Source organism: Saccopteryx bilineata, chromosome 2 (assembly GCF_036850765.1).
Source record: "Saccopteryx bilineata isolate mSacBil1 chromosome 2, mSacBil1_pri_phased_curated, whole genome shotgun sequence".
NCBI classification, from domain to species: Eukaryota; Metazoa; Chordata; class Mammalia; order Chiroptera; family Emballonuridae; genus Saccopteryx; species Saccopteryx bilineata.
Window position 1 is genome coordinate 281102384 of NC_089491.1, and position 71508 is coordinate 281173891.

The following is a 71508-nucleotide window of genomic DNA, read 5'->3' on the forward strand; positions in this document are numbered from 1 at the left end:
CTCGCCCAAGTCGGCATGGCTCTGTCCTTCCCTCCTATAATCCTGGTGTTTGGAATTACTGTGGGTATCTGTACGGTCCTGGAAGGCCTGTTCAAAGAACAAATACAGGGATTTGCCCGTGGGGTGGGAGAAAGAGAGCTGAGGTTCCAGGAGAAGGGGGACAGAGGTGCGGCTTTGCAGGTGTTCCTAAGGAGTGTGAAGGCTCTTGCTTTTACCATCCAGCTGCAAAGCTGTTCTTCCTCCAAGGAGTTCCTTCCATGTGCTTGTTCCTGACATTTTCCTAGAATTCCACCTTAAAACGAGCTGGATGTACTCACGGCCAGTGTCTCCGCGCAGAGATGTTGCGCTTACACCATGACACACTGCAGAGCTGGAGCCTGCTCCCCCACATCTGGAAGCCACATGTCAGGAGCAGCTGTATAAAACGGCCCGCCCAGCCGACCGAGAGTGACACTGCTTGCCAGACGCCCGGGCAGCATGAACCTCAGTCTCCTGTGGGTGTTTCTGCCGCTGGTCACCGTGGCCTGGGGCCAGTATGGCGACTACGGGTACCCGTACCAACAGTACCATGACTATGGTGACGACGGGTGGGTGAACCTGAACCGGCAGGGCTTCAGCTACCAGTGTCCCCACGGGCAGGTGGTGGTGGCTGTGAGGAGCATCTTCAGCAAGAAGGAAGGCTCAGACCGCCAGTGGAACTATGCCTGCATGCCCACGCCCCAGAGCCTGGGAGAGCCCACGGAGTGCTGGTGGGAGGAGATCAACAGGGCCGGCATGCAATGGTAGGTGCCTGCAGGGGGCGCCGATGCACTTGGGGGAGGGTCATCTGATGCACTTGGGGGAGGGACACCTGATGCACTTGGCTTAGGATGTCACAGCATCTCCCTCTCCTGTCACAGCAGCTCTCTCTCTCTGGGGACTGCTTGAGCCTCAGGGAACAGCACCCACTAAAGCTGGGCAAATCCTGCCAGGAACCTTGACGCTGCGGCTCTGCACGGGGCAGGGCTGGGGCTGAGCTCAGGACAGTTGCAGGACAAAACCCCAGGATGGGGAGTGTCCGAGGCAGAGGGCTCCTCTGTGGTTCTGTGCCTGCCGGAAGCAGCTCGACCCTCAGCTCAGTCCAGGCACAAGTGTGGGTCTGAGAAATGTTAACCAGCCCACAAAAGACAAGTACAGAAAGTGAAAGTATTTAAAAAAATAAAAGAACAAAAAAAAATTATTGCCTTTTAACATTGTTGTGACATCCAAATGGCATTTTCATTTTGGAGTGATTTATTATTGCTGTTTTACGAAAGGATTGGCTCATCACAGTTGTTGGGAAATAGATGGCCAGACCCTCACCACAGACAGCGGGAGAAACACTGCATTAGAGCAAGGAGGGGGAGAGAGAGGACCAGAAACATAAGCACAGAGAACTGAAATGAAATAAGCTCCCTGCTGCCCCAAGGAAGCTCTCAGTTTCTAGCGTGAGGGCCTTCTCTCTGTCCATTGCCGGACAACAGTTCATCAGAGGCTTTCAGGGAGAAGAGGGGCTCTCACCTCACTGGGCTCTGCCGTCGTCAGCAGCATGGACACGGTCCCAGCCTGGGCCTCGCTGTGGGGTGTGACTGTCCCAACCCCACAGCTGGTGAGGAGCCCATCCCAGTGGTTGCGGACTGTGAGGCTGGGTATTCGCGGCAGCCTGGATGGAGGGAGGCTCACCTGGGTGCAGGGCAGACCCTGTCCAGGGAGAAGGGGTAATGGGTTTGGGGGTGGTCAAGCACTAAACCCCGGGGGTCACACTCCCAGCAGACAGAGCAATGATGGGCCATGGTGGGGGGGAGACAGTGACGGGTGGAGGAACCCAGCCAGAGGGGACCTCTGAGCCATGACAACAGCTGCCGTGTTGCACACGCTTCCCCTGCACGCGCACCATGCTGAGGGCTTCACATGGACCACCTCCACACTCAGAACAGACCTCTAAGTCACGCTATAGGCAGACAAAGCACGCAAAGTCTGGGAAGTGGTAGAGCCAGGATTGGGTCTGGGGAGTCTTAAATCCGAAGCATTGGTTCTTAACCACGGGCGGTGGGCTCCGGAGAGCCTGCTACCTCTACCCAGCGTGGGCTCTGTCATCAGAGCTAGAGCCACAGGGAAAGGTCAGGGCCACAGAACGGGACTCAGGGCAGTCTTTGTTCTAGGGAGGGCCGGGATCTGCAAGGTCACACCCAAGCCCAGTTCTGGAGGGTTGGGGACCAGCTTGGTTATCATGACTCAGGAGGAGCTCAGGGTAGAGAGAGGGTCACACAGGCAGCGGGAGGTGGGGGAGGGTCCCTTTCCTGGGCCTTCCTCGTCATCCACCTCCACTGCCGTCGCGCGTGTGGACTTAATTATCCAAAACCCCTTCGGACAGCTGCCTGGCTCAGAGACTAGCCTTGCCTCTGTGATGGACAGTCATCAGTGACTCCCCGAAGCGGGGCCCATCGCCTGGCGTGGGGCTTGGGGATGACCTAAACCAGGGGTAGTCAACCTTTCTATACCCACCGCCCACTTTTGTATCTCTGTTAGTAGTAAAATTTTCTAACCGCCCACCAGTTCCACAGTCATGGTGATTTATAAAGTAGGGAAGTAACTTTACTTTATAAAATTTATAAAGCAGAGTTACAGCAAGTTAAAGCATATAATAATAATTACTTACCAAGTACTTTATGTCGGATTTTCACTAAGTTTGGCAGAATAAATCTTTATAAAACAACTTACTATAGTTAAATCTATCTTTTTATTTATACTTTGGTTGCTCCGCTACCGCCCACCATGAAAGCTGGAACGCACACTAGTGGGCGGAAGGGACCAGGTTGACTACCACTGACCTAAACTGTCCCTCTAGTCCTCCCCCTCCCCCAATCTGGGGGATCTTTTATGGGTGGGGCCCTTTGTAGAGCCCCAGGAAAGCAGCGCTCAGAGATGGTGCCTCCGCCCCCAAAGGGAGAGCCCTGGGCGCTGAGTCAGGAGGCCTGGGTTTGGAAACTCGTTCCGGAGACAACCTGCCATGTGGCCTTGGACCTGGGGCTCAGCTCCCGGAGCTCCCAGCCTGCTTGGAAAACGAACAGCCAGATGGTGTGGTCTCAGAGGGCACGCCTCCCATGCTCCATGCTCTGCTTGGCCCTGAAAATGAACTCAGATTTCTCTTGCACTCGGTTGTTCTTTCTGTTTAACCTTCTGTTTAGAGAAGGCAAATGATGTTTACTTTTAAACTTGACAACTTGTGATCAGTTTGTTCATGAACTCCCAGATGACTTAAAGACAAGCAACAGAGAAAGGGAGTGGGAATGACATCACTTTGTTTGGCTGAGTGAGATGCTGACAAGTGAGATGTCTCTTCCACCCCCTCTTTCCCCACAGTGTGAATTTGCAGAGTTAAAGGACCCCCCCCCCCGTTCTTTCCTATGTAACATCCTTTTCCCCCTCCACTAATCACAGTACACAACGCACAAACATGACAAACAGCTTCTTCACCACAGGATTCAGCCGCCCCAGGACTGACACCAATGACCGCAGAAGCATTTATATATGTAGTTATTGCTTTGAGTTTAGACTCCAGTCTCAGTGAAAAGTCTGGAAGGGAAGAAATTGATCATCGGCTGACAAGCAATGGCATTGTCCCATCCAGGCTCATAATTTGTTCTGGGGGAAGAGTCGGTGGTTTTGTGCAATTCAGTCACTTTGTGTAACTAAATGAGCCTGCAGATTTGATGTTAAGAGCGGGGAGGAGTCTTGAACTCCTGCTAAAAAAGTCCAAGCACATTTCCAGGGCCAAGCAGAGCATAGAGCAGGGGAGGCATCGAGCCTTCTGGAGTCACACAATCTGGCCGCTCCTTTTCCAAGACTTGACAACAGTATTAGTGTTGGCTGAAGACACTCGCCAATGGGAACCCAGTCTCTAAAAGGTGCCTGCATCACAGCTCAGTGTAATTTCCACCTTAGCGGTCCCCCAAATATTTCTCCTACTTTCACTGGTCCTCCAGTGTGTGAAAAGGTTGAAACCTGCTGATCTAGCACCATGTCCTTACTCCACAGATTTAGGAATTAGGGCCAAGAGAGCAAAGCAATTGAAATCAGTGGCATATTTCGTGAAATCAGGTTCTATCACCCTAGCCCTAATCCATGCGCTGTGTCAGAGTTTATAAACGTTCCTCCTTCCCATGTTCCTTTGCCCATTCGTTCACTACCAAATGCTCATGGTCACAAACCTCCAGCCTCCAACAACGTGCAGATGGATGATACGCATGCATGCGTGCGTGTGTGTGTGTGTTTCTTTGAGGTACCCTGAAATAGAGAGATGATAAATTTTGGAGTCGAACAGAGCAATTCCCAGAAGGCAACCCACTACCACTTTTCGGCAAGTCATGTCTACTGTCTAAGCATCAGTTTCTACTACCACAAAGACATATCCCCCAGGACTGCAGAAATGAAATGCAGTCATAGAGGACGCATTCCCGGCTCCTTCAGGGAATTACTTAACCTCTCCAAACCTGCGCTTCCATTATATCGCAAAGGGTGATGGTGGTGGAGAATGCGTTATCAGAGCCTGTTTCGCAGGCTTGTTCTGTTGATTAAAATAATTGGCGTATGGAGAGTGCTTTAGCACAGTGCCTGGCACATGGTCAGTCCTGGATAACAGTGGCTGATCCTCATGAGTGTGACTGCTCTGTGACATCCAAAGATTTAGGAATTAGGGCCAAGAGATAACCAGCCCAACAATGGGTGGGTTATATAAAGCTGGAGTCTGAAATACAACCTGCTCAATTGTCCAGGCCCCCGGTATGCAGTGTTATGTTTTGGAAAAATATAATTCAGTGACGATCTAGAAATATAAAGTGTACGTCATATCATCAGTGTCCCGTCTGTCGTCCAATATTTTCAGATAGACCCTGAGGGGGCGTTAGATCTCCTGGTTAACAAATATCAGAATAATTGCTGCTCGTGAGCGCCTGAGGTCCAGCTTGTGATCCTGCACGGCCTGGCACTGCTGTCAGGCCATAACTGATCCCGGGGCATAAACCCATCTCCTGCGATAATCTGCCCGGTCGGTGGGCCGCAAGCAGGACAGCCTCAGAGTGACCCCATGTGCTTCCTGACAGCGCATGGCCCCAGACAAATCTGAGTTTGGATCCTGGCTCTTCCGGTCTTGGCCAAGGGCCATGCAGCCATGACTTCATTTAATCCTCGGAGTGTCTCACATGAGACCCCACACAGCACGTTAAGGTCATGGCTAGGACAGAGTCGTGTCTGCTGACTCCTCAACAGGGAACTGAGCCCCAGGTCCAAGACCCTTTTTAAAACTTGGATTTGAATCGCTCTGGCAATGCAATCCCTGTCCAGCTACAGGCTGCCTTCAGCTCTCTCTCGCCTGTGTTTGCAATTCTGCAGCTCGTGGCCAAATATTTAGGTGAGTCTTGTTAAATAAGATGTGCCTTTTTAAAAATAAAATAAAATAAAAAAGGGAGGGGAACAGAGGAGAGGGCTGGCTAAAGCGACATGCATTTTGCCGCCTTGTCCCTGAGCAGGTTTCTTTCCTGAGGGAGAAGGTGGAGGTGGAAGATGGACTGCTTGCCGATCCCCTGGAAACTACCTGCAGCAAGTTGCAGGGCCCTTTCTGGAGCTGAGTGATGGGCTCATAAAAGTCCACTCAACCTCTGACAATGGCCGATGCCCGATCCTCCGTTTGTTCGTTCACTCTTCCATTAGATGTGTGCTGGGCCCCAGCACCAGGCACTGCGGGGAACGCAAACTGAAGATGAAATGGTCTTCCCCTCCCGGACTTCACCATCTCCTGGGGGCCTTAAGTCATGCTGGAATAGCTATGCGACAAAGAAGGTGTGCGTCAGCCACTGAGGCAGATGGCCGACTCTGACAGCTTGGTTTTAGGGGCCATCTCTCAGGAAATGCACGTTAGCCCACGGCTTCCCACTGACTGGGGGCTGGGGACCGAGGGCCAAGGGTGGCTTTCGCAGCATCTACTCACAATTGTGTGTGGACCCAATGGAAGTATGGCGGCGATAATAAACAACTTGTTAAGCCTTAAAAGACACTGTCTCCAGAGCTGTACACGCATCGCTTTATACGGTCTTCACAATGACTTTAATGCATCCGTGCTATTACTACGCCCATTTTACAGATGTGAAACCGAGGCCATTAGAGGGCATGATGCCTGCCTGAAGTGACCCAGCCAGGAGTGGTTTCAGCGCCATTGCAGCAGCCTAGTCCACCCTCTTAACCACTGTGCTACACTGCTCCCCACATGAGTGTGGAAACAGACGCCCCCCTGCCCCCCGCCCCCAAAGGTCCACTTTTGGAAGGAAAAGTTCCATTGCGTTGGCCACGTGCACGACCAAATTCCAGGGCGGGCTCATCTACCACCATTAGAGGACAGTGGGCCAGAGGCGGGGGTGGGGCGTCCTGCTTGGTTACCTAGGTTTCCCCACCCGTCCCTAGGCCTTGGGCCTGTAGCGTCCAAACAACCCTCACAGGGCAGCGCTATCTGAGGTGCTGTGTGAGCGAGTAACACACATGCCTTCCACACAGGACAGGACTGTGGGGTCAGACGCCTGGTTGACAGCTGGCAAGGAATTCATGGAACTTCGATGGCCTTCGGCCTGGGCACCCCTGCATGAAGCAGGTCAGCTTATCTCACTCCGTTTATTTTTACTTAGGGAACTTCCCACCCCGGGAAGGCTGTTCCCTGTGGTGCTCCAAGGACATAGGTCAAACCCAAACAACAGACCTGGGGAAACCACACACGCCCATTCTGAAGGGGCTGCTCTCAATGACCAGGACCACAGCCTTGCAGAGACGGTCAGGAGGAAGGCCACAGAGAGCCCCTCGTGAGCTGCACCCTCTCTCCAGACACGCGAGCTAGCATGATGGGTCTCGGGGCTTCCTATTGGCACCGGCTCTCACTTGCTGCGAGAAATGGGAGAGGACAGACCATCGGCGTCCTGCTGTCCCAGGCCCTGGTGGTCACCCAGACTTCCTGATACGTGCTGGGTGGTGATGGTCTTGATGGGGTGTGAGCAATGGCCACACCAAGAAGATTAGACCACTGAAGGGCAGAGGTCTCAGTTCTCTCCCATTGCTGAGCTCCCCAACGTCCATTAGGACTTCCTACAAGTCCTGGGAACAGGGAGTTCAGGCTCCTCTGTATGGCCGACCGAGGACCAAGCCTGTTCCTCAACTCTCCTCTCAACACGGAAGCACAGCGACTGGTCCAGAGGAGCAGCTGAGGACAAGTCTGTTGAAGAATGAATACAGAAAACACTACATGCCTACTCACATGTGCACAAGTGAATAAGAGAATGGGAAGTACATAGCGTTCCGGCCAGAGATGTGGACTCCACTTAATGTCTCATTTGGTCAGAGCCATAAGCCGTTTTCCAGTAACTGAAAATGAAAGCGGTCACCGACGGTTTTACAGTTTGTCACGTCAGCAAGGCCCCTCTCACCTGTCAGCACAGGGCCTTTCTTCTCACTTTATCTACGATACTTTCTGGAAACTTATCTTTACTTGGAAAACAGGGCTGCATTCCAGCGGGTGTCAGGCCGGGGCACGTTGACAGCTGTCTGCTCTGCTCGCGTGTAAGAGGGACCGTGGTCCGTGGCCGGGGGTGGGGGGGCTAAGGACCGGAGAGTGCTGAAGACCTGTTCTGGAGGGGCTGTGAGAGACCCCACTCTGTGTTGGGTGGGAGCCCACTGTGGCCACGTGGAGAGCAGCACCCTCCTCGGCACAGGAAAGGTAGCAAGCCTCGAGGTACCAGTGGGAAGTGGGGCAGGAGAGAGGGACAGCAGTCAGTCCTGGAGACAGACCAAAGGAAGAAATTATACTATGCAAAGCCAATGCTTCATCAGGAAAGTGCTGGGAAGATAAACAGGGCCGATTCCCAGACCAGCGGTCGCACCGATTGAGCAAAAAAAAAAAAGTGAACATTCATGGGGCCATGGGAAGGGTCTGTGGACCAGAGAGGAGGGGTTACCCTCCCTGAAGAAGCAGGCATGAGTAGCTAGCACAGGAAAGTGACCTCTAGAGGGTGACCGAGGAGTCTGTTGGCCTGCGACAGCTCTGCAGGAATGCTTCCACCCGCCAGGACCCGCGGTGGGCACTGGGGACAGAATTCAGGCCAAAACTCTTCCTGACCACGGAGAGCCTACAGTCTGGCAGGTGGCAGGAAGACTCCTGGGTCAGGAGTGAAGACCTGGGGAGTGTTCCCAGCTTCCCTGCTGGGTCAACCCGGACAAAGCGCTGTGTCCCCCCTGGGGCTCTGCCTGCTAGACAGGGTCCAAGGAACAAGCATCCTCTGGGCTCTGCTCGTAAGCAGAAGAGAGGTTCATTTGAAGTTTATCTCTATTCAATGCATTTCTCTCTGTCTTCTTTTTATTTTAAATTCAAGTAAAAGGAAGTATATATTATCTTTTAAGTGGCATCAACAATATAGTCTCATGTTTGTAAGATGCTAGATGTCTCTATATCCCATCCATTTATGCACGCCTCCATCTAACAGTATATTTACTGAGATCTGTCAGGAGCAGCGGCATTCCTAAAATTTCCTCCGGGTGGAAGATTCAGAATCATCTGGATTTTAATGGTGAGCATGTGTCGTGTCTACAAATACAACCAAGTCTGTTCTTATTTGCATAAAAATGGCATAAATGGTTAGACACCTAGGTCAGGGAGAGAGTGGCCTCTGACCTACATGGTGGGAGCTGGGATCCCTGGAAGGGACCGGTGGGTGTGTCACTGTCACCAGTTCACTTAGGGCTGTTCTCTTCTCTGCAGGTACCAGACGTGCTCCAACAACGGGCTGGTGGCCGGGTTCCAGAGCCGCTACTTCGAGTCGGTGCTGGATCGCGAGTGGCAGTTTTACTGCTGTCGCTACAGCAAGAGGTGCCCCTACTCCTGCTGGTGAGCCTGGGGCCAGCAACAGCCCCCCCACCCCAAGCCCTCGGGCTGGAGGGGAGCTTGGGGGGATGGGAGTGGTGCTCTGGTCTATGATTCTGCCTTCAGAGAAGCCTGGGCCATCACAAACAAGCTTGAAATGCAACAGTCAAGCAATAGAATGGATGAATGAGCGAATGAATGAATGAATGAATGAGTGAACAAATGAATGAATGAACCAACCAATGAAAAGGCCAGAATAATAATCAGGACAGAATCTCTCAGGTCAACCAACCAATGAGAAGGCTAGAATAATATTCAGGGAGGGATTTCTCAGGTCAACCACCCAATGCTCTTACACTCCTCTTTTGGCAGAAAGAGAAACAAACAGAACAGCACAGGGATGTGACACAGGCACCCAGCTAGTTCATGGGGGTGGGGGGGTGGCCCGTAGAGCCTGGGCCCATGAACCCCTGTTCCAAGGCTCTTTCTCCTCCATCACACTAACTTCTTGTCACATCTGAGGCTGCCGGACCCAACTGAGAACCTATTTTTTCCTGCAGACATTCTTCAGAAGAAGCCAACCCCATCACAAGTCAGAGTGGCAAACACAGCATATAATTATAGACATGCACAAGCGTTGTTTCTTCCTGGCTCCCTGGGCTGATGCCAGCTGTCCTGAGCTGGCCGTCACACTGACTCGGAGGAGAAGGTGTATGCATTTATTTTCCCTGATAACTGACTCTAGGTGTTGACAACACAACCTGTCCCAAGGCCTTCAGTCTGCAGACACGCCAGGCCTTTCTGCCTCGGACAGGGGGATCAGACAGTGTCAACATTTGAAGGCTGGCTCCCACGAGTGATTTATCTCTAGGCTGTGATGCCTGGAAGGGCAGGCTTGTGGGGTATGCTTATCCTCTGCAACCAGACAGCCTTACTCCAGTAAGCTCAAGGGGGGCATGGTGTCTCTGGGGACGGGCAGCTCTAAAAGCTTAGCACTTTCCTGGTAAATTCAGAACTCAAAGGCAGCTGATGTCAGTTGTGGGAAGATGGAGCAGGGACTTCCTCCAAACTCCCCAAACTGGTCCCACAAAGCAGTCTTACCCACGGGGGCCACAGAACAGGAATGGCCAGGGTGCAGGTCCTGAGTCAAAGACCAAGGAGGGATTTCCCATATCAGGAATGAACTTCTTCCCCCTTCCCTTCCTTTCTCTTCTTCTCACTAGACCTAGGTCATCTTTAGAAAGTCACTATACTCTCTAAGGCAGGGGTCTCCAAACTATGGCCCGCAGGCCGCATGTGGCCCCGAGGCCATTTATCCAGCCCCCGCCGCACTTCTGGAAAAGGCACCTCTTTCATTGGTGGTCAGTGAGAGGAGCACAGGATACATCCGCATCCCGTGCTCCTGGAGTACTGTATGTGGTAGCACCGCAAAGCGCGTCGCTCATGTACAGTACTACTTCCGGTGACACAGGATGCAGTGTCACGGCTCCAGAAGCGCGTCATATCACTTGTTAAGGCTAGTAGAGACAAATATGGAACCAGACATTGACCATCTCATTAGCCAAAAGTAGGCCCATAGTTCCCATTGAAACACTGGTCAGTTTGTTGATTTAAATTTACTTGTTCTTTGTTTTATTTTAAATATTGTATTTGTTCCTGTTTTGTTTTTTTACTTTAAAATAAGATATGTGCAGTGTGCATAGGGATTTGTTCATAGTTTTTTTTTATAGTCCGGCTCTCCAACGGTCTGAGGGACAGTGAACTGGCCCCCTGTGTAAAAAGTTTGGGGACCCCTGCTCTAAGGAGTCTCGAGCCCATCACTTAAAATGACAACCACCTTTTCTGGTTATAAGAATCTGATGCCAGCCACAGACCTCATCTTCAGGAAGAAGGACATGTACTTAAGCACCTTCACACACAAGTGTGCAGAGACTTTCGGGACACACAGGTCACAAGTTGAAACCCCAGGACCAGAAGACCTTTGGGGTTTCTAAAATTTTTTTAATATTTAGTTATTTTTATTTAATTAATTGTGTTTACATAGATTCTAGGGTCACCCTGAATGCATCCCCCCACCCCCATATTCCCCTCAACATCTCCCTGAAAAATGTCTTGACTCCAAAGGTGCTTTTGCAAAGGTCAGTCCAGATGCCCGGCACCGTTGTTTTAAAGATTGGGCCCCAGTGAGAGGGGACAGCAGGTAGGAGGAGCCTGTGACCTGAGAAGCTTGGCCTCCCCCCACCCCCCCACCCCCCATAACAGGTTGGTCTCCCACAGTGACATCCACTTCCCTTTGTTTTTTGGGTTTTTTGTTTTGTTTTGTTTTGTTTTTTACAGAGCTAGAAAGACAGTCAGAGAGAGGGATAGATAGGGACAGACAGACAGGAACGGAGAGAGATGAGAAGCATCAATCATTAGTTTTTCATTGCGACACCTTAGTTGTTCATTGATTGCTTTCTCATATGTGCCTTGACCAGGGGCCTTCAGCAGACGGAATAACCCCTTGCTCGAGCCAGTGACCCTGGGTCCAAGCAGGTGAGCTTTGCTCAAACCAGATGAGCCAGCGCTCAAGCTGGTGACCTCAGTGGTCTCGAACCTGGGTCCTTCTGCATCCCAGTCCGATGATCTATCCACTGCGCCACCACCTGGTCAGGCCATCCACTTCCCTTTGTCACTAGGCATTCAATGCCAGTTAGAATTTAAATAAATTATCCAGAAGAGTAAGAAAAAAAATCAGTTAGTCCATCCATTACCATATTAGGAAGATTTCCCCTTAGGCTAGAAAGAAATACACCAGAATTGGGGGCCCCTGGATGGCCCAGGGAGCAGTTCAGGAAGGACAGGGGTAAAAGAGAAGTTAGATCCCAGCAAGGGGAAGAAGGTCCTCGGGCAGCAGGAGGACTAGGGGAGGGGCCTGTCCTCCTGCCGCTGGAGCAGGCCTCTGTCACAGCACCTAATGCACACACTAGAACTGTGTGCATGCGATTCCCAGTCTCTACCTAGCCCGGGAACACCTGGAGGACACCGAGTGCTTCCTGACCTTTGTGTTCCCAGGGTCTAATATAGTGCTTAGAACATGGTGTCTGCTTGTCTGCTTAGTAGTTACTGAATGGGTGTTTGACTCAATGATTCTGGAGGGCTGGCAGAATAAGGTGAAGAGACCCTGAAATATGTAAGTAATGTACTTTGTCATTTTAGGAGTTTGGGATTTTTTTTTGTGTTTTTTTGTTTGTTTGTTTTTATTTTTCTGAAGTGAGAAGCGGGGAGACAGTCAGACAGACTCCCATGAGCGCCTGACCAGGATCCACCCGGCATGCCCCCGCCCATCTGGGCTGTTACTCCATTGTAGCCGGAGCCATTCTAGCACCTGAGGCAGAGGCCATGGAGCCATCCTCGGCACCCGAGCCAACTTTGCTCCAATGGAGTCTTGGCTGCAGGAGGGGAAGCAAGACACAGAGAAAGGAGCGGGGAAAAGGTGGAGAAGCAGATGGGGGCTTCTCTTGTGTGCCCTGGCCAGTAATTGAACCTGGGATTTCCACACGCCGGGCTGATGCTCTACCGCTGAGCCAACCAGCCATGGCCAAGAGTTTGGTTTTTTAAGCCTGCCTCCACCCTCCTACATGAGCTCTAGAATGTAAGCTCTGCATAAGCAGAGATCTTCGCATGGATGTACCCTGATCCCCCTAAATAGTGCAGGCACACAGTAGGCACACAATAACAGCTGTCGAGTGAATGAATAACGTCAGCCTACTTCTGGGTTTTGCTGTGAGGGTTCAATGGGATCACAGAGGCCTGCTGTTGGCCCTGGCTAAGACCTGTCTCGGGGTCTGGTCCCCTTACCCTCCCAGCTGCGTCGGGGACACAGCCCCCTCACCAACAAACAGGCCATTCCAGGGCAGTCTTTGCCCAAGGTCATCGCAGTCAAGGGTCAGGTGACCTTGTGGGAAGCAGACCTCATGGGAAGTGGTCCACAGTGTGCTGGGGGCATTCTGACAGCCCTCCCCAGGCAGAGCAGGAGGAGCTGGGGCAGCTGCGTGGCTCAGCCCTGCGAAGCTTTGGTCTCTGCCCAGGCCAATGGCAGAGCCAGCCCTGGCGGGGTAGTCACCCTGTCACTGGCTGGCCGCTTTGCTCCTGGCCAAAGAGAATAACACAGGGAGGGGGTTCGGTGCCCAAGGCTTTGGTGATGAGGCAGGCAAGAAACTGAGGCTCCTTGGTTTTAGAAAAGCTGTCCAGATAAGAGGTAGGGGTGGATGGAGACAAGGGTAGGATCAGGGGGGAATGTCAACATCTTCCCAGCGACCCCACAACCCCACGTTCTGTGGATCCTGTGATCTGTGTCACTATCCTAAGCATTGCTGCTTGGGGCTTTTCCTGTTTATTTGGATGCTGGAACCTGAGAAACTCCCAGGTCTTTATATCTCAAATTTCCGCTGATTTTCTAAACGATGCTCCAGATTTCTAGGGTCCCCAGAGGGCTGGTTCCAGGCGACACTTTAGAAATGACTTTTCAAGTTCCCTTACATGACGCCCCAGTCAGGTGCTAATGACTTAATGAACATGGAGTTCTGTAGGTAGAAACAGAGTCCCAGGGTCAAAGACTGGCGAACAGAGATAAGCAACTTTTCTTAAGTTGCCTGAGAGCATTTGGGTCACCCATGGCAAAAATGACCCCTAGCTTTGTTCTGCAATGGTCCGCAGGCTCTGGCCTTTGTCACCCTACCTGGCCACCAAAGACATGTCACGGTCAAGAGTCAAAGGATGGAGGTGGGGTTGGGGCAGGGTAATTACTCAGAAAGGCACAGTAAGCCAAGCTGGAGGCATGGCCCACTGAGAAAGACTGCACTTGGCCGCCTCTATTCCTGGTTTCGTGGTGCTAGAGCTGAAAGCTACCATGGTTACCAAAGAGAATGGTCCTTTTTCAAAGGCGAACTTGGAGAAGCGGCAGAATGGTGACCCTGGGACACAGCGCATGACTCACCAACCCACTGGTGTGTCTAGACATTTCCGTAGCATCTCTAAATTGCCTGAGTCATGACATTGTATGTCTTTCTAATTTGACCAAAGCCTTTGGGGTGTAAATGAGGTCTCATTTCTTCAGCATCTTGGCATCTGGCCTGGCACAAAGTAGCCCCTTAATAAACTCCTGGAATGAGCAAGAGGCTGTCGCAGGCCCCTAGGAACCATAACCATGGTGAAAGCTGACACTGACATATGATGAAGCAGTATCCTGGGAAAGGGCTTCTTTCACGTGCATTGTTTTCTTCGCTCCTCCTAACAGCCCTTCTGAGCGAGAACTGCATCCCCACACTTTCCACAGGGAAAACCGCTGATGACCCTCCCATGTGAAAGCCCCCCTTACATACCTCACTAGCTTGGACGACCTTCCAGGGTGCTGGACGTGTTTGGGTGGGGATGTTTTTCTCTTCCCACTTTGCAAGCCATCCTGCAGCCTGGAGCCTGATGCTGTTGGGAACCATCTAAGTGAGTGTCTACTGTCTCCGCTCAGGAGCCTTCGGGGAGTCAGAGATCCAACGGCTCCCTGCAGGAAGAAAGCCCTCAGCCACCCAGCTCCCAGCGAGTGTGGACTGATTGCTTTGGTGGGAACCACGGTGCTGCTCTCCCTCTGCTCTGTGCCGTCTCCCCAGATGTCACCACATCACTGAACTCTGGCAACAAAGTGAATTCCTGATAGATGCGGACACATAGTCACTAACAGCTCCCACCACACTGGATACATCTGTCAATCTGCATGTATTATTTATGGATGAGAATCTGAATTCTTTATCCAGGCAGTTGTCAGCAAACTACAAACACGTGTTGCTGAGGAAGCCACAACCCTGTGGAGATTGTTCGCAATCATTCCCCAGTCTGCAAACAGCTCTGGCTGCGGCGTTCACACACCGGATGGACCCCACCGGCATGCCGCAGCTGCCCAGCCAGGGAGTTCGGGCGCCAGGAACTGGTGGTATCACACTGAGCATAAATTTTCTTTTTTAAATGGTTCCTCTCAGATCCGTGGCCTTTCATTAGATAGCAAGTTTGGACCCAAAATGTGATGCCCTCCCTCAGATTTGACACAAGTGACCTTCCATTTTACTGTCCACCTTGAAGGTCCCTGACTCTTGAAGGGCAGCATTGTCCACCACCTTCCTCCTTTCCCCGACAGGCTCAAGTCCGAAGCCAGTGAAGGGATCTTCGTAATTCCCTGCCCCAGGTAACAAACACAACAACCGACACAGTTCACCAGCACACGCTCGCTCTCGGTCCACCCCAAAGCCCTGGGTCGGAGCTGGTCTTTAGCCCACTCCACTGTGCAGGTTTTAACACAAGACAGGTGTGTGTGCATGCCCCCCCCCCAGGAACCCTGGCAGGGACGGGAGTGACCCAATAGGCACCCAGTGGTAGCGTGGATGCCGACTGCTCCCTGCCCCGGCTCAGATGCCCACTATAGCGTGCTCCCAGAGTCCCGCTGAGAAGGGCAGCTGCTCCCCCCTCCCCCAGGGCCACTGAACAAGTCGGAGGCTGTTATTATGGAGATGAGACACCCACGCTTTGAGAAAACAGGACTGGATATTAACATTGGAAAGCAGCTCTCACTGTGTTTAGATGCTGAGTGCCCTCCCAACAACCAGGGACTGCATCACATGGCACAAGGAGCCCCTGTCTGCATGCACAACAGCCTGCTGCAGGCAATCCGTTGGACCTTTCATCGGTCAGAGTGGCTGTCACATGAACTGCGCCACATTCATGGTTCACAAACGTGTTGGCTGTCTGCCTGTTGGTGAAGCCTAGCCTCCCTCCCCATGCTCAGCTGCAGAGCAGAAATTGCAGCAACGTCAGAGATGTGGCTGGTTGTCTAGTGAGTACTATCTCACCCAAGGTGACTTAGAACAAAGCACACCTTGCAGCTACGGACCAGATGAGTTGCTTTTTTCTCTCTTTCCCCTTCGGTCTATTGTATCCCCTTGACCGGATTCTAGAAGCGATCATTCCTTCTACTCCACTCATTCATTCATTCCCTGCATTGGCTAGTGACAGATTTAAAATAAGGTAGATTTCATAGGCTTGGAGTCAGTTCCTAATAAAGATGATGATGATGATGATGACGTTTATTTATTGAGCATCTATTCCATGCTCATGTTAGCTCATTTACTCCTCAACACGCAAAAATGATGACAGTAGAACATGGTAATGTGGGTTATCACACATGACACCCACAGAGGCCCCTGGGCCAGAAGCTGTGATCCACTCACAGTTCCAAATTCAATAAACTTCAAACAGACCCAGAGCTCTCTCCATCTCCATGAGGAAACGAAACCCGCACAGATGCAGCACCGCGCGGGAAAGACAGAGTCAAGTGGTTACAGGAGCCGGAGTGGAGACGGTGGAGGGGCAACTGTCCCCGCCAAGCTGCAGGACCAGAGCGGCCAAGCTGCAGGACCAGAGCGGCCAAGCTGCAGGACCAGAGTGGCCGGCCAAGCTGCAGGACCAGAGCGGCCAAGGTGCAGAACCAGAGCGGCCAAGGTGCAGGACCAGAGCGGCCAAGCTGCAGGACCAGAGCGGCCAAGGTGCAGGACCAGAGCGGCCAAGGTGCAGGACCAGAGTGGCCAAGGTGCAGGACCAGAGCGGCCAAGGTGCAGAACCAGAGCGGCTGGCCAAGGTGCAGGACCAGAGTGGCCAAGGTGCAGGACCAGAGCGGCCAAGGTGCAGAACCAGAGCGGCCAAGCTGCAGAACCAGAGCGGCCAAGGTGCAGGACCAGAGCGGCCAAGGTGCAGGACCAGAGCGGCCAAGGTGCAGGACCAGAGCGGCCAAGGTGCAGAACCAGAGCGGCTGGCCAAGGTGCAGGACCAGAGCGGCTGGCCAAGGTGCAGGACCAGAGTGGCCAAGGTGCAGGACCAGAGCGGCCAAGGTGCAGAACCAGAGCGGCCAAGGTGCAGGACCAGAGCGGCCAAGGTGCAGAACCAGAGCGGCTGGCCAAGGTGCAGGACCAGAGTGGCCAAGGTGCAAGACCAGAGCGGCCAAGGTGCAGAACCAGAGCGGCCAAGCTGCAGAACCAGAGCGGCCAAGGTGCAGGACCAGAGCGGCCAAGGTGCAGGACCAGAGCGGCCAAGCTGCAGGACCAGAGCGGCTGGCCAAGGTGCAGGACCAGAGCGGCTGGCCAAGGTGCAGGACCAGAGTGGCCAAGGTGCAGGACCAGAGCGGCCAAGCTGCAGAACCAGAGCGGCCAAGGTGCAGGACCAGAGCGGCCAAGGTGCAGAACCAGAGCGGCCGGCCAAGGTGCAAGACCAGAGCAGCCAAGCTGCAGGACCAGAGCGGCCAAGCTGCAGGACCAGAGCGGCCAAGGTGCAGAACCAGAGTGGCCAAGGTGCAGGACCAGAGCGGCCAAGGTGCAGGACCAGAGCGGCCAAGCTGCAGGACCAGAGCGGCCAAGGTGCAGGACCAGAGCGGCCAAGGTGCAGAACCAGAGCGGCTGGCCAAGGTGCAGGACCAGAGCGGCCAAGGTGCAGGACCAGAGCGGCCAAGCTGCAGGACCAGAGCGGCCAAGGTGCAGGACCAGAGTGGCCAAGGTGCAGGACCAGAGCGGCCAAGGTGCAGAACCAGAGCGGCCAAGGTGCAGGACCAGAGCGGCCAAGCTGCAGAACCAGAGCAGCCAAGGTGCAGGACCAGAGCGGCCAAGCTGCAGAACCAGAGCAGCCAAGATGGGATGTGACTGGTGAAAGCCAAGCTGGGTTGGAACAACTGTGCTTGCCGACTGGCCCAGGCTTGGATGGCGAGCTGGCAGCCCCGTTCCAAGACAGCAATTTGGAAAATACTTGAGGACTTTCCTCTTCTAATTTAAGCCACAGCTGTCTCTGAAACTCTGTTCCCTGTGCTGTGACACACAGTTGAGCGTTTTGAAATGTAAATCTCCAAAATGCCACAAGAGGAAGACACAAACGTAGATATTCTTTCTCTCACCCCCAGGGTGCAAGGTCTGTCCATGGAGAAGGGCACTTTGGTGACTGCAGGGGCGCCGGCCACCCAGTCCCACCTGGCACATTTCCCCAGCTCTTTGACGGAAAAGCCAAGGAGGCTGTTCCTCTGAGGGTGCCTTCCTCCGGGTACAACTACATTTGGGTTTTATTTGTCTCCTCTTTGAAGAAATAATCCAAACAAGTTCTGCCACAGCACCTGTGGGGGATGCCAGCCACAGGGAAAGGGAGTCTAACCTGAAGCATTGCATTCCCTGTGGCTAACCTGGAAAAGCAGTACGTAAGGGGGCTGATCACAAACTGACTGTTTCGTTAAGAAACTCCTCAATGATCTGCTGATCCGAAAAGGCCATCCTCTCTTTGGCTGGAGGAAGATTGGGAGCCAATCTCCACACCTCAGTTCTACAGGTGCTGAATTCCCCCTCTGTGCCCAGCGCTGACCTAGATCATAAAGATGTACCTGCCTTGCCCCTCTCAGAGCTCCCGCCAGGAGCTCGCTGTGCTGGTCACCATCACGAGACCAGGTGCGACACAGGATTCGGGTTTTTCTAACCAAACATGGACTATGTAGTGCTGGTAAGTCACAGGACATTAGAATAGGATATTTAAAATACGGAACTAGCCTGACCAGGAGGTGGCGCAGTGGATAGAGCATCGGACTGGGACACAGGATTCAGGTTTAAGACCTCCAGGTCGCCGGCTTGAGCATGGACTCATCTGGTTTGAGCAAAGCTCACCAGCTTGAGCCCAAGGTCACTGGGTAGAGCAGGGGGTCACTTGGTCTGCTGTAGCCACCCCCCCCCCATCAAGGCACACATGAGAGAGCAATCAATGAGAAATTAAGGTTCTGCAACAAAGAATTGATGCTTCTCATCTCTCTCCTTCCAATCTGTCTCTCTCTATCTGTCCCTCTCTCTGTCACAAAAAATAAATAAATAAAATAAAATACAGAACTACTGGGAAGTGAAGGAAGTAGGGGCACAGCAGAATCGCATGCTGGATTCCACAGAAGAGGCTTCTCTACAGCGTGGAGCAGGGCTGAGCTCCAATGCACAGGTCGGAAAACACCCTCAGTTCGCTCTCGTTTTGGTCAGGGCTGGAGCATGGTCTCCCGGTACCCCATTCTGGTGTGTTAGCCTGTAAATAGCAGGCGTCCGTGGTGTGTTCGTCTCAGGTTCCCGCCGCTGGGTCAGTGGAGGGTGTGGCAGTGGCTGGCTCGGCCCCCAGGGATGAGCCCCATTGCTGGTCCGCTCACCTCGGGCTCTGTGGCCTGAGAGCTGGGCCTCCAGGGTGGCTCCCAATAAGCCCGTCGACCTAATTGCGGGCCGGTCAGACGTGGAACCAACAGGTCCTGCCGCTGGGAAGCCTGACGTTAGGTTCCATGGCTCAGTTATCAATAGAAGAGGTGGATTTTGATAAAATCTTACACGGGGGTCCTCGGGTTACAAGTCTCAACATACGATGTTTCAAGTTTACAACTCTCACTCCCCTAAAAACTAAAAAATATTGAGACGTGACTATTTTGGCTTAGGCCATTAACATCGTCCTTACGGACTACATGGGTGAACTACATGGTTTGGTTGCGCACGGCGGAAGAACACACAGTAACGTGGGTACGAGTAAGGGAGTTAATGTCCCCCAGAACACTTACCTACACCATTTTTCATTTATTTGTTTGTATGTTCTGGATTATGATTTTACAACTGTGTTAGCATGGATAAGTGACTTAGGCTAGGTTGTTTTCAACTCGCAGCAAAATTCGGGTTATGTCACTGTCATAGGAACAGAACTGTGTCGTCCTAACCCAAGGACCCCCTGTACTGACTCACTTTCTGTTGAGGAACAGGTTCAACATCTTTTCCTTCATTAAGACTCTAGTTAGTTCTCAACCAGACCTGGGACAATAAGTAAAACGGGCCTGTGCATCTAACTAAATTGCCCCCCGTCCAACATAAGTGTAATAACACACCTGGGCTGAGCTCTGGGGTAGGTCCTGTCCTCAGCTCTCAGCACCATCTGTGGGACCCACTGGTCAGCCATTGGTCACTGACTCTGGTGGGGTCTGTTGGTAAGTTCAGTGCTTTAACAATCTTAGATGAGGGCCCTGGACGGCTGGCTCAGCAGTAGAGCATCGGTCCAGTGTGTGGATATCCCAGGTTCAACTCCCAGTTAGAGCTCACGGGAGAAGCGACCATCTGCTTCTCCACCCTTCCCCCTTCTCTCTCTTTCTCTCTCTCTCACACGTTCTTCCCCTCGCCCTTCCCCCAGCCATGGCTCAATTAGTTGAAGCGAGTTGGCCCCAGGAGCTGAGGATGACTCCATGGCCTCCACCTCCGGTGCTAAAAAATGGCTCCAGTTGCAAAGAAGCAAAGGCCCCAGATGGGCAGAGCATCGCCCCCTAGTGGGCTCGCCGGGTGGATCCTGGTCTGGCACATGGGGGAGTCTGTCTCTCTGCCTCCACTCCTCTCACTAAAATAAAAAAATAAGTAAATAAAAAAAAGAATATTAGATGAAAACATTCTCTATCAATCTTAAAAAGCTATTCAGCATGAATGGGCTTTCTTCAGCTCATCACTAAGGTATTAATTTTAATTTCTTTTCATCTCCTTCAACCTCAGAAACATAGCAAGTTGTACAAGCGGTTCTCTGTTATCTAGTTCTCAGTGTTCACACACAGCTATGCACACACACATACACATACACACAGAGAGGTGCACAGGTGCCTGCACACACACGTACGCTGTAAAGGGGTACGTATACAAGGCTCCCGAGAGGAAAGCTTCAGTGAGACCATGTCAGACTCAACAAGGGAGCTGGCCAAACCCGGAGTTCTGCCCCGCACGCCCCCAGTGCCACGGCTTCAGGGGGACCGGCCTTCCGCTCCCCCGCCCCCGCTTTCATTTCCTGACTGGTCCCTGCGCCCGTCTCAGCGTCTAGTTCTGAAAAGTGACATGCTTGCTTTCTCTCCGAGGAGCTGTGAGCGGGGCTCTCATTTACAAGGACATTTCGTGTGTGCATCATGCCATCCGTGGCTAAATGCAGACACATCAACCCCGTTCTAGAATTCTAGAATCCCGGGCCACACTGAAAGAGGGCTTCCCCAGTAGGCGGTGTTTGGGGGGGTCCATTCCCCACTCCTGGCTGGGGCCGTGCCCCCTTCTGTATTTTTATTTTAACAAGTCCTCACTTAGCTCTGGATCAACACCCGGCCCATACCGCCTGCCGATGGCAAAAAACGTACTGTGAGCTGCACCCCAAAAGTCACTCATCCAAAAGTGGTAACGTATTTTTGGATCCATAAAGTAGGGGTAATTTCTATCAATATCCCAACTTCTCCCCCAGCCCCCTTAATCCATGGTTCTGGAAGATAGTCTCAACTTGATCTCACAGTTTTATGATAAAAAACAAAACAAAAAAACAGCAACCAAAAATCCATCATAAAATAAAAACCTGGCTGGGGCCTCCATGGAGCTCTTCCAAAGAGCACGTACCACACACATTCTCCAGGCGTCCCAGAAACTCACTGGAGAGCACTCCCCACCAGCAGGCCTGCCAGACCAACTGTCCAGTGGGGCAGGGCCTGCCTCTGGTCACTAGCAGAAATGAAGTAATGCAGATGCCTGTTAGAGAAAGCATTAGATAACCTTTTTTTTCCCTTTGAAGCTTAAAACTTTATTAGTTTTAGAAAAGGCAAGCCTCTTTTTCCCCACTTTATTCCAAATGTATTTAACCCTCCAAGTGATTTGACAGAAGATTCGTAAAAAAAAGAAAAGAAAAGAAACATCTAGCCTGATTTATTTCCAAATAGTTTTGGCATTGGGATTTACCTCAGGCAGTACTGCCTTCAGTAGATTCCACCTGAGCACATACAAGAATGCTTGGCAATTAGCTTTATACATTGTATCCAAAGAATACCTCAAAAGTTCTGGGAAATATTTTGTGGTCCGGAGAAGTGAGGAAAACACCTCCTACTCCATCTCTTTTAATTCTAGTGTGCATTATTCACATTCCCCCCAAATTTTCCATTTCTTTGGGTAAGTATTAGTCTAGCACTTGTTAGAATCTCCAGGAATCACAAACCAGTGGAATCCAAGCGAGGCCCTATTAGGTCCACTTATGAGTCATTGGGCATTTTCATTAGAAAGAGGAAGGCCTTGTCCTGGGTCTCATTAGAGGATTTCTGAATTGTCAGAGTCCTATTTCCCTACAGGAACACATTAAGCAGAAGCACAGGTCACCCACTCTGAGCTGGGCCTGGCATCCTGGTAGAGCGTGATTATGTCTTGAGAAGACAAAAACCAGAGAACGAGGACAACGGGACAACATGGGGACAGGAAGGATTATGAACCAGGGGCTCTAACTCCAGCTTCTCTTGAGCCAACCATGAATCTTGCTGCACCAATGCCGCGAGATCCTCCTAGGAGACCTTTTAGCTTATCGATCAGTCTTTTCAAGATTTCCTTGCAATACGAAGACTACATACAGGAAGAACTTTCTATCATCAACATATAATGACCTGGGGAACCCAGATCAGAGGAAATACTGACACTCACTGACCAGTTTCTCCACAAGCAGCCTTGAGAATGTAGATCGGTCTTCAGGAAACCCCCTTCATATGAGAAGAATGATTTGGGTCCTGAAGCTCCCCCATGGTAAAACCCTTATGAGATCAAGACCCTAGATTTTATTCCAGGGTGGACCCCAACAAACCTTACTCACTGAGAAGCCCAGGAGTGATGTACTCTTGGAGGAGAAAGGAGAAGGAGGAACAAAATAGCCCGTTTTCAACTCCCACCACGTACTAGTGTATCACACATATTTGCACTCATCCCAATGACAAAGCTATAAGGGAACTTTCATTCTTATAGACCAGGAAGCTGAGATTAAGTGACCCTTCCAAAGCCATTTATTTAAGTGGACACATACTGTGAGCCAGAAACAACAGGGGCCAAGGCAACAACACCACCCTTGTGGAGTTTACATTTACTTTAATATTTTCCAAGCATGTTTTTGATCATGACTCACAGGAAAACAGATTAAACTATCATACAATATCTATATCTATATCTATATCATATAGAAACACACACACACACACACAAACACATATTTGAAATGAAATTTATATACACATATCCCCGAACTTATCCTCCCTGTGTGCACTGTGTTCTCTGATGTTTTCTATTCTGCTTCTTCTCTTTCAAAGCTCATTTGGTGATAACCGACTGAACTGATTTCATGATCCACTAATGAGTCCCTATGTGGTTTGGAAACATGGTTCTGGCTGACTTAAATGGAATGAGCTCATATTGATATTATCATATTAGTCAATATGTCTTCAAGGCCTGGGGAGTCATCAGCATCCCTCTCAGAGTATAGTTTAATGGCAAGAAGAAGGAAAATGAGACATGGGACGAAGTTGTTCCTCCTTTTTCACAGCCTGGGATGGTTTGTTAGATGCGATCTAACTCCAGTCTGGACCTCCTCCAGTGTTCAAACTCTGTCCCTTCTTCACAGCATGTCTATATCGATCCCTCCGCCCCCGCAATAAGAATGAGTTTGATCTTTTTCCTCTAACCTTCTGTTCTTCCCACACAGGATGACCACAGAATATCCAGGCCACTACGGCGAGGATATGGACATGGTGTCCTACAGTTACGATTACTATATGCGAGGAGCAACAACCACGTTCTCTGCAGTGGACAGGTGAGCCTTTCCCCCACCCTCACCCTCTGGGCTAGGGGTTTGAGGGGCCGGATGGGCTCCGTGCAAGGACCATGCCTGTAGGAATTTTGATTTGGGATTTCTGCTATTTTAGTTTCCCACTTGGTCTGGGATAACTGAGAGACTGACTGGATGATGGGAGGCGATGAGGATTGAAACTACTCTCATAAATGCATTGCGTGGAATAGCTCACCCTTGGAGCTGAGGATGAGTCCAGCCCGCCCCAGAGCGGGCAGTCCTCTACGTGGTAGCCCGTGATGCTCTAAGCTCTCCCCTTCACTCAATTTCAAACAGCATTTTTTTTTTTTTGGCCAAACATCAGGAGGAGAGGGCAAAGATGGTTGAAGGAGTCCCCACTGCCAACCGCTCCTTCTCAGTGCTGCTTCTCTGTATGACCCACTCCTATCTGGGTTGTGAGGACGAGACAGACAGAAAGGGGGCTGGAGAGAAGAAACACACCAACTTATCAGCCACATTTAGAAATGAAAGAGGAGAATTTTAATAACCCAAAAGAAGGCACTAACTTTCTCCATCTCCTTTCTCTCATAATCAGCTCCCCAATTCTACCTTAAATGCCTCAAAACAATACAATAAAAAAACAAGAATTCTTCCCCCTACTGCTATAGAGAGAGGTGTGGGAAAATGCAGATGCTAAAAGGTTGACTTGACCCTCTTCCAGTCAGGTGAGAATCACTTTACCCAGCAAGGGAAATCCTGACACGTTACCAATACATGATTTGCAAACAGCACAAAACAACATTAACTCATTAAATTGTGGACATGATGAATATGAGTGAGACTTACCCTTTGTGTCTATTTATGTTTTTAAAGGAAATGGCATCTCACCCAACTAAAGTTAACTTACTAAATGAGACCTACAATTTGTAGAAACAAACTAACAAAAAACAATCATGCATTAATTAGCTCTAAAAGGGCTTCCTGAATAAGCACCCGTATGTTGACTCGGGAGAGTGCCTCAGTTCCCACTCAGTAGTCTTTTTTATTCTAGTTACATTTTAACTATTTAGTTAACCTATTTTCTAGAAGTAGCAAATCAAAAAATGAACAGGGAAGATTGTACTTAGAGTGAAACTTGCCTCACCAGAAAGAAGAAATAGCTAAATGATATCTCTTTCTCTCTCTCTCTCTCTCTCTCTCTCTCTCTCTCTCTCACACACACACACACACACACACACACACACACACACACACACCTAGAAAGACCTCAGAATCAAAGACCAGGGAAGCGTGGGGACAGCACACAGGCTGTGCAGCCCCTGCTTGGGAATCACTGTCCTGGGGGACATGTCAGAATGAGTCCCTCGGTGCTCTTAGGACCAAGTCTCAATTTTGTGGGAAAGCCAGGCTGGAGGTCCCTCTCAGCTGTGTCTGCAGGCAGATGACTGGGACTTGCCCACAGTAATGAAATCCACTTGATGAGCACGCTGGCCAGCACATGGCTCATCTCCATCCAAAGTCAGCCACATCCTCTGTTGACAACTGCAAAAATAAAGACTAATAAACAGTTGGTGGCCCAGGACCCAGCTGGGGGCCCCGGTTCCCAATCGTTGTCAACAAACAATCTGGAGTGATAAAGCCTGTCTTGGGCTGCTGAGAAGAGCTGTGTCCCAGGAGCTGAGTGTGGTCAGCCTTCCCTTCCCGATCAAGCTGGTATTGGCAGAAAGAGGCCTTGGGGGCTGGGAATGGAGAAGAAGAATCCCAGAGTTGAACTCTCCCATGGGCTTCCAGGCTCCCAAAGGACCCGTGTGATCCTCTACGGAATAACTTTCTTTTCCGCCCTTTACGAGAAAGTTGCGAAGGATGTGTCGGCCATGTGCCCTGAGGGGTGATGGATATCCACTTATGGAGGCCTTACAGTAGAAGGTAGAGTGCGAGGTCTGAGCTCCCCGATGTGGATTCTGAAGTCATCCCATCATCACCTTAAAGAAAGATGCTCATTTCTCTGAGTCTGGCTCTGCACCTCAACAATAGGTCATGGTGAAGGTTCAATAAGTAAACACGCACATATCTAGTGCCACACCAGAGACCCTGGTGGGGCTCAGCAAGTAGTGGTTACGATTATCATTACCGTCTAATGAACGATGTTAGACCCAGAGAGCGCCGGGCAGAGTGGGCGCTCAGTGACTCCTTGTTAAGTGGGTGAACAGATACAGGCTTGCGCTTAGCAAAGAAGCTTCCTTGAGAAGTGTCCGCGCCACACTGCACAAGGCTGAGCAGCTGTCCGTGCACTCACACCCATGCTTGCCCTCTAAACAAACACGCAGTTCCATCTGTGGTCAGCAGGAGTGGCGGGTGTTTCGTTTTTCCCTCTCTGGGGTTTTAGCATGGTTTCCCCTCATTCACTTCCCTGTCCTCGTGGGCCCCGAAGGAGTGTGCGGCAGCTTAAGAGCACACTATGAGAAAGAACAAAGAAGCAAATGGATCGTCTAGTTACGGGAAGATCTATACCCTGTAGTGGGGACAGTGTTCCATAAAGGCTTGCATTCCAAGCTGTTAGGAACAGAGAAGTGGGGAGCTGACCACGGGACCCCTCCTGCCAGTAACCTAGTCAGTCACCTTCAAGGGGCCCCCTGAACTGGGTGTGGCAATGTCGAGGCCTCCTGACCTCACAGGGGTCTAGAAACGTCACAGACATGTCCTCTGAGAGCAAAGGGGGATTAGATGTCCCCTCAGTGCCTAACTTCTCCAAGGGTGGGTCACTGCTTCTCTGTTGGCCGTGACTCTTCCTGTGGACGGTGTCTTTTCTCACTGACCTTTTCTCTCTCACTTTCTCCCCCAGGGACCGCCTGTGGAAGTTTATAATGTGCCGGATGACCGACTATGACTGTGAATTTGCCAATGTTTAGATTTGCCGCAAACCAGGTCTGGGGGAGGGAGACCCGAGCGTGTCCACCTCTGGTAATTGATGTTGGAGCATAAGAGGTTCCTTCTGCCCTCTCTCTTCTCCCTGAGCTGGTGGGTAATTGCGGTGCCCGCCTGCTAAGACTTTTCTGACTAGTATTGCACGTATCGGCAAATCCACAACGAAACCACGTTTCTCAGCTTCAACACAGTCCATAGCAACCACTTTACAGGACTGGCGAGGACTTCCCTGCTGCCTGTACAGTGCGCACGCGCCACCCTGAACACGAGCCTGCTTCCCGGACACCTGGCGCGAGCAGTCCCTGGGGACAGGCGCACTGGAGCGGGGGATGGGGCAGGAGAGCTTTTCTGCAGAATAGAAGCTGGGGTCCTCGTGGAGAGCACGCCTCTCCCTTGAGCTGAGTGAGCACGCTCAGCTCTGTGTTCCGGGGTGAGGAGACTGGGAGGTGAGTTGAGAAACGGGAGAGTTTGGGGGCGGAGCTGGAAGACAGGATTGGAAGGGTTTCCTGAGTCAGGAGAAGGTTGTCCGCATGCCCAAAACCTGGGACTGCAAGGAAGGCAGCGACCTGGTGAGAACCAGTCTCCAGTAAGACAAGACCAGGAGGAAGAGGAAGGTCAGAGAATTGGTCTCAGGTCAGAATCCTGGGGGAGGGGGAGTGGGGAGCGTGTGCACAGGTTGCTTTGGGAAACAGGAAGGGGGCATTTGGAGTCACTGACACCCCGAGGCAGGGCCAGGACTCCTGGGAAGGCTACCCACAAGCTCACCTGGTCTGGTCCTGACTCCTGGACGGGGAAGGCTGCCCTGGGCACCCACCCCCCCTTCTGGGTGTAGTTTGGGGGTACCTTTGGCCGAGGTGGCACCATCCTTCCCTCTCCTGTAATGTGTCTGTCCCCAGCCCTTTCTATACTCTTCACTATAAAATAAAGATATTAGCATTCACTGTGCTGCAAATGTCAAGGGTCCGTTTCGGCTCTCTCCTTGCCCCTTCCCAATCACTCATCCATCCTCTCAGATAAGGGAGTGTGGCATCATGGCATGTACCAGGCGCAGAGCAAGGCATCGGGAACACACTGCTGACAACGGCTGAGGACGGCCAGAGAGTCCCTAATGAAAACAGACGTGCGCAGTGCTCCCATCAATGGTCCGACCAAGGGCGGGACTCCCTCTCTCTGTCTTGGCATCTAGCCTGGCTCGTCCTCAGCAGCCTCAGCCCACCTCCCATCAATTCGTCCCATGCCCTTGAGCCACAGGGAGCCCCTATTTCCTTTCTACATGAACTGCCTTTTGTTTTCAGGCCTGCGCTGCCCTGCCCTGCCATCTCCCCGCACGTGGACCCAGGACAGCAGGCAGCCAGCAAAACCACAGCAACTGTCCTCCGCGTTATGCACCCCACCCAGGCGGCCAACATGGTGGGTCTCCGCCAGTAGGGCTGCTTCCCAGGGAGACCCCAGCCGGAGGGGAGGGCGGGGTGAAGGGAAGTCCTCTAGGCGGCCCTTCCTCATGGTGTGTCCTGCCTCATTGCCTCCGCTCCTTTGTTCCTCCCCTCTCACAATTCTACTGCACAACGTGCTTCTCTCTGTTGTCTTTCACAAAGGGAGCCATGAATTTTCTGGCAATTGCTGCCCCGGTTCAGGATGGCTGCCGGAAAATGGCTTCCCAGCAAGCACAGCTGGAGGGGGGACAAGCCATGCAGCTGGCTGACCTGGCAGCCACCGTGAAACTGAGGCTGAGGGGAGGGGTGCCAGGGGGAAGGGTGCTGCACGGAGGAGCAGTCCGGGAGACCCAGGAATGACAGTTCAAGGGAAACGCAGTAGAATGATCCGACAAGTGCCTGTGCCAAGTAGACCACATGGAGAGGTTTTCACTAAGAGAAAAACTACTCTGGTCTGACCTGTGGTGGCGCAGTGGATAATGCGTCAATCTGCAACACTGAGGTCGCGGGTTTGAAACCCTGGACTTGCCTGATCAAGGTGCACATGGGAGCTGATGCTTCCTGCTCCTCCTCCTATCTCTCTCTCTTCTCTAAAATGAACAAATAAAATCTTTAAAAAAAAACACACGCAAAACTATTCTTCACAGATAGACCAAGGACAAGGACAGTGATGACATGATCGATGTGGTTCAAACCTGCATAATTTGGACTTTCTATTGTATGTCAATCAGTAAGAACTGAGTATTGGACGAGGGCCGAATCCCAGATGGTCCAACTGCAAACTCCGTGTGTGTGTGTGTGTGTGTGTGTGTGTGTGTGTGTGTATTCTCATTACTCCCAGTCCTTCCACTAAGTTGCTCCATGACCTCGGAAAAGCCACCTTCTCATTCTATAAGGCTATGTATTTCGGTAATTGTTGGTTGTTTGCAATTCTAGAATTCTGTGAACTCAACATCTGCCCCAAATTATTTCCAAAGGGCTTTGTTAAGGTATTTTCTTCCAGGGAAGAAGGCTGGGGTGAGATCTGGAAGCCCAGGTCCCACCCCTGACCCTGTGATATCAGACAGAGCCTGGAGCCACTGTGTCCCCACCTGCCTGGTAGGGACAGGAGTCACTTCCTAACAACTTCCAAGGTGGTGGCCACACCAGACAGGAAAAAGAGATGTGACTCCCACCTCACAGGATTCACAGTTTTATAGGGAGACATAACAAGACAGGCAATGAAGACGTCCTGAAGAAGTTGTCAACGCTTGGACCTGAAGAACACAATAGGACTTACACCTCCCCTTCCTCAATACCAGGGCGTGGGGTTTCTCTCTCCAGCCTGAATCTTCAACCACACATACTGTCTTCATGATCAATGGCTTTGACCCTGACATGAAAGTCTACTTTTTTTTGGTTCCTTTAGAAGAATGTATTCTCACAAAAGCATTAGTGAATTTACTAACTCAAAAACAAAACAAAACAAAAAACTTCAGTCTAGACATTTTCTTCTTCCACAGTTTTTCTTGCTCACTGCACAGTTAGGGGGTTGCCCTGTCTCTTGCTGGGTCCTCTACCTGGCTCCGTGTCCACTCAGCTCTGTTCTCACCCTCCCAGGGTCTTGTCCCCTATTTATGCGGGACAAGGCAGCCCATGCCCAAACAGGTGTGCCCATCAAGGTGGCCAACACAACCAAGACCACAGAGTCAATGGCCTCCCCTCTCCTTATAACGTCTCCATCAATTTTAACTTAGCTACTCTGTTTAGTTTCTGTTACATTAAGCCACTCTGTTAGAAAGTGATACCCTTCTGGGATCTGGAGTCAGTGAGGTAAGGAAAGCCCTTTGTAAAATAGTTTCAGGACCTACCATTAAACTGTCATTTATCCCTTTGTAAAGCAAAGATAAGAAAACACGCCTGCCTCAAAAGTCCTTTACAAAAATAACAATAATACATTCTCACGCAGCTCAGATTTTCACGGGACTAGCAACTTTTCACAGAATGGAACACCCATTGTCTCCTAAACACTGAAATCCAGCCAGCAGTTCCCATTAATTTTCAAACCTATATATTCTATTCCGCCGTGCTTACTCAGCAGCAAAAATCTATGATCGTGTCCCTTTCTTCAGCTCTGGGCACGCGGGAGGGGCCCCAGCTCCCAATGTGAATGAGTGTCTGTATCAGTGAAAAATGCTGAACAGAATTATTCCGAAACGCTAACTGCAATGTTCTCTAGAATTGTAGCATTCCTGTTCATTATTTGTCCTCCTGTAGACTTTTCTTCCTTTCCCACCTTTTAAAAACAATCACTTGGCATTGTGAGTACAATCTGAACAGAGAAGTGACTTTAATCTCACGCAGCAAAGTCACCAGCTGCCGAGCGAGCGGTTCGGCCCGAGGACCGCATTCTGGCTGGAAGGTGAGCATATGGCGGCATCACGGAAGGAGGGAGATGCTCTCAGCAGACGCTTTCATCTCGCCGGCCGCCTGGTGGGCTCTCATTTCCCAGACAGCATTACGTGCCCTTTCCCCGTCTCTCTGCATCCCCGGAGACAGCGGGACAGATGTTCAGTCTGTCACACGGCCAATGAGAAGCTCACATTTAAAGCCTCCTGCTCTGCTCACCCAAGCCCTACTTGTCCTTCAGGCCAAGCAGGGAGCCGCTGCGTCCTCGGGAAACTGTCTGCATCCTTAAGCCTGGTCCAGGCTCCATCCCATACCCCCTTGGGACTCTGTGTCTGCGTCGTCCCTCTCTTGAGGGTCACGGTCCCTTTTCTCTTAGTCACTGATAGATTTCTGGTGCCTCCCAAGGTCTGAGTGGGCACCCAAGACATCGGTTTAATAATGAATCTGGATTTCTCATCGGTTTTCGCTTTCTATGGGAAAGATTGATCAAAAGGCTGAGCAATTAATAATTAAAGAAATCTGTAAAAAGCACTTTGAAAAGCACGCAGCTCTGTCACGAGGCACGGCATTTTGATCAGTGGGTGGGTAGTTATTCACGACATCCTATGAAAAGCTCCTTGTTAATGATAGGTGAGCTGGAAAACATGCCCATCAAGTCACAATTGCCACTTACATGCTCAGAAAGTGTCAGCCATCGTACTAGGGACTTGAATGCCAATTTTGATGTTTTTGTGGCCTCCAGGCTGTACTGAAATCAACAGCTGAGCAGCCAGCCCAGGAGGAGGCACTTGGTGGGCACGGGATGGAGCCTGTCAGCTAAGCGCTGAAGAGACTAGGGGACCGAGGGGCCAAGGGGCACAGGTTGGTAACATACGTGTAACCCTGGATGCACCTGGACACTGTTTTTAAGTCTTTTAATTGCATACACATCCCAGGGTGTGGGCCATGAGGGGGGCGGTGATTTTCATTTGCTATATCCCCCGCACAACAAATATTTCATGGATAAATAGAAATAAGAGTGCCAAGACAAATCCTAACACAGACTATGACTTCATGAGTATAGACTCTATGACCCTTGTTTTCCCTCATTACTCCCACTAAGAGTTTCCTCGTGGGATTATCTGGGGACCAGCTGGAGTGGAGCTGTGAAGCCAGATGTTCAGAGTGAGGAGGCTTCCTGACATACGGTCGCCTGGCAGCCACTCACGGGCCACGCCGGAGTCCAGCACCTTCCTTGTCTGTGACAGTGGGCTTGGCTGACCTTGACCTGGCTCTCTCCCTGGGTCTATTTTGTTGGCAGATGCAAAAAGTGAGCTCATTAGCCATTACTTCTCAGGAAAAATAAATAAATGTTGTTGGAAATCGGACATGCTTCGAGTCCCACCTGCCTGTCCCTTACAGGGGACAGTACAATGTCATGGGGATTGGTTTTGCCCGCAGGCTTCCAGGAGAAAGGAAGTAAAGGCTCTCCACATAAAAGAACACAGCTCGCGCTGGAGGACTTCCCTCCACGGACAGGCCAAGGGAAGGCAGGCTCTTGGCTCTCTCTGTGCGCAGGGCAGCCCTGAGAAAAGTCACAGGTCTCTGCAGAGGGAACGACGGAAAGAGGTGGGCGAGTGGATTCTTAGGGCCAGGGATGGGGGGAGAGAGAGACTCAGACCTTCCCAGAATGTACCCCTGCTTGTCCTGAATTCAAATCTTAATGTTGACTGTGACTCCGTGGTGTCATGAGTCCCCTACTTTGTTGTTGGCACAAACTGAAGGAGGCCAAGAAGCATAAAACACACACTTTTCCTCAGGGAGACTTTTGTCCCAGATACAGAGAGACAAGCACAAAAATCTGGAAAGCGTAATACATAGAGGAGGGCTGCTTATGACCAGGGCAGCGAGGGCCGGGCAGGGCCTCAAAGGCCGAGAAGGACGGGTCCCGGCCCACAAAGTGGAAGGTTTTAGGGCGGGTAACGGAAGGTTAATGCAGGGTGGAGACTGCCTGAGGAAGCCTACAGAAGGGAAGGCGCTCCCCGGGAGCTGAGGGAAACCGTGGAGAGCCCAACCGTCACATCCCGCCACCAGAGGCTGGAGGTGACGGCCCTGCTGCAGGACACCCTGAGTCAGTGGCAGAGTCAGGTCCAGATGTCTGGATCTGGGATCTCAGCTTGGAGACGTTTCTCTCCCAGGTCTCTGCCCAGTGGTTCAGTGAGATGAGAGGAGAGGGAGATTCAGGCCCCTATGCTCCACGTTCTACGGGTCTCTCCCGTTAAATAAGTCTTGGCTTCTCTGGACACATTTTACAGGCAGGTTCAGGGGGTTCAGAAATGGGAGCAACCTTGCCACTCAAGGTCACCACTCAGCTGGCAGAGGTGGACTTTGAACCCAAGTCTGACTGTTCTCAAATCCCCGTTTCTCCCTGTGATGTCAGCCTAGACTCAAGGTTTCCACTGACAGCAAGGAGAGAGGGTTCTCACACCCCGCTTCTTATAGCTCCATAGCGGATGGCTGCATAATGTGAAGACGTGGCTCACAACTCTATGCCAATGTCTGATGTGTGGCCCTCGGAGGGAGGGCCAGCATCGTAGGGAGGCTGCAGGATGTGGCTGGAGGTCCAAGAGCCAGACGGGGGGTCTGAAAGTCAGTGTCGCTGCTCGACTTTTCCTCGCATTCCCATGGACCTTACCCATCACCACAGAATCAGAACAGGCTCAACGTCTCCTGCAGTTACAGTAACTCCTGCTATCTGCCTTCCAAAACAACTCCTGCATAACAAACCCTCAGTTCTATGAACTGGATCTAACCAGTCGCTCTGACAGCAGAGGCAATAACTGCCTCTGTGTGGCCCTAGCCCCCACAGGGTCTTGGCTCTCTGCAGAGACCCCCAGCCCGTCCCTCTGCGCCGTGTGTGCTCTGGGCCGCTTTCTGCCTGGGGGACCAGCTCGCTCAGCAAGCACCACTGTCCTCAGCCGATCAGACCCCACAGACCCGGTCTGTCAGCAGAAGGGAGTCAGGCTGACAGCAAAGCTCTAGCCCACCGTATCTCACAAGGCCCTTTTCCCACATAAACCAGATCGACTGCTTGAGATTGGTGCTAACAACCAGTTCCGCAGACACAGAAATGAAGCTTTATCAGCTTTAATTCCCGGTGAAGGGATCTGGACGCCTAATCGAAGGAAGTAAAACCATGTGGTCCAGGCTATGAGCTGCTGTCATGGTCTCACCAGCTAAGGGCACTTTGGAGTGGGGGTGAGGGTGGGAGTGGGGGGCCGTTGCTACCAGGGGGGCCAAAGGTGAAGAATGAGAGGCAGACAGAAGCCGAATCATGACGTGCACATAAGGATGTTGGATTTTATGCCAAGGATGTAGGGAAAACACCTAAAGGGTTCTGGGGAAAATCAGATTCGTGCCCAGAGGAGAGCAAGACTCAGTGCGAGGAGCCGTAGGACAGCCTCGAGTATTCCACAGTCTCAGCGGAGGGGAAGACCCTTCTTCTCAAGGGACTGGGGCTCTGAAGAGAGGGTGGGACTCTCATTGAGGACCATGTGCGATTTGCTCATTTGCAGATATTTATTTGGAACCCACCTGGTTCCTGGTGCTATCTTAGGTGTTCAGAAGGCAGAGGAGACAACAGACAAAAATGCTTATAGAAGAGCCTTCCATATGTTCTACAGGAGACGTCAGGGCGAAAGACACACAGACGGAGAGGGATGGGAGAAGATACTTCATTGAAATGGAAACAACAAACAAAAGCTTGGGGTTGCCATACTTACCATACTTATACCAGACAAAGTAGACTTTAAAACAAAGGCTATATAGCAAGAGACAAAGATGGACCCAGCAATTCCACTTCTGAGTATTTACTGGAAGAAACCCAAAACACTAAATTGGGAAGACATATATAGAATATCCATATGGTCAATGCAGCATTATATACAATAGCCAGGATAGAGAAGCAACCTAAGGCTCATTGACTGACGAATGGATAAAGAAGAGGTGGTGCATATACAGTGTGTCCGTAAAGTCATGGTGCACTTTTGACTAGTCACAGAAAGCAATAAAAGACGATAGAAATGTGAAATCTGCACCAAATTGGAAAACCCTCCCAGTCTCTGTAGGATGATGTGGCAGCATGTGTGCATGCGCAGATGATGAAGTAACACCAGGTATACAGCAGAGCAGCCCACGGCCATGCCAGTCGAGATGTGGACAGTACAGAGGAAAGTTCAGTGTGTTCTGTGGCTCGCTAAATTCGAATCCGTGACCAAAGTGCAATGTGAATATCGGCGCGTTTATAATGAAGCACCACCACATAGGAATAACATTACTCGGTGGGATAAGCAGTTGAAGGAAACCGGCAGTTTGGTGGAGAAACCCCGTTCTGGTAGGCCATCAGTCAGTGACGAGTCTGTAGAGGCTATACGGGATAGCTACCTAAGGAGCCCTAAAACATCTGTGCGTGAGCCCACATCGAACTGCACTGAATAGGTATGAAACTGGGAGAGTTTTCCTTTTATTTGGCGCAGATTTCACATTTCTATCCTCTTTTGTTGCTTTCCTGTGACCGGTCAAAAGTGCACCATGACTTTACGGACACACTGTATACAATGGAAGATGACTCAGCCATATAAAAAGAATGGAACCTTGCCATCAGTAACAACATGGATGGACCTAGAGGGTACCACGCTAAGTGAAATCAGTCAGACAGAGGAAGACAAATGCCATATGATTTCACTTATATGTGGAATCCAATAAAAGAAACAAGCAGAACAAAAATAGGCTCATCGAGAACATTCTGACTACTACCAGGTGGGAAGGGGTGTTGCGGGTTTGGGTGAAAAAGGTGAAGGAATTGAGAAGCACACATTGGCAGCTACAAAACAGTCACGGGGATGTAAAGTACAGCACAGGGAATGTAGTCGGTAATAGTGTGAGAACTGTGTGTGCTGCCAGGTGGGGACTAGATTTATCAGGGGATCACTTCCTGAGCTATGTAAATGTCTAATCACTGGCTTTGTACACCTGAAACAAACATTATATTGTATGACAACTGTAATTAAATTTTTTTTCATTATTTTTTTTAAAAGATGCCTATAGCCATGGAGCTTACAGTTGAGATTTGAGAGCCAGACAGTAAGTACTGCACAGATAGTGACCCCTCACCCCAGCCCTATGATGGGGGCTGTCAGATTAATTCACCTCCAAACAGGGACAGGGACAGGGTGGTCAAGAAAGGCCCAAGGTTTGTGTGCAGGTCTGTCCGGCTTTGGAGCGGGTGCCTCCCTGCAGGAAAGAGACCTGTGGGAGGCAGGGGGACTCCGGGGAGGACAGTCTGAAGTATAACCTGAGGGACTGCAGTGTGGGAGCCTGGGACCCCCCAGTGTGGGAGCCCGGGACCCCACAAGCACGGGCTCCACAAGCTTCTGTTTCTGCCTCGCAAAGACTTCATCAAGTGTTCTATGCCCTTGTGTTTTGTTTTACAACAAAACCACCATTACCCTCTAATTACAGCCTTCCTCTTGGGTAAATTCCTTTCTCTGGCTGGCACAGAGACGTGCTCTCTCCCTGGAGCCGGCAGAGATCGATGGCCTGGCTCCACGAGGGTGACTTCGGTCCGAGGGGTGACACATGTGGCAGCCCCTCTACCCTGCTCTTCCTCCTCCTCCCTGTGCCTTCCAGGGAGGACACCTGGCTTCCAAATCAGGAACCAGAGGTCCCGTCCCCACACAGTTGCTCCTTCTCAGCTCCTGTTCTCGGGGCAGCTCAGACACTCATCATCAGGAGGCCGTCCGGGTACCGCTTTCTGAAAGGTGCTTCAGGAGACCGTCCTCGAACTCCTGGTAGAGATGCCGGTGATGAATACTGCAGTCAGATGTTCAGCCAATCAGCAGGCACAACCTGGCCAGGGACAGTGTCCCTCCTCAATTCTTCCTGTCCCCTCCTCCATCCCATCGGCTGCCCAGCTAGTGTCAACCGGTGTCGTTTCCTTGACCTGTGACCACATCCTGGTCTGTAGCTGGGGGAGGGGATGGGGAAAGAACAGGACAGGTCTTTTGCCCATGCCAGTCAAATCAGGCAAGAGTTAAGGAGCGCCTGATTTATTCCCAAACTATGCAATCATGTCCTCAAAGATGCCGTGGTTCCTTCCCACCGGAAGATATCAGCATGTAGAGTTCCCTGTGTCCCCCACCAGGTCCCATCCAAGCTTCTTTGACCAGTCAGCTCTTATCTACCCACCAGCTCTCAGCCCAAGATTCTGGACCTCCAGCTGGGCTCTGACACGTGACGCCTCTGCCTCCGCTCCAACCTGCACACTCTCCGCACAGCCCGGCTCCCGTCTCTGTCTGTCGCGGCCTCTCTGTGCAGGTGTATCCCTGTACTGCCGGGAAGCGGGCACGTGCAGGGGGCATCCTGGCATCCTTCCCAGGCAGGCTGTCCCACATGCTATTTTCTTCCAATTCTATTTTCCCAAATCTGAGAGTCAGCCCCTGAAGCAGAAACCAGCTGAGGAGTGAAATATCAATAACCTCCCTTTGTACCAAAACCACAGGTCTCTACAACTCTTGGACAACCTTCTGCTCTACCTTGGCTTCAGGGAAGAAAGCCCCTCCCACCAGAGGGAGGGACAGAACCTCTGTTCAAGCATCAGGTACCCCAAGGTGACCCCTCTCCACTCTTAGTTGCCTGACCCTCTTATATTACCGGGGGCAGGGGGGCGGGTTGGTAAGCGATCTGGGACCTGAACTGGTGCCCAGGAAAGAATCTAGCAGATCCTTGAATTTAGAATGTTGGGCACTTAGAGCCTTTGGCCTTTGTCTCTGGATGTTAGCTCCACCTCAGGACTCCAGCAACGCTCGTTCAATGTCTGGTCACATATACCAGAGAGGAAGAAGACAAGGCACGTGACCTTGAGCAGACCAGGTGGTTGGCGCTTACGTCCTTTCCCATGTTCTCTGTTCCTGTGTCTATCCTGCCTTCATTCCCACACGAACCAAAGACTTTCCAAGGCTAATCCCCCCTTCCAACCTGACTTGGGTCGAGAAGTGAATCTTCTCTCTCGGGATGCTTCACTTCACCCTACAGACATGCCTAAATATGGCCTGTGTCAGCCACCGTCACCCAAACCTTCCTGCTCAACTAGTCAAGGGGCCTCCCTGGGTCCCTCCTTCCTTTGACCACAAATTCTCAAACCCATCACAAAGTCCCTTCACTTCCTGTTCTACTCAGCGCTCAGTCCTTTGCAAGCTCATTTCAGATTCCGCCATGGTTGCAAAGCTCTTCTTTTCAAGGTCCAATAGCCAAGTTCATCCCTTCCCCTCAGTCGGCAGGAAAATACTGAGAAAAATGGATATAAATAGAAAAGCTAGAAGGTGTGGAGGTTGCAGCTATATAGACGAGGCGTCTTAGCTAAGTGGAGATGAGAACAGGAGGAGAACCAGGTCAGGAGGAGACAAGAACAGGTCCTGGGAGGGGCCTGTCTGAGCAGCTGGGGATGGACCCACACTTATGGTCAGCAGGTATGGGAAATCGGCTTACAGAACATGGAGAAAAAGTCACCCCCAAAGCCTTCAAATTCTATGGTTCCTATAACTCTGTTTCTGGAGAATATTGTAGAAGCCACATCAGGATGAGAGCCCACTGCTCCAGCGACCGGTCACCACTCCACATACTATATATCTACAAAGAGACTATGGGCCCATGGATTTTCTCTCTACAGCAAGTGGATGCAAGAACTCCTTGACCAGTGTTCCCCCAAGTGTGTTCCATGATGTATCCCTGGCTACCAATCACCATGGGGGCTCCTGTCACCCCAGGGCCTAGAACAATACCTAGTTCAAAGCACCCCAAAAATATGTCACGTGAATAAACAAGTGAATGATGATTACATGCACCTGCCAATGTTTCTGTGGTCAAGTTCAGAAAAAGGTTGGGTTAAAATGTCTTTGTCGCAGAACTGTTCAGAGCCTTTGACATGGATAGTGATACAATCCAGGGTACTTCTCAAATGTGCTTGGACACGAGATCATTGTCCACTCCACCCTCCATCGCTTCTCACTGTGTACATTTGGGGGAACATCCCCAGATAACTGCTGGTTAGCACAGTGCCAGGGCCAACACTTGTCCGTCCCCAGGTCCCCACGCCTCTCCCTCCACACTGTGCTCACTCAGCCTGCCCGCCCCTGGGGATGCCCTGCTCTTCAGAAGCAAATGTTGCACAGTAACCACACAACAGCTAGAGCAGGTGCATCTGCACGAGGCAGGAAGGCCCTGTGAGAACAAGAGGGTCAACAGCCCGGCTCACCGAACCAGACCTCCTCATTTCCCGCCAAACAGCTCAGCCTCAGACAACAGCATACTCACCGTTATAAAGAAAAAAAAGAAGAAAAGGTATAGTGTTCATGTAAGTAGGTGTTTTGGGGGGCATTGGAAATTTTATAAGGCTGTTGTGAGAACTGAATTAGGTCACAGTCAACCCTTGAACAAACACAGGTTTAGACTGCATGGGTCCAACCATACTTGTATTTTTTCCCAGGAATACCTGTACTGTTTTTGCTCGGTGGTTAGGAGTCCTAGATGTATTGATCTATGCCACTTATTCAGGGACGTGAGCATCCCACCCAGATTCAGCAGCCATGGATGGAGCCCTGGAACCAATCCCCCATGGAGACTGAGGGACACCTGAAGTTTTGAATCAAAGTTACGTGTGGATTTTCAGCTGCACAGGGGTCGGTGCCCTTAACCCCTGCATTGTTCAAAGGTCAACTGTATAATATGCATATATATATAATGTGTATACATATATATAATTATATGTTTTTACATATATTTAAATTATATAATTTACATATAATTATATATGTGTGTGTGTATATATATATTCTAGTACATAGTAGGTTTTCAAAACTAGGTGTTAAGACTAAGTGTTAAAACTAAGTAGATTCACAGAGTATATGTGAATATCATGAACAGCGTGAAAGAAAAAAAAAAGGAGGTTCTGAAAATATAGTACGCCAACTCATGGAAATTACATATCACTGTTTAACAAGAGTAGATTCAGTTCTGACAAACCAAGCCTAAGTGAAGGTCAAAGGAATATCACAAAATGTTACTTGCTCAGATGTCAAGGTGATGGAGCATTTAATTTGTCTGTGTCAAGAGTTAGAGATGGAGTACTTGACTTATTTCAAATGCCGGTCAGAAATCAAAATAAAGATAGCTGTTAATGACCACTCTCTGTTCAAAAGTCTTTCTCTCCAAAAAATATATGTGCCTTGACATTTTTTTCCAGTCACATTACATTAGTCAGAGAATCGAGGCATCTGAGGCAAATGTGACCTCCTTCAAAACTCAGTAAAGTTGGCTTAGCTACCCAACCAGTATTTAATTTTCAACAATTACTTATTTTGAGCATGTGCTATAGGTTAGACACTATGCTGGATGTTCTGGGGATACAAAGATGACTCAGACATGGATTACTGACTCCCGCAGGGGTCTGACAAACTCGAACAACAGAAAAGGCATGCACGGCGGCAAATCTGTGCTAGAGCCAATGTGCTCTAAAAAGTTATGGAACTCTGAGCAGTAAAGGTGTCATTGTATTGTAAGTTTCCATGCACATTTCTGACTGAAAGAAGGGTGGGTTTTATCATTCTGTATATTTACAAGGACAAACATGTAATGGACATTCAACAAATCTTTATTGAAGGGATGGATGGATGGATGGATGAATGGATGGATGGTGGATGGATGGATGATGGATGGATGATGGATGGTGGATGGATGGTACATGGTAGATGGTGGACGGTGGATGCATGGTGGATGGTGGATGGTAGATGCATAGTGGATGGTGGATGGATGAATGGATGGATGGTGGATGGATGATGTATGGTGGATGGATGATGGATGGTGAATGGATGATGGATGTATGTATGATGGATGGATGAATGAAACTAAAAATTCTGGCATGTTTACTTTTCAAAGTAAGGCACAAAATCATTCTTCATTTGTATATTTCATATTAAATAAATGAGTATTTCCTTCAGGAGAAGGACCATGCCACGTCTCATGTTATATTCTTCACAGAAACTGGCTGGTACAGTTAATGCACAACAAATATTTTCTGAATAAAATGAATGAATTAATTTGGAAGGATGCTTTCAAAATGTATAGGAAACGAACACTCTAATGCATTTGTCAAAACTCACACAACTGTAAGCAATAAAAGGGTGTATCTTAATGTATGTAAATTCACCTCAGTAAAATCTTTTTAAAACCTCTTAAGAGATTTAAACGATAAAAAAGTTCATTTCACCATAAAGCAAAAAGTCTAGAGGTAAGGTGACTACAAGATCGGTTGATTTAACGATTCAAGTTTTTTCTCAAGTCAAGTTCTTTCTCTCTGTTCTGCCATTTGGGATGGTTTATTTGTCCTCAGGGTAGTTCTCCTTATGGTCACCAGATTCTACAGTAGTTCTACTGGTGACATCATCCAGACATGAAAACGTCCAGAGGAAGAAGAAACTGTCTCTTTTTCGAATGTTTTAAAACAAGTACATTTTTTCTAGCGGACCCCAGGCAACTTTTCCTCGCGTTTCAAGCGGCCAGACTGTCACTTGTGCATGTCTGACCCAGAGACTCCAAGGAGGTCAGGACCACCACCGTTTGACTCAGAACCTCAGTAACAATTCCCTCACCCTCCACCGCCTGGGCTGGCCCTCAACAGCCTTCCCTAGACCCATGACCCTCTGGAGGAGGTTGCATATCCTCACAAAACCAAGTCCATTCAGAAGCAAGGGTGGGAGGAGAGAAAGGATGTGAATCAGGCGACCAACAAGAATGCTCCATGATTTCATTTATGATAGAACTAGAATCTCAGGTACCAAGAAAAAATCTCAAGAGAATTTGAACCTAAGTAAAGTAACTTTTTGGCATCCCCTTACCACCTCCCTCCAGATGTTCTGCCTTTAAGCCAGCTCCCAGTTGCCCAGACACCCCCCAGCCCCCGCCCAAGGTACCTCATTCAGACCACCGCCACTCCCAGATCCTGGCCTCCCCTACACCTACAGCCACTACTGTTATCAAAAGTTACCTAGATGCCCGCCTGTTATCTTAGGGTCGCTGTCTTCAGCCATCTAATAGCTTATTTGGTCTTTCTCACTTCCTTTTAAATTGTTTACAAGAATCCTGGTCCTTCTATATAACTAGAGACGTGCATTTTTGCAAGTGCCTATGGAGTAAAAATGGCCATATATTCAAAAATACTCCTCATCACTGAGGATGGTGTGTTTGACCCCCAGGAAGGCTGGAAAGGAGAAATTTCCCAGTCCCTCTGGGGCGTGTTCACCTCACCTCCTCCATCATTATCTCTCTCTGTCCTGGGCTCTGGGTTATCTGTTCTTCTCATAGCAGTGTGTGAGGTTGGTTTTTATGGCATTTATGACAGCTGGAAAGCTGTGGTGGAGGTGAAGAAAGAGGGATTGTGGGAAGCAAAGTGTCATACTGCCTTGAATGCTGCAGCTAAAGCCACTGAGTGGCTTGGATCCCCCTACAGGACATCATGTGACACAGCAGCATGTGCCAAATATCAACAGTACAACGATTGAAATTTCTTTTGAGGGCCAAATATTTTAAACTTAAACTATATAGGTAGGTATATTCCTTATCGAGGTAGTGCCCGCACATGCTATTTTGTGGAAGAGCCACACTTAAAGGGCCAAAGAGCTACATGTGGCTTGTGAGCCGCAGTTTGCCGACCAGGGCCCTAGCTCCTTGGCTAGGCACTCTGTCCTGCACGATCATGTAAGAACTCCCAGTCATGGGCACCATCTCCAGCCTTCTAAGACCAGAAACGTTTCCCTGACTTTTTTTTTAACCTTTGCCAATAGACTGAAAAGTTTGAGGATAAAACATTTTCAAAAGAAACAGAATGGGCCTAACCAGTTGGCTCAGCGATAGAGTGTCAGCCCAGTGTGTGGAAGTCCCAGGTTTGATTCCCGGTCAGAAGCGCCCATCTGCTTCTCCACCCTTCGCCATCTCCTTTTCCTCTCTCTCTCTTACCCTCCTGCAGCCAAAGTTGCTCCACTGGAGCAAAGTTGGCCCGGGCACTGAGGCTGGTTCCATGGCCTCTGCCTCAGGCGCTAGAATGGCCCTGGCCTCAATGGAGCAACAGCCCAGATGGGCAGAGCATCGCCTCCTGGTGGGCATGCCAGGTGGATCCCAGTTGGGTGCATGTGGGAGTCTGTCTCTCTGCCTCTCTGCTTCTAACTTTGGAAAAATGCCAAAAAAAAAAAAAAGGAATGAACTGTACACATCCCTCCGTGGTGAGGTGCCATGAAAAACTTCCAACATCTCCTTCCAACTCTGAGATTCCATTGTCCTTCCTGCCAGATGTCAAGCTGTCCAGTAGGCTCTGGCCTCAGCTCACATCTGACCTGTAAAAACTTTAGCACCTCTGTCATTAGATGGGAAAACAACTGCTGAATCTGGGACATAGGGTAGTAGGCGTGTGTGTCACTCAGGAAATCTCGAGCAGCCCAGGTCAGTGAGTCCCATTTGTTCGTTCTAAGAAAGGGTTCACACACAGCCTTCTACCCGTGGGTGTGTCAGAAAGAAAGTGAGAGTGAGAAAAAGAGAAGAGAATGCTCTCTGGGGTGTGTTGTATTAGATTGAAGATAACAAGCAACACAGAGCTGAATTTCACATTCCAGAAACCTCTTCCCTCCCAGACTGTCAGTAATTGGGCAGCAGCTGACAGAATTACACTACAGCGCCACCTAACTGTCACTACCAGAGCCTGGCGTCCCAGTTCCAGCTTGAGTGAGGAGAGTGGTTTGTCACACCCAATAGAACGCCCCCATTGCCATTCTGCAATGCTGAAAGCAAGCAAAGCCCCCCAAAGGAGGTTTACGTTGAATAATAACTTACACTTAGATTATGTTGTCTACATTCCAAACCGCTTCTCCACTAAAAATATCTAGACTTAGATCTTCCCCGGTGAACATAGGTTAAATGTTGCCCTGGGGTAGTTTTACTAACCACATATTGATTACCTCCTGTCTTCTTTGGAAAGCGGTCCTCAGGCAGTGTGGCAGATGAGACATCTGAAGTCAACAGATCACTGGTATTGCCGATCCCAGGACATATATAACAATCGCTAAGGAGGACAAGTGTTAAACTTTCATTTCAAGTCACTCACATTGGATCGCAGAGCTGCTCACATACTATTTGTGAGAAGAAGACGTACATGGTGTCCTGTGAAATAAAATAATGAATGGATGTCACGCCTGCAGAAAATCTTGCTGGAGGCAATGATTCAGAAGAAAGTCTAAGAACAGATTTTTTTTTATATTTTGTATTTTTCCGAAGTGAGAATTGGGGAGGTAGTCAGACAGACTCCCGCATGCACCCGACTGGATCCACCCGGCATGCCCACCAGGGGGTGATACTCTGTCCATCTGGGGTGTTGCTCTGTTGCAACTGCAGCCATTCTAGTGCCTGAGGTAGAGACCATAGAGCCATCCTCAGCGCCTGGGCCAACTTTGCTCCAATGGAGCCTTGGCTGCGGGAGGGGCAGAGAGAGACAGAGAGAAAGGAGAGGGAAAAGGGTGGAGAAGCAGATGGGTGCTTCTGTGTGCCCTGGCCAGGAATCGAACCTGGGACTTGCACATGCCAGGTCAATGCTCTACTGCTGAGCCAACCGACCAGGTTTAAGGACTGAATCTTACGATGCTTCTAGGTAATAGGTTTTTCCCAAGGTGAGTCTTGTGGGGAACCATCTCTGTTTCCTATCACTGGTGCTGGCTGGTGGGCTGTGAGGGGGATACTGGATGTCAAAGGGGCAAGAATCCCAGAACTGGATTTATCTCTCTAAAAAAGGCTTTGGCTTTATAGACCTGGGTAAAAATATTTCAACAGGTACCTTCTAGATGTTTGGGGGAAATGTACCTCCCTGAGCCTTTTCATGTTGTAGCAAAAAGTAGTGGAAAGGATGTCTGTACAAGATCTAAAACTAGTTTTGGGGTAAATAGTCTTATTCCTTTATGTCAATGCTATTAAAACATCAAAGAGGATTAGAACCAGGTGCTGGCATCTTGGTCGGTGTCCCTGGACATTACATATTTGGATCTCTGGTCATCTCGTCATGATGTGAGTCAGTGATTTATTAGGGGCCAAAGGTTCCCTCTCATGTTACCTCTCCTCTGCGTCACCTGTTTCCAAAAATAGGGACGGTGCATTTGAGCAGACGTCGATGTCTGAAATAGCTGTTGCACTGGTTGAGGTTCCCGAGCCTGAGCTAGAGCTGTCGAGTCCAGGAGGGTGAGGGCGTGCAGATGGTGCTCGTGTGCAGAGCCCCCACGGGCGTCCGGGGGGCCGTCAGACAGGGAGAGAAGCACAGGGCGCCTGCACCAAGACCCCCAACTTCTCCACGCAGCCTTTCCGCTCATTAGCCGTGTGGACAGAAACCAATCTGCCCTCCCAGAGGCTTAATCACCTTACATGTGAGACAGGAATTATTTTTACCACCTCAAAAGGAAATATATTTTCGTTGTAAAAATGAAAGAGAAGGTGTGTCTGGAAGTTTTTCTCAAGTCTTAACATGACAGGCCAATGTTCCCTATCTCAGCGGTCCTTCCGCATCCGTGCAGTGATTGCTGCAGCCAGAATCCAGCAACCTCTGAGTCCTGTCTCTCTGCCCAGCACCTAGCACCTCCGATCCATCAGCAAGTCCATCCTTGGCTCCCTAAACATGCCAGCATGTCCAACTTCTCTCCATCTTTGCTGGCACCACCCTCCATGCCAAGCACCCACATCACCTACCGCAGCTCCCACAGCTTCCTGACCTACATCCCCTTCACACATCAACCTCACTAAAAAGCATTCCACAAACAACACTCAGCATGATTTCATACAACGTAAGTCAAGAGACAACCAAACACCATGAACCTGTTTGTGGAAGTATGCAACAACTTGATGAAACTTTCATGACAGATAAATGAAGCCCGAACACCATCAGCCCTGCCTATTTCTCTACGGGTACCTAGTTCCTCATTACCCTTCACTCCCTGGGCTCCAGCCTCCTTGGCCAACTCACGGTCACTATGACTTTATACTAGATTTTCTTCTAGATTAAGCTCTTACATTGAGGTCTATGACGACCTCTATCAAGTTTATCTTTATATCCAGCAGGAGGTAAGATTTGAAGATTTGTGTGTGTGTATGGATAAGAACTCTGTTGTCACACCATTTGTTATAAAGATTATCCTTTCTCGCACTGAAAGGATACACTGCTTTGCTACCTTTGTCAAAAATCAACTGCCCTCATATATAGGAGCCTGTTCCTGGGTTCGAGTGTATTTTCATTGATCTACGTCTTTTTTTAATGTATAGTAAGTGGTGGTAAAACCACACTGTCTTGATTACTAAAACTTTAGAGTAGGTCTTGAAATCTAGAACTGTTAAGTTCTTAAACTTTATTTTCAAATATGGCTTTGGTTATAGGTCCTTTGTACCTCTATTTAAATTACCTTGTCAATTTCTACAAAAAAAAAACTTACTGTGACCTCATTATATCCTATCCCATTGACTGAATTTAGTTCTCTGTATAGCACTTAACAGTTTTTATTGTTTATCCTCTGTCTCTTCCCATTAGAATATAAGCTTTATGAGGAAAGGGAAGTTACCTATTGTTTCTTTTTCTTTCTCTCTACTATTATATCTACAGCTCCTTGAATAAAGCCTTTCACATAATCAGTTTTCAATAAGTATTTGTTGAATATATTAATTTGTTAGTCTGAGGAGCTATCTTCCTCAGGACAACCCCTATTGTTACGGAAGCTCCCCCGTGCCTGTGGTGAATTCGGGAGTTGACCCTTCCACAGTGTCTTCTTGATTTAGAATTTTCAAAGCTACCGCCATCTCCTCTGTACCTAGAAATATTGAGAAGAGCCAGAATGTAATGGAAGAAGCAACGTCCTAAAATTTAGAAGATCAAAATGTCTAATTCTACTCTGAACTAGAAGCACAACCTTGAGAAAGTCACTTAACCTCTCCAGATCTCTCTCTCTCTCTCTCTCTCTTTTAAATCTATAACTTGGGGTGAATAATTACATCTACCCCATATGTACATTATAAGAGTATAATGAGATAATAACATAAAGCATTTGATACAGAGCCTAGCCTATAACAAGTGATCAATGAATATTATTGTTGTCCTTGTTTAGATGATTCAACTTTTGAAAGCTTCTTTGGGTTTGCTTCTGCATAGATCAAAAGCTAGGAATAAACAAAGAAGAAAAAACAAAACAAAAATAAACAAGAAAAACTTTTCTAGAGGTAGGAAGTGGGGACTGAGTAGTGACTGAACCTGGCTGCCCGGGGTGTCACTTGGTACCACGTCCTGGTCCAAAATGAAACGTCTTCGCTGGCCTGCCCCCTTGTCACGGCTCCATTCCTCACCCACAAACCTCCTTTCCAAAAGGGAGGAGTTGTATCTTCACCCCCAAATGTCTTCTTCATTTTGCCTAACTGCCCTTCATGCCACCAGCCCAGGACTGGCTCCCTGACTGCCGCAGAGACAGGTCAACCAGCAGTTTGTTCAGGCAGGGGAGTTCTCTAAACTCAGCCTCTCTGACGCTGGTGGCCTTCCTCATTAATGTCATTATTTGCTAAACAAGGGAAGATTGGGCAAGGGGGAAATAAAGGCTGGAAGGAGCTCAGTGAGGGCACAGCATGCATGTGTGTGTGTGCGTGTGCATGTGTGTGCGTGCGTGTGCATGTGTGTGTGCGTGTGCATGTGTGTGCGCGTGTGCATGTGTGTGCGTGCGTGTGCATGTGTGTGCGTGCGTGTGCATGTGTGTGCGTGCATGTGCATGTGTGTGTGTGTGTGTGTGTGTTTAAGAGACAGCACTGGGGTCAGCAGTGGCTATAAGTGGAAAGGACACCTGGACCACTCCTTGATGGTCACATCAGGGACCCGGGGTTCCTCTGTCCACTCAAAATAGGGTTGGGACCCAAAGCAGTGACCACAGGGAAACAACAGCTCTCTATGGCAGCCAGGATAGGGTGGGTACTACGACACGTGTCCACACTTTGGCTGAAGCTTTTCACCTCAGTCAGGTGTACAGGCAGCGCTGGGCAGCCTGGCCAACGGAGACGCATTCCAGTGACCGCCTGTCTCTCCCAAGGTTCAGTGACCTGCATTAACCTCCCCTATCTAAAGGGCCCAAATGGCAGCTGGGACTCTTCCCCCCTTGCCAGGGCTGTGGAGACGAGAGAGGGGGCAGAGCCCCATTACAGGGAGCAACAGCCTGCCCAGGCCAGGCAGGTGAGTGGACAAACCTGAATCCCAGGGCACTGCGACATGTACAAAGAGGTGGCTCCTGGTCCTTGGCATGCAAGTGGCTGCCACAAGTGCGGGTGGTCGGCCTGAGCTCACCCCCGTTGAGCTCACAGAAGATGCTAAACATCCTTAAGAGGTGAACCTCCGTTTCCTCCATAAAGGCTCACACAGGGAAATCCAGACAGACCGGAACAGCAGCTTTCAGACAGGACAATGGACAGGGACACGTCCCTCCCCCCCAGGCTCCCACTGGCTTTCAGTGGCAGAGCCATATGCTGGGCACACAGGACAGGGGCACCCAAGTGAGGACAGGCAGGAGGCACTCATACAGACTATCCCCACAGGCCACCTTCAGGACAAGGCAGCAGGGCCCTCAGAGGAAAGGCACTAGGAGAGCACACACCATACAGAAAGGACACTTTTCAAGGTCGAAGACCACCAGCCTGGAAGAGCGTCCTCCCGCGGAACACGCTAAGAGGTTGTCAAGCAGCCGGAACCAGGGGAGTGACATTCACATCAGCAGCCCCACCTGTCTCCACCTCCCCGGCTCCCACAAGGGAGGAGCCCACTGGGCTACAGGCAACAATCCCGACAGAATGATTTCTCATCTGGTGCCAACATCTGTCCCCTGCAGCTGCCACAGTCCTGCCTTCAGAGAAATGCAAAATGGCCCCACTCTCGCCCTCCTGCGCCACAGTCCCTGCAAAGATTGGAGGTGGCTGACAGCCTGTCTGAAGGCGTCTTCAGCTGGCCTCCTCCAATCCTCCTTCTGGGCCAGCTCCACCCTGGGCATCAGCCTGCCCTGGGAAGGGGCCCCGGTCTTCCTCTTCCAACAGGGAGGACCAAACGCCCTTCTGAGAGCTGGGGACGAAGGGAAACACCCCCGGAGAGCTACGCCATTCCTGAGCCTGGCATGAACTGGGTCTGTTTTCTGAGAAAGCAGAGACATTGGCTTTCCCTTTCCTGTGGCGTTTGCACAGAGGTATCCCGGGCAGAACCTGAGTTAGGTTATTGTGGACAGATGATCAGCATGATATTCAACACATTTTAAGTTCAGGAGCAGAATTTTGCTGTCCCTCCTGTTTCTGGCTATGGGCAGGGGTGGAGTACGTCACCCACCCGCCCTGCATGCACACACCCACTACACTAATATTTGAAGAAGAGTCCATTTACACTCTGAGTATTGGAAGGCACCCAGGAACTGGCTCAGGAAACTCTCGGAGAAAGGAGCCTGTTTCTCTCTAGAAGATACCTGACACCCAGAGGGAACACTGATCTGACAGGTTCTCACCACAGAAAGGTTTCCCGAGAGAGAATAGGTTTCCACCATGGCTGAGTCCAGCAAAGGAGACGGTGCAGCTAACTGAGCAAAGAAGCTATGTAAAGTACACTGACCTTCCTGGGGGTGGTGTGATGTGGGAAGCCCTCAGAACCCGTGAAACAGCCAGTTCTGCACAACCACAGACACACTGATGGCTCTCCCTGTGTCCATGGGCGTCATTTTGTCATGTGCCTCTCTAGCACCTTGGCCACATCTGTTACTTCCCTCCGAGTGGGTAGAGAAAACGTGGAGGAGGGTCAGTGTTTGGCAAATGCTCGCTTCTCCTCGGCTGTCCTCCCACGCCTCCCTCCCTCCTCACGGGGTCTGCTCAGGTGTCTCTGGTGCGTCTGGGCATCAAGATGTGGTGGCTTCCCCTGGAGTGTCTTCCATGTTTGACCCGTGACTTGTGACTTTATGTGGATTGGGGGTAAAGGTCTTGGATCAAAGAAATACTAATGTAGTTGAACCAAAATAAAATACAAAGACAAACTAGAAAAAAATTTATAGAGCAAAGGTTTCCTAGTCGGTGGCTTAGAATCCCAAGGACGCTTTCTCATGGAAACCACAGGACACACAGCATGTGGTATTATGGAAACACCATAATTGTGGCCCTACTTTGAGTAGAAGAACCAAAGCCTGGGGACCAGCCTGGGTACCCGATCATCATTTATAGTATTATCTCATTGGATGGTATCCTCCCGTTCTTTCTCACCACAATCCTTTCCTGCAATGGCAGGCATGATTGGGCTCCACTTGCTTTGTGGGACAAGACAATGAATGAATAAATGCCTCTGTCCGTTCCTCAACTGTTCATTAAACACCCACCGACCATTAAGGAGCCCACAGCTGAGAGAGACAGCTACACAGAGTATCCGAGTATCACGTGCTAGCTGCAGAACGGTGGTTAAAGACGCAGACATGGAGAGTGAGAAGATGGAGCTAAATACAGAAGAAAAGACCCCACAGAAGCCATGAGAGGGGTGGATGTGGGGGAAGAGGACACTGCCTGAGGACCTGGGAAGGTGTGGAAGAGGTCGGGAGACAGAGTGGCGTCACAGAACCCAGACAAGAAGAGCGCTTCAAGGAGTGAGCGATGGTCTTGCCCCATCTGTTCAGTCGTCCACCCCGTCTCTTTGGAATGTACACTGCCAGCCCAGACCTCCCCCCTGACCTTGGAGCACCCACCTGGCCATTCCCCATCTCCACGTGGGTAGCTAATAGGCATCTCGCCAAAACTGCCAACAATGAAGAGTGTCCAGACAAGTGTAAAGGAATGGATTTTTACTCCCTTCTTCGTAAGAGCTAGAACAGAAACCTGAGGCAGGGAGCATGTCAGATGGGCTTCTTGGGGAAGGTGACCTGTAAGATTTGTCTTAGGGTGGCTGTAACAGATGAAAAGAGAGAGAACAGGCATCAATTTTGCAAAGAAGTGTGGATCCTTGAACAGGTCTGTACATTACTAAAACTTGACCCCTCAGATGACACAAAGGATGTAGGGCAAGACTCTAAGTGGACAGACATTTACTGAGTCTTCTCGAGCACTAACCACCTCATCTAAGGGGGAAATCTTCCCTTCCATCAGATAAAGTCACGCCCAGTTGATAGAGCATTTCACCACGCATGAATAAGTTAGCAATCAGGACCAGTGCCTGAGGACACTAGGAACCACTGATTCCTCTTCTAACCACTTATTTGTAAAGATAAAATCTAAAGAAGCCTAAGACTCACCACCTCCCATGCATTGTCTCAGAGGATAATCTGGAAATCAAGAAAAACATCACTGAACCAGATGGTTCCTCCTACAGTGAGTCGGAGCCCAAATTTTTTAATTGAGAAAACTGAGGTACAGCAGGTGCTGGTGACATTTCAAGCAGGAAGCATCCTGCTTCTCTGCAATGCACTTGATAGTTAGGAAATCAAAAGGGAAGTGGATCCCAACAGAACTTCCTATCGACAGATGTTCAGCTAAATCACCTCCACCCTGAGGGGCTCCTATGTTCATTTTTTCATTTGGTTTAGTAGCTTCTCGGGCTCATATTCAAACATGTCACGGGATGCCAAAGGATGGAACAGTGTCACAGATAAAATTTTATTTTGGACCAATGATTTTTTGACTGAGTGTGTCTTCTTCCGGAAGCAAAGGTCTATACAATCTAGCCCCCTGTGTCCCTGCCCTGGGGCTCTGTCATGTCAGACGGCCTGAGAAATCTGGCTAAAATTACTTGATGTCCCCTCTGGAACACCTGTGAAGACAGTGCCTGGAGTATTCGATCTCTCTTTCCTGGGAATAAGTCACGAGGCCATGACTCCTGGCCTGTGTGTCAAAACGTTGGCTTTCCCCATGCTTTTAGAGAGGCCTGGGCCCCGGATTGACAGTAGACAGACATGTCTACCAGAAGTCAGATTCGCCACCTGTCACCGTCTGTGTCATCTCCACAGGGGTCAGAGGCATCCCAGTATGCTTTTCTGCCAGTCGTCTTCCCTGCTCAGGGCACACTGCAGACTTAGCTAACGTTCTTATTACCAGGATGTGACAACGTGCAACCTCTCACCCACATCAGGCACACAGGACACTGAGGCCTGGCGTAAAGTATAATGAAGGGGAAGTCATGAGATAGGATGCTTGCCAGATGAGAGTTCTGGCTAAGAATGCTGACAAATGAAGTTGAGACTAGTGGGGGTTATCCACATCAATGGGGGCCCACCCATGGTAAGGGACGGCAGAAGATACAAAAAATTAAGACTTCAGCTGGTACTGGAGAAAGGACACTAAACAGTTCACATAACAATACAACAACGCTGGCAGAATTTGATGTTCTGGAAACTAACTTCACTGCCTTGCCTCATGTCCAGGCCAGCGTGTCCTGGTCACAGAGACCTCTAGACCTGGGTGGACACGTGCGTCAAGAGTAGCCACTGTAGCATGACCATGAAATGATCTATCAGAGGCGATGGTGATTAGGGACCTCCTAGTGACTCTCTTGGGCAGTTCGGGGCACATGGAAAGAGGTCAACACTTAAAAACGGGAGAAAATGAACAAACGAGGACAGAGGAAACACCAAGGCAAAGGCTGAGCAGGTAGAATCAGTCAAGGGGAAAGAAGGTGACCGGGAGAATAGCAAAGAGCCACCAGCATGGGCAAACACCGGAGCAGAAACCTGCAGATGTCTGCTGCTGAGCGGGAACAAGAAAACCAGAGTGTCCCAGCTCCAGCAAACCCTACACGACCTGGTCCTTACCCTCAGTGTCTGTGGGGCCCGGCATCCTGTGCTGCTGTCCTTCAAGAGGCTCATGCAACGCAACTTGTACGTTCTTAATTCCCTGCATATACTCGAAACAACACCGCCACCCGACAGACCCTATACTGTGTCATTCGAGGTCATGATCCTCTTTTGTTTGGACCATGTACTAATTGTCTTTTTTTTTTTTTTTCTTAATTCAGTAACACTTTCTAAAGTTAAAAAAAAAATCCAATATATTGATTAATCAATATGACCACAGCTAGACTTGAAGAAGTGACATTTATGCAGTTGAAAAGATACGTAAAAAATAATAATCATAACCCTGGCTGGTTGGCTCAGTGGTAGAGCATCGGCCCAGCGTGTGGAAGTCCCAGGTTCAATTCCCAGCCAGGGCACACAGGAGAAGTGCCCATCTGCTTCTCCACCCCTCCCCCTCTTCTTCCTCTCTGTCTCTCTCTTTCCCTCCCACATCCAAGGCTCCATTGAAGCAAAGTTGGCCCAGGCGCTGAGGATGGCTCCATGGTCTCCGCCTCAGGTGCTAGAATGGCTCTAGTTGTAACAGAGCAATGCCCCAGATGGGCAGAGCATCGCCCCCTGGTGGACATGCTGTGTGGATCCTGATAGGGAGCATGCAGGAGTCTGTTCCTCTGTCTCCCCACTTCTAACTTCAGAAAAAAAGATACTGTATATTCATAAACTCTGTTTGGTTTTCAGACGTGCCGAAGGAAACGCTAGACCTATCATAGTCTCAAAGTAATACCTAATGTAGCATCTCCTCAGATGGGAACCCACGGACCAGCTTTAGGCAATCTCTGAATTCTGCGAAACCTTTGAAATGTATAAGCTTCTCGTTGTTGTTGTTCATAAACTTCATCAGATTCTCAAAAGCCACTGACTTAAATGTTCCTAAACACCTCCTCCCAGGGACCTCTGTGTCATCTGGCAATATTTTACACGTTTTATCTTCTTTTATTGGTCACCCCTATTAGCTGAGCTTTAGTCCTAAATAACGACACACACTCCTTTTCCTGCCCCTCTCCAAGCCATTGTCTCTGTTCCAAGTCCTTCCTTCTCACCAACCTCTTCCCACTTCCCTCTCTACCACCCTCTCCGCTGTCCCCTCTCCCGCTCTCCACTGAAGCCCCTGGTGACTTCCACGTTTCTCATGTCTCAGAGCTAAAGAGGGTGCTACTCCCCCATTTAAACGATGCCACCCGAGTCCCAGGCTTCTCCTCCTCCTTCTGTATGTTTGTACCTCTATGCTGACCCCAATCCCCAGCACGTGCCTGGAGAGTCACTCAGGCGTGTCACTGTGATATTAATAACGTCCTCTGTGTGGGAAGAACACTTCACTAACCCACTGTCAGTGGAACATGTGCCCCTGAGCTGTCAGTACCTTTTAACTGAAACTGATTTTGCTTATGGTTAGCTTTGATTATTCTTTTCTAATGTGGAAAGAATCAGGTGTCAGGTATTAGATTCCTCAACAATCAAGGCACCAGCTAGTGAGCACAGGGAGGTTACACTATCCCGAGTCCTCCCAACCACCCTCAAGAAACGGGAATTGCTGAGATGAAGTAACTTGAGCCACAGAGCCAGTGAGTGACAAAACCAGGACCTGACTCTTTCTTCTCCATTATGCACAGTACCATGTGCTATATCATTAGCCTCTGTCTCCTTGGATTTAGTAACATGAGCCCCAATAGGCAGAGAAGAGACCGGCGGTAGCTTAAGTGCCTGAGAGTCCCCTCTCTGGCTGACCTTCGCTTTTACAGTCACCTTCTTGCACCAAATCTGAGACTCGCTCCGGAACTGCAGATCTGATGACTGATGCCTGTCCCGAGTTTTACATGTACATTTTTCTAACATGCTTCTTTATCCCTGGCATAGAATTAGGGTTCAATTTCTTTTTGCCGGGCACTTACCTGCTTTAATCCATTCTATAAACATTTGATAGGTTGCCTACTACATTCTCGTCTTTCTGCTAAATAGTTAAGAGATGTATGAAAAGATCCTAAATCTAGCTCAAGAGAAACACATGCAAGAATAAAAAGGCTTCTAAGATGAGCTGGGGGAGAAAGACAGGAATGATGCCATAGAAACATCAACAAAGTGCCAGAGGAGACCAGACGAGCCAGGAGGAGACCTGGCCGGAGAGCCTGCGAGGACTCCGCACAGGCTGCGGCGAGTGGGGCCTGAAAAGGCAGAGCAGGTTTCTGTACACGGAGAAGAAGAGCCGGGTTTTCCCATCGGGGGCTGCGCCAGCACTTCTAATAATCACAGCTGTCGTTGCGGGGTCCGTACCACCACCCAACACTACTCACGTCACATTGCATACATTGGTTTATTTAATGCCTATAATCTCCATGGTGGGTATTACCTTCTCTACTTCACACATCAGGAAAGTCAGGTTCTTGGAAGTTCAGCAGCATGGCTCAGGGCACAGGGTGGCCAAGGGGACTCTGACTCAAGAGCCCATGCCTTCCTACCCCACTACCTGACGTCACCCTCAGGTCACCTATGGGATGTGTTTCTTAGACATGGACATCATTCCTGTATAAGAACCATATTCATCAATCTATTAACTTTGGCTGTTTATTTCAGTAGAAGTTTCTTCACAGTCTAGATAAAGACACCAAAACAAGAAGCAGGTAAGCCCCGACTGAGACATAATGATCAAGAAACAATAAGACATAATGATCAAGAAACAATAACGTATCGGTATTACTTTGTTTCCTAGTATCAATGGAGCTCTCCTACCTGCCAGACACTGTTCTGAGTGCTTTGCAGATATTAATGCTGAACCACTTTTGCAGCAGTCACTATTGTTTGTCCCAGTTCACAGAGATGAAGGCATATACGTCTGCTTATCCAGCTTGTTCGCCAAGTTCCTATCTCATTTGTTTTCTGATCATTTTTGTTTTGTTTTGTTTTTGGAGGGGTGGGGAGAATATTTTACCTGAAGCCTACTTCATTTAAACCAGTGGTCCCCAACCCCCAGGCCGCGGACCGGTACCGGTCCGTGGGCCATTTGGTACTGGTCCGCAGAGAAAGAATAAATAACTTACATTATTTCCATTTTATTTATATTTAAGTCTGAACGATGTTTTATTTTTAAAAAATGACCAGATTCCCTCTGTTACATCCATCTAAGACTCACTCTTGACACTTGTCTCAGTCACAATGTACATTTATCTGTCCCACCCTAAAGGCTAGTCCGTGGAAATATTTTCTGACATTAAACAGGTCCATGGCCCAAAAAAGGTTGGGGACCACTGATTTAAACCACACCCCTCCCTTCCTCAGCTGCCTCCTTCCTGACAGTCCTCTTTCCTTTAACAAAAAAGCTCCAGATCTGTCCACCTCTGAATCCAGGCTATCGACGTCCCTGGGCAAATTAACCCCCCTGCAATTCAGACCAGGCTCGGCTGACTAAGGATTCCAAGGGTCCCGAGTCCCCTCTGGTGTAAAGGGCACCGGCGTGGACTGCACAGAAAGGCTGCCAGGCTGGCTCAGGATACATTCGAATGCTTAAAATACCAGCGCAGTCAAAGGCTGGCCGGCCGGATGAGTGCTGACTGGCACAGAGAACGGACATGCCGGAGAGGGCACGGTCCCTCCAGTCCCCAGCTCCCGTCCGGGATGCGCCCGGGAATGTTGGAACACACAGCCAAGAGCTTTGAGAGCTTTGTGTGGAGAAAATGAGAACGGGGAGTGAGCCGATGGGGCACCCTGTCCCCCCAGATCTCTGACCCAGCCCAAGAAAACAGACGGCCATGCCAACTGGTGTCACTCTCAATGGCTTGCCACCAACCCCCTCCAAGGCCCTTGGTGGCACCTGCCAACCCGTCCCTAGTTCATTCGATCTTCCTCTCCCCAAAACCGAATGACACACCGTCTCCTCCATCTTACACCTCCAACTCCTCTTGTTCTCAGCAGACACTGCTTCTTCTTGCCCAAGGAAATTAGAAACCATCAGAAGAAGGCTTGCCCAGGTTCCTGCCCACCTCTCTGCTGACAGCCCTACAGACGGGACTTGTCTGATCACCTGTTCCGATGGGTGAGCTGTCCATAGTCCTGGCTGCTGTCGGCCCCTGAACCTGTGCCCTGGGTCCCGTCCCCTTGCACCACCCCAAGGACTGGGCTCCCACCAACATTTTATCTCTTTCCTACATAACAAAGTTTCCTATCTGCATACAAACATGGTGGGTATCCACCTCGTTTAAACCCCTCTCTCAGTCCCACTTCTGCCATGAGCTGCTGTCTCTCTCTCTCTCTGGTCCCCTCTGGAACTGCCATCACCAGTTCCCTACACATGATGTCTCCACTCCAACCAGACGCTCCTTCCCGGTATGTCTCACCTTAAAAATTGCTCCTGTTGGGATTTTTAACCCCCTTCTTCCTCCTCTTCCCCCTACTCACAGCCAAATCCTGGGGTTCAGTACTCCTACTTGACCTGACAGCAGCATTTGACCTGAAAAATCATGGTTTCCCTCCCCCGCCCAAGTTTTTCTTCCAGAACATCATTCTTGGTTCTTTATCTTCTTCATTGAGGGCTTTTTCAATGCCCTGTGTTGGTTCCTACTTCTTATGTCCCTGCCGTCTAAATGTACACGGGACAAGGCTCAGCCTTCAGCAACTTCAGACCTGCACCTGCTCCCGTCGGTCTCCTCCCGCGCCACAGATTTAAATGTCACAGCTATGCTGACCGTTCCCCATTTTATGTCCCTGTTCCAGTCTCTCCCTCAAACATCAGCCTCACAAACTCAATGGTCAGTGAACGCCTCCACTTGGATTTTTAATAGGCGTTTCAAATAGGTCACGCCAGAAAAATTGACTCTGTTTCCCATCCTGTCCCCAAGCCTGCGTGTGCTGTAGTCTTCCCGACCTCAGCCAACAGTCATGCTTGTCTTCTGGCGGCTCAGCCCAGAACCTCAGAGTGACCCGGACCGTCCCCCCGCCCCTCTTCTCCCTCCTACGTCTCGTGGGTTCCTCTCTCGGTGTAGAGCCAGAATGGGACCACGTCTCATCGGTTCCTCTCTCGGTATAGAGCCAGAATGGGGCCACATCTCGTCGGTTCCTCTCTCAGTATAGAGCCAGAATGGGGCCACATCTCGTCGGTTCCTCTCTCGGTATAGAGCCAGAATGGGACCACGTCTCATCGGTTCCTCTCTCGGTATAGAGCCAGAATGGGGCCACATCTCGTCGGTTCCTCTCTCGCTGTAGAGCCAGAATGGGACCACGTCTCGTCGGTTCCTCTCTCGGTGTAGAGCCAGAATGGGGCCACATCTCGTCGGTTCCTCTCTCGGTATAGAGCCAGAATGGGACCACGTCTCATCGGTTCCTCTCTCGGTGTAGAGCCAGAATGGGACCACGTCTCATCGGTTCCTCTCTCAGTGTAGAGCCAGAATGGGGCCACATCTTGTCGGTTCCTCTCTCGGTGTAGAGCCAGAATGGGACCACGTCTCGTCGGTTCCTCTCTCGGTGTAGAGCCAGAATGGGACCACGTCTCGTCGGTTCCTCTCTCGGTGTAGAGCCAGAATGGGACCACGTCTCGTCGGTTCCTCTCTCGGTGTAGAGCCAGAATGGGACCACGTCTCGTCGGTTCCTCTCTCGGTGTAGAGCCAGAATGGGGCCACGTCTCGTCGGTTTCTCTCTCAGTGTAGAGCCAGAATGGGACCACGTCTCGACGGTTCTTCTCTTGATGTAGAGCCAGAATAGGACCACGTCTCGTCGGTTCCTCTCTCGGTGTAGAGCCAGAATGGGGCCACGTCTCGTCGGTTCCTCTCTCGGTGTAGAGCCAGAATGGGGCCACGTCTCGTCGGTTCCTCTCTCGGTGTAGAGCCAGAATGGGGCCACATCTTGTCAGTTCCTCTCTCGGTGTAGAGCCAGAATGGGACCACGTCTCGTCGGTTCCTCTCTCGGTGTAGAGTCAGAATGGGGCCACGTCTCATCGGTTCCTCTCTCGGTGTAGAGTCAGGATGGGGCCACGTCTTGCTGCGTTACTACCCGGGACCTCAACCACCAGACGCAGAATTGCTCCACCCATCTGCTGTCTTCCCTCCCGCTCACTGAGGGTCTGTGTCCCGCTCAGGAGAGTGACCTTCTAAACTCCGAATCAGGTGGGATTACTCCTCTGCTCCAAGACCTCCACACTTCCCACACCACTCAGAGTCAAAGCCATCCTTCTTCCCAGCTGCAGTGCAACAGTGGGATTGTCTGAGTGTTCCCGCGTCGTGGCCCAACATGGAAGCCTAGTATTGACCAGGACTCTCCCATGTAACTCACAGATACGCCAGGCCCCCTTCCTTTTTTATTTTTATTTATTTATTTTACATGGTCCTCATTCACAAACATTCTCCCCATTACAATAGCTTGGATGAAATCATCTTAATTGCCTGGTGTCTTTTGTCTTTCACAACTTGCATTGTTAGCCCTCTGGTATCCCAGGCCTCCCCATGGGGGAGCAGGAGCTGCCTGGGGCCTGAACCGAAAGCCACGGGCAAGCCTCCGTCCTGTCCCGTGTCTAGGCTCTCTCTCTCGCTCGGTACATGGCCGTCAGCCTGCAGGCGTGACTGCGTGTAAACGAACAGGGGCCACTGTCCTCCCTTCCCAACACCCCTACTTTAATGCCTGCGCCTAAGGTGATGTCTGGATTCTCTCCGTCGGGTTGCCTGGTGCCACCCCTGCCGCCAGCCCCCCACTGCCCTGCCCTGCCTGGCCCCCGCCCCGGGCTGCTGCCCTGCCCGTCTTGCCCTGGAGCTTGCTGGAAATGCAGACTCTGAGGCCCCAGAGGCACAGAATGTCAGCCCGCATGTCAGCAGAACCCCAGGTCCTGTCTGCCCTTCCTGGTTTGGAGTGGCCGCAGCTGCAGAGGGTGGTGGAGCAGATACCGGGTGCGGGGAAGGGGCTCCTAACCCGCTCCGGGGGGTAGAGGGGGGTCCAAGGCAACTTCCTCTCAAGAAGCGACATCTAAGCTGAGACTCCCGACCCACACCCAGGTACCTGCAGTTTTCCGAGGAGGACTGAGCCTTTCTGCCTTGCCAGTCCCCTCCCCTGCCCCCACCCTCCGGCTGTGCAGCTGCTGGCCTCCCCGGCTCCCTGCCTGGCACTCTGGGGCACTCCTCACACCGCCCTGGAGGAGAGAAACCCCTTTGGCCCAGCAAAGTCCCCATTCTTAGAACGGCTGCCACCCCCGGTGGAGTGCTAGTGAGCCTTTTGGAAGGATTGTTCCTTGTCCCTCGGACGGAGAGGTGACTGACGGCTTCATGGACTGCACTCTGAGCCCTGGCAGCTGGGCGCTAAATATAGACTGTGCACGGGCTGAGAGAGCTCAATTTAGCAGCAGGGTTGAGGGCGGGGGTCCTCCCCAGACAGGACGGAAACAGCCTGAGTGAGGTCCCAGCCAGCCACGGGGCGGGCAGGCGCAGCACACAGCTCATTTATTGTTCCTGTCAGGGAGGAGGGGAGCTGGGAATTCCATCCAGGTTGATTTGTCTGGTACAGGGTTTGGGGGAGAGCCATTTATCTATTTTTAAAAAATGCAGATGGGGAAGGCAACTGCCTGCCTCCACCTGATTAGTTCCCCTTCATTGGGGGTTGAGGGCAGGGGGCCCTTGGGGCTGCGTTCCGGCCTCCTGGTGGGCTATTTCTAATTTGGGCCACGTTGCCCCAGATCCGCTTTGCCTTGTTAGATGAGAAGGCTCTAATTATTCAGGCTGAAGGTCAGTATGAGAGCCATCTCTAATATCTGCCAAATGGCAGTGGCCTGAAGTGGCCTTTCTGGTTAAAAATCCTCCTGGCCTGGTGTGCTTAGGGGACAGCCACTTAGCTGCTCCTGTTCGTTGGGGCTGGGGCGAAGGGAGGGGTGACGGCTCCCTGGCCCCCCGCCTGTGGGCCAGCAGAGGGAGGAGAGTGCTGTAGAGCAGCACTCACCCGCTCCTGGCAGAGAACAGGCAGTGGACACAGGGTGGAGTCAGTCCAGGAGACAAAGTGTATCTCCTCGTGTCTCCACCCTCATCACCCCCACCTGTGGACAGAGACGCCACAAGAAACACCTATGGGCCATTTTCCCTTCCTTATCAGGAGTCCTCGTCCCTCTGTAAGAGAAAGAGAGCACATCTACTTTTGAATTGCTGTCTTTGGGTAATGACCACTGGTGCCCCCTGCAATCGCATTCCACTGATTAGACCTAATTACATGGTCCACATAAGGAAACCATCTCCTTGCCTGCCTGCGGAATAAATGCTATTTGATGGTTCCACTGTTTCCTTTCACTTTCCCCCCAACTCCCCCAAATCAGGAGGAGTCAGAGAAGCTCTGTGGTAGGCACCCCGCATCAGCTGGTACCACCAACTGAGGACCACTCCATCGCCATTTCTCTCTTCCCTGCCTTCCTCCCCTCCCTCCCAGCGGTGCCTCGGACAAACTGGCTGGTCTCAATGCTAAAAGGAAAAAAAAAAAGAAGACAAGGAAGTGTGGCCCCCTGATTGTTTAAACATCCTCGTGCTCAGCACTTGGGGGGTGACGTCCACAGTGGCTGTAACCCAGGAGGCTCCCAGACCATGCTTTGAGAAACACAACCGACTCCCCGTGAGGAACCAAGGGCAAGCTCAGCATGGAGTTCCTGGGAAAACTTCCCAAGGGGTCCCAGCCATGCCGGTTCTCAGTGTTTCTGCTGGCCCAGGGTTGTATCCAAAGTAGTGGGGGAAACATCTCCTGTTGCACGGAGACCAAATACGTTCATACAAGTACGGTTCATGGGCTTCGCTGCCCAGAGGGAGTCCAAGGACAGAGCTGTCCTATTTTGCAGCCCCGTGGCTTAGCATCGACCAAACCACCAGGGGCCAGCTTCAGCCCTCTGTTCTCCCCTTTCCATCCCATCACCATGGAGGCCTGTGGACACAATTTCTCCCCCAAGGTGGCAGGGCCTCTCGGAGAGGCATTATCAGGCCACCACGAAAAGGCTCTGAGTGGCCTCTGGCAGCAGCGCTCGCCTCTGACCCGCAGAAGGTGGTGCCTGACAAGGTAACGTCCTCACTCATACAGACCCCCCTCATGTTATACAATCAACTGACCAGTATAAGTTCCTTTCATAAATCTCCCTGCTTTCCTACTTACTAGGCAGGTTCTCTCTTGATTTATCTTTAATTATTGGGCCAGGGCTGGGAGCTGTTTTGGGGAAGGTCTGGCATGGCCAGCAGGCTCGCTGGGTCAGGGACGCTACGGGATGTGCATCCTGGGTGCTGCCAACCCCAGGTGACCCCACAGCTCCCCGGGGACAGAGTGAAGTTTCAGAAAACTGATAGGAAAGCACATGATGCTGTCCCACAAACACAAATAATTGTGTCTGGTAGAGATTTAATTGATTTCCATCCTGTAAAAAAAAGCTTAACTCCAAATATTATCCTTGATGCCGCTATAGACCATTAATCAAGTTTTTTTGTTTTTGTTTTTTGGGTTTTTGGGTTTTTTTTAATTTTTTCGAAGTGAGAAGTGGAAGAGAGGCAGACAGACAGACTCCCACATGTGCCTGACCGGGATCCACCTGACATGCTCACCAGGGGACAATACTCAGCCCCTCTGGGGCATTGCTCAATCATGGCTAAAACCATTCTAGCGCCTGAGGCGGAGGCCATGGAGCCATCCTCAGCGCCCAGGCCAACTTTGCTCCAATGGAGCCTTGGCTGCAGGAGTGGAAGAGAGAGAGAGAAAGGAAGGAGAGAGGAAAGGGTGGAGAAGCAGATGGGCGCTTCTCCTGTGTGTCCTGGCCGGAAATAGAACCTAGCATTTCCACATGCTGGGCCAACGCTCTACTGCTGAGCCAACCAGGCAGGGCCTAATCAAGTTTTCTATTAGCAAATTTATTTTAGCATTCCTGATTGTGTGTGTGTGTGTGTGTGTGTGTGTTCTTCAAATTTTCCTTTGAACAGATTTTAGCATCTTACTCATCGCCTAATTACTTCACAGGTTACATGAAATTTTTGAAATGCATTCACTCTATATTTTTGAGTGTGAGTCATGAGTTGTACCTTTTTTAAAAGTACATGTTAGCATAACTTCTGTATTGAATGTTAAGAGCTATTATATCATATCAATAACCATTCTCCAGGCCCTGGCAGGTTGGCTCAGTGGTGGAGCGTTGGCCTGGCGTGCAGGAGTCCCGGGTTCGATTCCCAGCCAGGGCACACAGGAGAGGTGCCCATCTGCTTCCCCACCCCTCCCCCTCTCCTTCCTCTCTGTCTCTATCTTCCCCTCCCGCAGCCAAGGCTCCATTGGAGCAGAGTTGGCCTGGGTGCTGAGGATGGCTCTGTGGCCTCTGTCTCGGGTGCTAGAATGGCTCTGGTTGCAACAGAGCAATGCCCCAGATTGGCAGGGTGTTGCCCCCTGGTGGGCGTGCCAGGTGGATCCCGGTCAGGCACATGTGGGAGTCTGTCCGACTGCCTCCCTGTTTCCAACTTCAGAAAAATTTAAAAAAATTAAAAAAAAACCATTCTTCATATCAACTGCAGTCTCCATTTTCCTAAAAGGCAAAGGGCTAAAGAAGAGACAGTTCTTAACTATGCGAGCCTGTGCTAGGTGGCAGAGGGCTGGCCCCCAGGGCCGTCCTGACACTCCCTGACTCACTTTTCGTGATGGCAGGGGACAGTCACATGTGTTCATATTTACAGTCCAGGGACTTCTGCATGTGTGATCCAATTTCTACCTCACAGCAAGCGTGATGGAATTATTATTTGGTGATCGTCCTATATAAAATGCTTATTCCATGCCAGCCACCGCTTTAAGCTCTGCGCAATGACATGGGGTCATGACAGCAACCCTGTGTGGTAAGTACTATTATTATCCCCATTTTCCAGGGGGAGAACCGTAGGCGCTGGAAGGCTCTCTCCCCTGAGGTCACACGGTGAATCTTGGTGGGCTCTATACTCAAACCCCGGCCACCTGACCTTGGAGCCTGTGCTCCTGACCCCTTTTTATCCAGGCCCCATTTCACTGATGACAGAACTTGACGGTGAGCGGAGTTACTTGCCTGGTAACAAACACTAAGCCAGGTAACAGCAGTACCCAGGTCTGCTGGTGTTGAAGGCCACCAGCTTTCTCTCCCAGAGCAGAGAAAGTGGACCCAGTGAGGTTGTGTGAACGCCAGGACGGGCCGGTAGCTTCTGTCCTATTGAAAACACAATCGGATTGGCAGAGACCAAGCAACATCGTCCACACCTGGTTCCTCCACTGCAGAATAGTGGCAGGCAGGCAGGAAGAAAGGAAGGAAGGAAAGGAAGAAAAGGGAGGGAGTGAGGGAGGGAGGGGAGGGAGGAAGGGAAAAAGAAAGGGAGGGAGGGAAGGAGGGAGGGGGGAGGAGGAAGGAAGGAAGGAAGGAAGGAAGGAAGGAAGGAAGGAAGGAAGGAAGGAAGGAAGGAAGGAAGAAAGGAAGGGAGAGAAGGAGGGAGGAAGAGAGGGAGGGAGGGAGGGAGGGAGGAAGGGAGGGAGGGAAGGAGGAGGGAAGAGAGGGAGGGAGGGAGGGAGGAAGTGTCCGGTGTTCAAACCTGCAGAAGAAACCACACAGCCCTCTGCCTCTCCCTCCAGGTGTTCAGGGACCAGGCTCAGTGGAGGGTTTTGTGTATCTGGGCCCTCATCCTATTTCTTACCATTATCTCGAAGGACCCAGACGGTGGCACCATGCCTGGGCAGGGCTAGCCTACTTCCTTGTGCAGAATAAGCGCATATTAAGTGCTGTGGGGTTGCAACCAGTGGATGGGTACCACATGGAGGTGGGTGCCCGCTCAGCTGGGATACTTGTGGAGCACCCCCAAACACGAGGACTCCAGCACAGGCGTCTGCTGTTTACCAGGGTGGTAAACAGCGGGGTGGCAGGGGAGTGCAGCCCTGGGCCGAGACTCAGAGAGACAAAGATGGGGAAGCAATTATAAGGAGGAGAGCAGTTGGGGGAGAGGCCCCGGGAGGAATCGTGCCCTGCTCAGCCACGGGGCCTGCTGCTTAATCTCTCCCCTATGGAGCAGCTCCCAGGCCCCTGGCCTTTCCTCTCCCCTGCGTCTCCTCAGCTTCCTCCCACACTGCATGCCCCCACCCACTGTCACTGGCAAGTCCTAGTGAGGCAGCCTTCCCCACCTGGCCCCAGCCCAGAGCACTGCCAAATTAGGGCTTCGCGTCCCAGCACACCTGGAAGGCAGAAGCTCCATTCTCCGTCCCGCCTCCCCCCCCCCCCCCCCCCGTGCTGGTGGCTCTGCCCCCCACACGGCCCCCATGCTGGGATCTGCACTGCAGTGCTCTTCCTGCCCCCACGTTCTGTCTCCCATCCCTCCCTGAATGCCACCGGAGGCGCTTACATAAGCTCGCACACATGCAGGGGAGTCATCCTCTTCATTATCCAAGCTCCCCAGGGAGACAGTAAAACCCCAAATGCTACTAGATTGCCCCACCCCACCCCACTGGAGCCCTGGAACAAACCCAGCAGCAGCCAGGGCCGTGACAGCGTCAGAAAGGCGCCCTCCCTAAGCATGGACAGAGCACTCTCCTTCCTCAGGAAACAGGGATTCCTCCCAGGAAGGAGGCACTGGAGCTGCGACCCCCTCCCTGCCAGCACAGCGCAGGGCAACCTCCCAGGGGCAGCCCCCCACCCCTGCACCAGCGATGCCAGCCAAAGTCATCAGAACTGCTTTGCCAGGACAAACTGGTCTATGCTGAACCTCACTCCTAGACTGACTGATTCGCTGTCCGGCTTCACTAAAATGTTCTACCCTGGAAAAGGGAAGCGCTTTCCCGGGGGCAATGGGGTAGTTCTCATTTCCTGCTGGCAAGAGTGAGTGGCACCAGCCTGTCCTCCCCCCCCCTCCGCCCCCACCAGGCACCACGGGCCACTCTTTTCCATTCCTGAGCGTCTCACACAGGAAGCCCAGGCCCAATCTGCCCTTCACCTTCACCGGGACTCCTTGTCCCACAGAGCAAAACGCTCTCAGCCCAGTGCTCCAATCCAGCTGCCTTTGTCAGACACAGAGAAGCCCCAGCATGTCTTCCTAGTGAGAACCACGTGTCGTGCAGGGACGATAAACCATTCCCCTCCTCCCACCAGAGTCAGGAAGAGGGGACTCCTCTGGACACCACTGTACCTGAGGGCCCCCCCATCCCCTCCCATCTCCTCGGCTCTCACGGGACTGCTCCTTTCTATTAACATGCACCCTGTAGTTGCACGGCCGTTTGGCAAAAATTGGTCTTCAATAGAGGATTGAAGGTGGCATGGGTTCAGGGAGGGGAACCCCCTACAGAAAGTCAGGGCCAGGGTCAACCACCAACCACCCCCGTGTGTTCTGGATTGGGGGGGCACAGGACCTTCCGCAGCTGGCCTAGTCCCAGGCAGACTGGGACCGTTTGGTCACCCAAGGCAGGGGTAAAGGGGAGGTCAAAGCAATTTTTTGTTGGCGACACGAGCTCTGGACTGAAAGGAATTCTTTTTCCTTCCCAGAGTCTGGGATGAGGGTATTTGCTCCCTGACGAGTGGCATGGTCAAGAAGTTATCTCTGGACGAACATTTTAGACATTGGGTGAGTGACATGTAAGAGACTGGGGAATCTTGGTTATTGGGGATTGAAACAGGACAGAACTGCGGGCAGGTGTCAAGAAATCGAATGGGCTGATCCTGTTCTGAACATTTAATCTCCAGCTACGCCCTTTTCGTGCCAGTCGGAAGGGCACAAGCCATAAAAAATGACTCTGTATCCAGGATGGCAGGGTGGCATCCCCACACCCACCTGACCAAAACCTAGAATAGTAACAGCCGTCTTCCGCGTGGCATTTTCTGGGCATTGGATGTGGGTCTCTTGGAAGCAGGCATCATGGTGGAAAGAGCCCTACCCTGCAAGTCCGGACACCTGAGCTCCATTTCCATCTTAGTCCCCTTCGGCTCTGTGACCTTGGGCAAGCACTTAATCTTCCCTCCGCTGTAAAACGGAGACCGTGCTTCCGACCCTCTCCCTCCCTCTGCAGCGGTGAGGACTGAATGAGCTGGCACAAGCTCCAAACGCTAAAGGACTTAGACCCTGATTGGCAAGCCCCAGGATGTATGTCTTCAAGTCCTGGCCTCCAGGCGAACCTACTTTTTGCCCCAGCTTTGGGGATCATCAGATCTAATGCACTTGACTTTATTTTTTATATGTTTTTTTGTGCATTTGTATAATCTTAGATAGAGCTCTTTAAACTCAAAGCCAAATCTCTCTTGGGGCATGCTTTGACTGCATCTATACACATTTAACAATTTCAGACACCCACAGTTAGGGGTGGGGTAGAGACCAGTCATGACCACAGAGGCTAAAAGCCTGTGGCAACACGCAGGTTGGGGGCCCCTGAAGATCAGCTAACCTCGGAAGAATTTCCAGAATTTGAATCCCCTAAAAGAGCAGCATCTCAACCTTGAGCAGGAAGTGTGAGGGCTTTGGGTACGAGCGCTTTCTCTGCAATTTATTACATTCATGCTCTGAACTTCAAGTCCACCATCACTGTAGCCAGCATACACAAACCACTTCCAGAGAGTCTTTCTGGATTACATGTGTACGGGGGAGGGGGGATAAGAAGGCTGAGAGGAGGTGTGAAGATGGACACAAATTAAACAGAGATGTCTGGGCCAACCTACTAGGCAGCAGAAAGGCTATCTGCCAAGCGGTTATGGGTAGATAAGCAAAGACTCAGGCTTCTGGGATTCGTTGCTTAAGCTAGCGCCTGTTCTTTGGTGAAGGTAACTAACCTGTAAAACTTGGAACATGGGCTTTCCTTATTTGGCCAGTAATTTATCAAATCATCTTATCATCATTTCTGGCTGTTGTACCGCTGGTGAGCTGCGCAGAAGGAACCCAACCCCAGGCTGAGGCTCGACCTCTGGGGGCTGCTCTGGGGCTGCCAATGGGGAGCTCTCCGTGAGGGTGCCGTGGCCTGTCCAAATGAGGTGTTTCTGTTGTTTTGTTTTGTTTTCAATTTGGACGTTGGAGGCTATACGCTCTGTGACATGAGATGCTAACCACTGAAGCTTGCTGTCTTTCTTCCCTCTCACTTTCTTCCCTTTGCTTCCTGAGGTTTCCACCCATTCTCATTTTTCTTTTGTCAAGGAAAGGATGTGGAGCAAACTTCCAGGCTCCCAAACATGCCTGCGGCCTTTGACTGTTTATTCTCAGATCAGCTTAATAGCCAGACAGACAGGCTGGGCTAAGAAAGGAAGCCACGCCGGAGAAGCGCCAGCCACCCAAAGTCCAGAACGAACCCGAACTATCTCTGAAGACTCTAGTCTATGTCAGAGAAAAAGCAGACTATAATTAAAAGAAGGTGGGGGAGCAATAGGCTATTCTCCAAATATGTTTTTTCATGTCAAGGAGGAAGACAGGCATTCCAAGAAATAAGTTGCAGAAGCATTGTATCTTACACGTCTCTGTGACAGGGACTTCTACTGCTTCCTCGGTATCTGGCCCTTACTTAACCCCTCTGAGTGTCAGCTGGAAATGACCGCGGGGAATGGAGACTGACTGTAGTGCTGCCCTCCCTGGCACCTAAGTTTAACTCTATGACCACCGTCTGGGCAACCAGCAGTCAGAGAAAGTGACCTGGGCCACTCTGTCAAGTATCTTCTAGACTAGAGTGAAGCCTGGCTTCTCGTCCCCTCTCTCCCTCCCGCTGGATGGAGCATGGATGTGGACTGGGGTTGGACAATGAATGGGAAAAACCTGGGTCAGTGGATCCCCTACTTGCCTGGGCCCACTTAATATCTGATTTGGTTGATATAAGAAAGAGAATTTTTAAAACAATCTATCTAGTTTAAACCCCTGGAATTTTACTTTAACGTACTCCTAGGTGACATACCCCTACAACCTCTGGGAGAAGAGCCTGCAGTCACTCAACAGCTACACTATCACAATGACCATCAACTCAGCCAATACGTCATTGGGGTGTTCCTTTCCTTATGTTTTTTGGAAGGTTTGGTGTTTGGGAATCTCAAGAGCATAGACATAGAGAGAACTGGGTCATGACTCATTTTAATATAGTGAGCAAAACAGCCTGAGGGAAAGATGGAGGATGGATAGTGGATGGATGGGAGGATGGATGGATGAATGGATGGGTTGGTGGGTGGATGGGTGGATGGGTGAATGGATGGGTTGGTGGGTGGATAGGTGGATGGGTGGATGGGTGGATGGGTGGATGGATGGATGGTGGATGATGGATGGTGGATGGTGAATGGGTAGGTGGATGGATGGGTGGATGAGTGGGTGGATGGGTGGATGGATGGATGGGTGGATGGATGGATGGTGGGTGGATGGATGGTGGATGGTGGATGGATGGGTGGATGGGTGGGTAGATGGGTGGGTGGGTGGATGGGTGGATGGATATATGGTGGATGGATGGATGGTGGATGGTGGATGGATGGGTGGGTGGGTGGATGAGTGGATGGGTGGGTAGGTGGATGGGTGAATAGATGAATGAATGGATGGGTTGGTGGGTGGATGGGTGGATGGGTGGATGGATGGATGGTGGATGGTGGATGGGTTGGTGGGTGGATGGGTTGGTAGGTGGATGGGTGGATGGGTGGATGCGTGAATGGATGGGTTGGTGGGTGGATGGATGGATGGTGGATGGTGAATGGGTAGGTGGATGGATGGGTGGATGGGTGGGTGGATGGATGGGTGGATGGGTGGCTGGGTGGGTGGGTGGGTGAATGGATGGGTGGATGGATGGATGGTGGTTGGATGGATGGTGGATGGTGAGTGGATGGGTGGATGGGTGGGTGGATGGGTGGGTGGGTGGATGGATGGATGGTGGATGGATGGGTGGGTGGATGGGTGAATGGGTGGATGGGTGGATGGGTGGGTAGGTGGATAGATGGATGGTGGATGGATGGATGGTGGATGGTGGATGGTGGGTGGATGGGTGGATGGGTGGGTGGGTAGGTGGATGGGTGGAAGGGTGGGTGGATGGATGGGTGGGTGGGTGATTGGGTGGGTGGATGGATGGATGGGTGGGTGGTGGGTGGATGGTGGATGGTGGATGGTGGATAGTGGATGGATGGATGGATGGGTGGGTGGATAGATGGATGGATGGATGGATAGATGGATGATGGATAGATGAATGGTGGATGGATGGATGATGGATGGTGGATGGATGGTAGATGGATAGTGGATAAATAGTGAATGGATGGATGAATGGACGCGCACACACACACACACACACATATACACACAGAGACAGATAGATACACATAAAATACCATCTAGCAGAAGGTACACTGAGCCAGGGTTCCAGTAGAGGCAATGTTATTGCCTGGTCAAATTATAAATTGGTTCTTTTTGGAGGCAGCTTGCCAGTATACATCACAAAGTTTATTCCCTGTGATACAGTAATTCCATTTTCTTTTCCTAGATTGTACTCTAAGGAAAGAATGTGGACAAGGAATGATGTCCAGAATTTTCACTGCAGCGCTGGGGTGAAGACAGTTTCTGAAGCTAAGGCTACAGACAGTAATACACGTACGATAAAATGTCAGCAGTTAACCGGTGTCTGTGTGCATGAATTGATTCTCACTGAGGAAAGGTCCGCGTCTGTGAGGGAAGTTGGGCTGCAACACCGAGGGGCAGAGATGGGGGGCGGTGGAGCAGGCAGTGAGGTGTCTGCCTCCAAGCTGCACCCCTGGCTCAGTCCACAGAGGCTGAAGAAGAAGCAGTCTCCTTCAGTGAGAGTGGCCAGAAATCTCTGTTCTCAGGACAGAAGTGGAGGATTTAGTCTAGAGCTTTCTGCCCTCAGGGAAGACCTTGGCTGGGTTCAACACAGATGGCCTGGAGACGTGCCCTGTCACCCTGTGGGTCTGCAGCTTTGAGGGCACGAGAAGCCTTAGGAGGAGAGAGAAGCCCTGGCAGCCCCGGGGCCACCCACTGCAGTGGCAGCGGGGACGTGCTGCCCCCCAGTGGCTGTGTAGCACAGCAAGGGGCCAGGAGCTGTGAGGACCTCTGTGAGGTCACGTGGGCTCCCAGGGGATGAGATGCGTGGTTAAGACATACACAGATGGGGACAGGAGCCACCCAGTCAGAGTTACCATTGTCTCAATTGCGGCCACAGGCCAAGGAATTAACCTAAACGGTCAATAGCGGAAGAAACTGCATCAAGTATGTTTGTCTCAGTACCCACAGACTTCATATTATCTGCACCTCAGCTCCTTCCCTGCCCTTCTAAACCTTTCCCATGGGTGCTGAAAGCATGGATACTATCTCAGATTTCAATGGCAGCAGGTGTCTGTTTGGATATCCTCGGGGGCTGGCCCTCGGCGAGGTCGGCCAGGCAGCAGCAAGAGATGGCAGAAACCCTGAGTGTGTGAACAGGCATCAGCCGCGGCCGCCCTGGGTTCTGCCAGCAGCTCCTGGTGCTGTGGGCAGCTGAGCTCAGCTACAGAGGCACGTTTGCACTACTTGTGTGTCTCACACTAGGACCCTCCTGACCACTGTGCCCTTCCAATGGGAGGCGTGTGCAAGGCTGTGTTAGTCACACATTCCCTGTAGAAAACTCCGTCATACAGGGCTGGGGGGCAGGGAAACCGAAAAGTAGCTCCGGTTTGCATAGCCCAGTCCTGGCTAACACAGCACCCGAGGTCTAGGACCACTCAGATGCAGTTCAACCTTGATGTCTGCACTTCATTCTGGTGAAACCTCAAGGAAGCTCCCCAGCTTATCTGTTTGCAAAATGGGTGAATAAAATCACCTACCCTGTCAGCCTGCCACATGGGTAAAATGATATGACATACGTTAGCCTCCATAAACATAGTATGTCATTGTCATTGAACATGGCACAACCATTAAAGTAGTGTCACAGTAGGTGGGAAGGCGAAGAGAAATGATATGCACAGTATGACCTTGACCCTTTGAAATACACAAAGAGAAAGACACAGAGATGTTTTCTTTCTAGTGGTCGGTTTACAGGTGATTGAATTTTCTTTTGTGTATTTTTCTTATATTTTTAAAACTATCTACCATAAGTCTGTTTGTACTGATTCACAAAAGTAAAAACACATATTAGAATAGCCTATAGGGAAGGCACTTAAATATATATTCAATCCTCCGCATCACTCACAAGTTCAATGTCCCACAGAAAGAAAAACACTGAATAATACTGTCCTTTTGTTGTTGTTGTTGTTCCTCACCAGCCGAAAGACAAGTCAACATTTCAATAACTCCAGATCTGGGCATAGCCAAGCTTCCGTTCGGGAAATTTGCAAATGATGAACTCTGGATGTGGCAGGGAACTCTGTGGAGTGAATCTGGGGAGACTGTCT

The 71508-nt window shown here is 50.6% G+C and overlaps 1 protein-coding gene across 1 annotated transcript; it reads left to right on the forward strand.

The window, feature by feature from the left end:
• The first annotated feature begins 436 nt into the window (after window positions 1-436).
• DPT (dermatopontin) lies at window positions 437-27431 on the forward strand. Its single transcript, XM_066261091.1, has 4 exons — window positions 437-782; window positions 8810-8935; window positions 23483-23590; window positions 26409-27431. Exons 1-4 carry the CDS (start codon window positions 478-480, stop codon window positions 26473-26475), a joined length of 606 nt encoding a protein of 201 aa, XP_066117188.1. The 5' UTR covers window positions 437-477; the 3' UTR covers window positions 26476-27431.
• Window positions 27432-71508: the final 44077 nt, after the last annotated feature.

Excerpts from the sequence above, each read along its gene's own strand:
- DPT (XM_066261091.1), top strand. The coding sequence starts at position 478 with ATGAACCTCAGTCTCCTGTGGGTGTTTCTGCCGCTGGTCACCGTGGCC. Across the intron at positions 783-8,809 it reads AACAGGGCCGGCATGCAATG|GTACCAGACGTGCTCCAACA; the intron begins GTAGGTGCCTGC and ends TCTTCTCTGCAG. Across the intron at positions 23,591-26,408 it reads ACGTTCTCTGCAGTGGACAG|GGACCGCCTGTGGAAGTTTA; the intron begins GTGAGCCTTTCC and ends TTTCTCCCCCAG.